The following is a 52,887-nucleotide window of genomic DNA, read 5'->3' on the forward strand; positions in this document are numbered from 1 at the left end:
CATTTCTAAAAACCTATTACCCCAACAACCAATGGGTCAGAGTTTACACAGATGGATCCTCTCAAAAACCCAATGCAGAACGGAGGAGCTGGCATACTAATTGAATGGCCCAATGGAGAAAGACAGGAAACGTCAAGTGCAACTTTCGATCTCTCAGACAGCCATAGAGCAGAAAGGCAAGCACTGGAACTAGCAGCTACCACACTAATAAACTACCCATGTACACCAAACAGACTAATTGCCTTACTCGCCGATGACAAAACAGTCCTTCAAAGTCTAAAAAACTCGGATACTTCCTATTTAAAGCAACTCAGGACAGCTTTTGTAAACCTTAACAAAAAAGCAAGAAAACTGTTCTTCAGTGGGTTCCAGCACATATTGAGAATGAAAAAGCAGACATACTGGCCAAAGATGGAAGAACTAACCAACAAATGAAAATCCTTCTCTACCCAGAGGAAATGATGAAAATAATAGAGTATAGAATAAATGAGAATTGGACCAGTTCACATCCCAATTAAAGAAAAAAAGACGCCTATTATAAGCTATCTCGACATGACCAACTTATAATTTTTCCACTCAGAACCGTACACAACAGAATGAGACAACAAATGTTCCAAAAGCTAAAAGTCGGAACTAGCCAAACCTGCCTTTGCGGAGCATCACCACAGAATGCTGACCATGCCCTTCAAGGCTGCATACTATATCTAAAGGCCCGAACAAGACTCTGGCCCCAAAACCATCCTATAGAAGAAAAACTATAGGCCTACGGAGAATGACTGATCTAGAAACCACTGCGCGGTTCATCTCAGATATTGGATTAGGCTACTGATCTGAACCCTCCGACATGAGAACGAAGAAGAAATTCATCATGGCTTGAGACTTTTTTTTTTGTCTCCTGAAGGAGCTATCTAAAAAAATATATTTGAAAGAGCAATTATTGTTTTGGCCCAAAGATTTTTAAAGCCACAATGATCCCTTAAATAAATCTTTTATCCCTTTGATTCTGTCTCTTATCGTTTCTTGAGCCGAGTTATCGCGACTACTTGACTTAATCTCTACACGTCCTCATTTGTCTTTATAGAATTAATCTCAATGGCTTTGCTTAAAGCTGCATTTATTCTCTCTCTAGTCGTTTCAAATGTTCTTCTCTGTTTGTAATCCCCCCTCCTCCCTATTAGCTTCCAAACTTTTCATAGTGGGAACTGAAAGCTGGACAGGTATTTTGAAAAGGGCTCTAACGATTTTTCTAGAAATTTGACAATGTATGCATATCTTTAGGAGAACAAAAACTAGCCATTTAGCACACAGTGGAAACATTGGTTTGGCCGTTACAATTTTTTTCAAAATATAATCATCTTACAATTACATTTGGCTTATGTCTTTTTATATTAAACATGTTTTTACCGCAATCGGCTCAAAAGTTTCTTTGTAAGGAGTTGAATTATGGAAATAGACGTAGGGCCTACATTGTAAGTATAAATCATTAGTTGATCTTTTAAAAGAAAAGCTTTACTATGCATTGACTATGCAATATTTGTTTTTACTTTACTATGCAATATTTTTTTACAACTTTTTTTATTATTATATTAACTCTTTCTCTCCGTAATTATTTTCTACGTTCCGGTGGAATTATTTATTTTGCTCGTATGTGTTTCACTATCCTGTTAGGGTTAAACTTCAATAACTTTTTTTTTGTATCTTATCAGGAAATTTTATAGTAGGTATATAATTATAGAAGAATGCATGCTCTTTTTATATAACACAAATTGAAGTTTATAAACCAATAATTAATTTAATTTAATGGGTCAAATCAACGTTGGTATCGTCAGTTAGGAGAGAAAGAGTTAAAATCGGCTTTTACTTCTATCTCTGTCCTTGCTTTCTTGACCAATCAAAATGTCGTCATATAAATCAATTTCAAATTAACGTAGTCAATTATAGAAATTGGTTCATTCTTCGATCGGCGGTGGAGACTTGTAACATATTACACCTTTTTTTTATTTTTGCTTATTCATACAAAATAATTACTCCACTCAACCCACCCGCTACTCCCCATTATTGCGTCGTCTGCAGTGGGATCTCTTCACTCTTCTCTATCAGAAGTACGAGAACGCTAGGCCTAGGCCTTCGCACAAATCATTGCCTTTGTTTCACATCTTGTCTACCATTGGTCACAGTAGGCACAGTAGGCCTATTGGTTGTTGACGTGTTCAGAGGTTCTGTTCCTTTTTAACAAACAAACATTTTAAAAAACTTTTGTTATGTAGAGAACAGAAACTGCCTTTCATACAAGAAACATTATCTGGCATTTCACTAATTCCGTATTGCCATTAGAGCATGGATCGTATTGCTTGAATCAGGAAAACCAAAGACAAGATTGAGTTGAAGTGCGTAGTGCATTATATAAGACTTATCTTAAAGTCTTTAATTGACATGTGCGATTAACACATGGATACGCGTCGGACATAACAATCTTATCTGAAGCAATATCTGTCATTTGTAAAGTAAGACGATATTGCTTATACAGAAAGGACGTCGATGATGCATTGCTAATAATTATTTGAAGTTTTGAAAATATTGGATCAAATTTTACATTGTGAAAGTCAAATTAAGTACTTTTGACACACACACACAATATTGAAGGAAAAAATAAGTCTTCTAAATTATTTTTCAGTGACTCTTCCACTATACAATTAATGCTATAGGATCAAACGAAATAACCAAAATACTTAAAGAAAAGACATTTATGAAGGTAGCAGTCAATGGTGGATTTCAATGTCAGTAGGAATACAGGGACACATGTAGCAGACGTATCTTTCAACAATTAGAATTTTTTTTTAGAATGAAGGTTTTAAAAGCAACTTTGCATTTCTTGTACAGTGTCCAATTGAAAGATATAGCCAGTACACACGTTAATACAGGGACCCGCTATTTTTGTTTCTTGTATGGGCCCACAGCAGCATACAAAACTTACAATTGTAAAAGCGTCAATGCTACAGTTAAGAGAAAGTCAATTACTCACCATACCCCTGTCTCTCCCCATATAGAATATGTCCTTATGAAGACTCCACCATTAGGCCTACCATATTTAAATTAACTTTATGAACAAAAATGTCTGAGAAAAATCTGAAAAATCTTGGAAGACAACAGCTATCATAACTACGTCAAGTCAGTGGGCGACTACTGTCAATCAAGACAAGGACAGATTGGTATAAAAACTCGTTCGCACCTTACTTGGTCAGACTTTATCAACGCCAACCGTTGATTGGGAATGTTGTGTCTGTTCTACTTATGTGTATTTTTCTGTTCTGTTGTTTTTATATGAGTTATTAGTCTTTGTAATCACAAAATATTTCCATAAGGGTCAATAAAGCAGTCTTAGTCTTAGTCTTATTGAATGTAAAGAATTTATTAAACTTTAAAAAATCCCATTTTTTTCTTTTGTTATCTCTATTTTTTTTTCCAAATGTCTCATGGTTACTTTTATGTTTTTCGTTTAATGCTCATGAAAGTAAAAAACAACTTTCTAGTGTAGCTGTTTGAGATCCGTTTGAAAAGCAATCGGAGATAAAAGGGAACTCTTGTCACCAGGGTAAGTATATAGGAAGGGAACGTGTAGGCCATTGATCCTAACCCGTGCCATCAATACCTGCAAGGGGAGCTCTATTCTCACAGCCAACTTGCGCCGGAAGTGCAGAATGGGAGGAGGGGCGATGCCAATGTATTTATTCTATTTTCTTTTCTTTCGTTCCCCCCCCCCCCTATTTGTACAGACCTTTAGATCATTGCTATTTTTCACTCTCGTTAGTTCACTGTTTGGAACTCGATAGGACAGAAAGGCGACTGTCGCTGACATGTAGATAACCGATTGATATTATTTCCACTACACTAAGTGACTTGGCTTTAAAAAACAACAACATAGGCCTACGGCACAACAAGTTTGAAATTATGATTCAAGAATAGGAGGCGACGTATGGGGATTACATGTATAGGTTACAGTAATGTTCACTTTCTCAGCGTGGGGCCTGATAGATTGTCGCATATGTATAACGGGACCTCATCGAAAAAAAACAACAAGCATACTATAATATATATATATATATATATATATATATATATATATATATATATATATATATAAGGGAAAGAACTGCACATTTACAGCCACACACACACACACACACACACACACACACACACACACACACACACACACACTTATATATATACATACATACATACATACATACATACATACATATATATATATATATATATATATATTATATATATATATATATATATTTATATATATATATATATATATATATATATATATATATATATATATATATATATATATATATAACATTTATTTCCTTTTTTAATTAACACTAATTAATTGGTTAATTTTTTTATAGATTCATGTTTTGTTAGGGACAATGAATAACTGCAAAGTTTCGACTTGATCCGATAATCGTCGATAAATCCAAACGACAGTCCAGCGCGCAAACCGACCAGTGGCCCACCCAGGTAGGCTTCAATATTTTCAGAAAGAACATCCGAATGAAATTATATCAAAGACAAATGAGAGATAAGAATGGAGAAAGAAGGTTAGCAGATCTTGTGTAGTGCCCCAACCGTCCCGCAGATCAAAGGATACGTGAAAGTGAATGTAAAGTTGGATGTGAACCTAGCCTAACTGGTTTGTGGTCTATAGGGCAGATGATGTAAAGTTCATCTGTTTTTGTTTCCTACGGTTAACGAGGGTGTCATGTAGCCAGCACAACGACCAAGCGCCTTTGCTTTTCCCCAACTAATGTCAGGTACCCATTAGAGCTGGGTAGACTCAGAAGTTGAAAATCCCAGTCTTCACCAGGATTCGAACCAAGGACCCTCGGTTCTAGTATTGCGCCGGTCCTATTAAAAAAAAATTTCACGAAAATGTTTATAATATTACTATTTGTCTTAAATTAGGTCTAACATATAATGCATACTAATTAGCTTTTTCTTATAAAAAACTGCTTGCATAATTTATTTAAAAAATTAGAATTTTCGCTTTCAGGAAAAAAAAAAGTAGCCGTTGCATCAGAACTTTGAATGGTCTAAAATATTGTGAAGTCGGATTTTCTTTAGATTTTCTAGTTTACGAGATCTAAACGGGACGGACGGACAGACGGACAGACGCCAGACATTTCGCACAAAACTAATAGCGTCTTTTCCCCTTTCGGGGGCCGCTAAAAATAAATTCTTGCTATACTGATTCGCAAAATACTGTTTAAAAGAGAAAAGTAGAGCTAAGTAAAAGAGAAACAGTGGATGAAAGAAGGGAAAAGAATCAACTCCTAATGTGATAACTAGATCCTTTCCTGGGTCTAACAAGACACAAACAAACACTGTTAGCAGTGGGCTGAGGTCTGATGTGTACCCAACGCTCAAGCTGTAATCAGAAACTGTAAATGGTTTCTTATTGAACCGTTCCAGATCAGCTTTAGAGAAAGTACTTTAACGGGCACTCCTAATATGGAAATTGATATTGATCAGTAATTTAAGATCTAATTCATCTTTTCATTCTGAAACTACTGTTGGTTGTTGATTTCATTATTTGAAGGCATTGACCTTTACAGAATTATTAGCGGCCCCCGAAAGGGGAAAAGACGCTATTAGTTTTGTGTGAAATGTCTGTCCGTCCGACCCATTTAGATCTCGTAAACTAGAAAAGATAGTGAAAATCCGACATCATAATATTTTTTATTCCATTCAAAGTTCTGATGCAACGGCTACTTTTTTCTTTTCTAAAAGCGAGAATTCTAATTATCACTTATGCAAGCAGTTTTTTCATAAAAATACACCACTTTTACAACTATTCACTATTTATAGTAACAAACACAAAATGCCCCTTAGTAGGGGAGATGAAAATTCATAATATTTTTTACACTTTTATGCAAACGATTTTAGACTTTTTGTTATAAAATATTTTTTTTTCATTTGTATTGCTACGTTATGTAAGTTCTGTTCTAATAACTACTACATTTACCCAAAAATAATGTTAATTTTTTTTAAGAGAAAAAAATCTATTAAGTTGTACATAATTTAATATAACAATTAATAAGTAGGTTTTCATATTATCGCATGAACTGCAGTGCTGCAGATATTCATTATAAGACATCAGTTAGGCCAGGTTCACATTTAATTTCACATTCACTTTCACCTATCCTTTGGTCTGCTGGACCGCTGGGGCACCACACAATATCTGTCAACCTTCTTTCTCCATTCTTCTCTGTCATTTGTCTTTGATAGAATTTAATTCTGATGTTCTTTCTGATAATATTGAAACCTGCCTTTTTACCTGCCTGGGTGGACCACTTCGGGGTCTGATTTTGAGTTTGTGCTTCCACACAAACTGTCTTTGTAACCTTGTTTAACAATTTTTTATTGTCAGATTACTTAATATGTTTACAAATAATATTTTAATTTCCAGAAAATAAAACTTGAGCTAATTTAATTGAAGTTCGAGGTTAATAGTGTGATTTTAAGTGTGATTATAAATAGACATAGACATACATAGATTTCACAAAAACTATTTTTCTTGGCTCATTTCTTTATTTCATTCTCCGACCCAGACCAGGTAACAGAGGCGGCTTTTTGGTGTGGCGAACAGGAGTGACCAAGGCTCTGAGCCCGAGAGACCCCCGCGGTATGGAAACTCTTTTATCATTATCCAGTCACACAAACATACGTAGTCTCTGCCAGGCATTCTAATATACCGTACCAATAGCCTATAGTGGATGGATTTATTCCTAAACAGTTCTCCTATGCAAGGACTAGCTACTCAATGTTGTGATAGCCTTTCATGCATCTATATATCAATTACCATGAAAACTGAAAATTTATAAGTTTGTCGAAACACGAATACGAGTTAACTAGGTTGGCAAATACTTAGGAACACTCAAACACTCAGTACATAAAGGATAGGTAGGGCCTACTATTTATTTTAAAACTTGACATTATGAAAGTACTAAAGAGCTTTCGTTCAGAGTCATACAGTAATAACTCCAATGTCGATGTTTACGCGAAGAATGTGATATTGTTATAGCTGAATTTGGATGATGGCTGAGTTTTATTGGCTGAGTTAAAGCTCTATCATTTATTATTATTATGTGAAAAACGAGCTAATATTCATTCTCTGGCACTCCCAAGGTCGAGCTTTGTTATTAAGGGAAACAGCAATTGTTTGTAGTCTCTTTAACAGTGTCTTTAACAGTGTCTTTAACAGTGTCTTTAACAGTGTCTTTAACAGTGTCTTTAACAGTGTCTTTAACAGTGTCTTTAACAGTGTCTTTAACAGTCTCTTTAACAGTGTCTTTAACAGTGTCGAGTGAGAAATGTTCTGGTGATGTGACAGGTCTGCAGCAGTACAGCCTTAAGACAGGTAATAAGGATCCTCGTATGAATGCTTATATCTTTGAAATTGAATGTGTCTACCAGGTCGGTCCTCATTATTAATATTATTATTATTATTTATTTTTGTTATTGGTGGAAGACGCTACAGTTTTTCTTTCGTAAGTGTGAAAACATGAATAGATAAAAATTAGTTATTCATTTGTAATAATGGTAAACAGATGTATATATTATTTAAAAAATCGTACCTTTGCAATTTTATTTATCTTACAATAAATCAAATAGGCCTAAGTAGCCTTACACAGCTTCTAAGTTGTGTCTTTCATAAAAATTAATTATGCTTAAAAATAGCGGCAATGTTTGAATGACATTAATTGATATATTGATCAGCTCCACAATCAAATGTACATTATATACCAGAGGTACACAACAATCAAGATCTGGAAATTAACAATCTGGCTTTTAGGTCCGAAGCTAGAATCAATTTTTATCAAGTCCCAGTGTAAACTCTCAATTCATTGGATTGCTGTAATCCTAAAAAATGATTCAGTTCTTTGTGTATGTGTGTGTGACAGAGATTGAGTCAGTCTTGGAGAGAGAGAGAGAGAGAGAGAGAGTATGTGTGTGTTTGCGTGAGCGCCTATGTGCTATTAGGGCTTTGAAAGAGGGTAGTGGTTTGTGAGTTTCACTGAATAGAATCAATATGTGGTTCGAGTCATGTTAAACATTACTTTCTCTCCTTGCGCACGCAGGCCACGCCCATCTTTACAATTCTAGAAATAACTTTATTCTCTTTTTCACTTTCTTTCCTTTTTTTTTTTTTTGACAGACTTGAAAAATAAAGCCAAAATAAAAAAAAAAAAGATTGGTGTTAAAGAACTTTGTTGATCTGTATACCTGTAAAGTAATCCAATTTCAAAAGAAAGGGAATAAGAATTGAGATTTTTTTATCAAATACTAGCCTGGCATTACCCGCGGCCTGCGGGTCTAAGTTTGTGTTTACTAATGTAGTGGATTGGATTTAGATGTATGTTAAACTTAGCTAATGATCCTTTCACGTTATTTCTCTTTCGCTACGAAAATAAAATTAGTTTTGCGAAAATATGTTTATCCGAAGCCGATACATTCATATCTATTAAAAACGAAAAGAGCGATAGCTTTGTTAAATGAATGGGATTATAAAGTGAACAATTAAACGAAATAATTTTTAGTACGCGATTCATGAATGAATATAGATCTAGGCCTATCTCAACCCGGCTTCGCAGCTTTTGTAAACGAATGTAGTCTCTTAAAAATAATGCTTTAGAAAACCAAATTTGAATGTTTATTTGATCAAAATATGAAATGAATGGACTATAATTAGTATGTTCATGTGTTAAAGTATAAAACTATCTGTGCGAACAGAAGTTTTATCATCTTAGAGTTGAATTAGAGTTTTAGATCTAGGGATGGGATTATAAAGTAAACAATTAAACGAATTAATTTTTAGTACGCGATTCATTACAGTATTGTCTAATGAAAGAATGTTCGTCAGGAAATCTCTAGTTACATATATAAGGAACTAATTAATGTAAAAAATGCTTTTGAAACACAAAATTGAAGGTTAATTTTATTATATAATGAAATCAAAGGATCTTCTTTTGTATTTTCATGTGTCAAAGTAAAAACTATCTGCACAAAGTGTATTTCTTAAAATTAGATCTAGGTCTAAATCCTTTCGATCTTTTCTCATGTCAACATTGTAGACATGGCCTAGATCCATAAAATACTATAGCTTTAATAGAGTCGGACAACTTTATTTTTTTTTAGGGTCTTAAGTTTGTTTCAGGGCTAAGATACATACACTAAGGTCTAAGTTGGTACCCAAGAAACATTCCTGCCAAGTTTTATCAAGATTGGTCAAGCGGTTTTGATGTCTATAAGTAACATACATACACCTCACATTCTACTTTATAGTAGGCCTATAGATAAACGCCACTACGGCATGAATATATATATATATACTAGACATATGTTACCCGCGACCCGCGGGTCTTTATTTGCGCATTACTGTCGATATAGTCACTGAGAGTGTTTGTAAACAATTAAACGAAATAATAATGTAATAAGTAAAGCGAATGTGTCAATGTAAAAATAGTGTGAATGAAGCTATCAGATCAAAATAGCTAATAGAGGAAAATCCATTTTTTAAATTAAAAATTAAAACATTTGCTTTTGAATAATCTAGTGGATTGGATTTAGATGTATGTTAAACGTAGCTAATGATCCTTTCACGTTATTTCTCTTTCGCTACGAAAATAAAATTAGTTTTGCGAAAATGGTTTATCCGAAGTCGATACATTCTTATCTATTAAAAACGAAAAGAGCGATAGCTTTGTTAAATGAATGGGATTATAAAGTGAACAATTAAACGAAATAATTTTTAGTACGCGATTCATGAATGAATATAGATCTAGGCCTATCTCACCTCGGCTTCGCAGCTTTCGTAAACGAATGTAGATTTAGAAAACCAAATTTGAATGTTTATTTGATCAAAATATGAAATGAATGGACTTTAATTAATATATTTATACGTCAAAATAGTTGGATTAGAGTTTTAGATCTAGGGATGGTATTATAAAGTGAACAATTAAACGAAATAATTTTTAGTACGCGATTCATGAATGAATATAGATCTAGGCCTATCTCAACTCGGCTTCGCAGCTGTCGTAAACGAATGTAGCTTTAGAAAACCAAATTTGAATGTTTATTTGATCAAAATATGAAATGAATGGACTTTAATTAATATATTTATGTGTTTAAGTATAAAACTATCTGTGCGAAGAGAAGTTTTATCATCTTAGAGTTGAATTAGAGTTTTAGATCTACGGATGGGATTATAAAGTAAACAATTAAACGAATTAATTTTTAGTACGCGATTCATTACGGTATTGTCTAATGAAAGAATGTTCGTCAGGAAATCTGTAGTCACAGATATCAGGAACTAATTTATGTAAAAAATGCTTTTGAAACACAAAATTGAAGGTTAATTTAATTATATAATGAAATCAATGGATCTTCTTTTGTATTTTCATGTGTCAAAGTAAAAAACTATCTGCGCAAAGTGTATTTCTTAAAATTAGATCTAGGTCTAGATCCTTTCGATCTTTTCTCATGTCAACATTGTAGACATGGCCTAGATCCATAAAATACTATAGCTTTAATAGAGTCGGACAACTTTATTTTTTTTTTAGGGTCTTAAGTTTGTTTCAGGGCTACGATACATACACTAAGGTCTAAGTTGGTACCCAAGAAACATTCCTGCCTAGTTTTATCAAGATTGGTCAAGCGGTTTTGATGTCTATAAGTAACATACATCCATACATACATACATACCCCTCACATTCTACTTTATAATATAGATATTGGTATTTGCTTCTAAAGTTTTGTCTATGCACATCACCAAGTTCTTCTTCTGTCTCTGTAGTCTATCTATCCGTCTATAAGTACTTCCAATGGTTAAAAGTAATAAGGTAATTAAGTAATTGTTTTTCCATTTACAAATCCGAAAGCATATTTCCATTGTAAACACATGAAAACCAAAGCCTGATACAATGAGTTCTTTAAGAACGTGTTCACGGACAGGCTTAGGGAAGATTAAACATATTTTTTTGTTTGTTCTAAAGACTGTTCCATCTTTATGACGCTGATGACTTTTTGAAAAGAGATTAATTTGTTCTTAGTAAGTAATGGATGATAGTTTTAAAAAAAAGGAACATTTGTTACACCCGCACCAATCCCTCCCTCCAAAAAACAAAAATCCTGGTTAAGCACATGTATAAATAAATCTACCAGAGTACATAAAATTCTAATGATATGCCTATAGATCCAGACCATTATCCAGACTTAGAAGACTTTATTTATTTATTTAACTCTTTAATTGAATCATTACACTCATTGCAGCAGTATATGCGAGAATACCCTCTGACTTACTGCTTCAAGATATAGAACGTCTAGACTTCAAGACCAAATTTCATTTTTTTAGATTATTATGCTTCGAAAAATCATAACGGAGTTTTTCCCTGTGTGGCCAATGAGCTATTTTTTTTTCTCAAATTTCAAGAAAAATCGTTAGGGTCGTTTTCGAGATCCGTGTCCACCAAGGTTTTGCCCATAAATGTGCGACCTGACTAGAGGCATTGTAAAAAAAAAGGAATTTTCTCCAAACTCCCATTATCACGCCCCCTAGTCCCATAACATGGCCAAATCCAATTGGATCTTAGTTTGTTTTTTCTTTACTTCCTCTATTAAGCTTACGAGTTCAAAATTCTGGGTATGGGTGGATGGGTAGACGCGTGGACGGATTCTCGAAAACGGCTCTAACAATTTCCCTAGATATTTGACAGTTAATGTATATCTTTGGTAAAAGAATTACTAGCTGTTTCGCCACACTGGGAAAACTCTAGTTTAACCGTTATAATTTTTCTAAAGTATAAAAAATATTCAAATTAGGCTAGAGGACTAGAAAATCTAAAACAGGCTAAACGTCTTCGGGTTTTTACCGAATGTATCTATTACACAGTACAATTGATAAACTCTTGAAACGCGTGTGGTAGTTTAACCTCTAAACATCAGAATTGTAATTCCATTTTGTATGCACTCATTCTAAAACAGCTCAGCACTTTAAGGGTTAATAGTTCAGGAACATTGTGAGTACCGTCTTCAAAGTCTAGATGTATATGCCTATCATTAGAATTGTATATACTCTGACTCTGAGTAAATTTACAAAAACGCTTAACTAGGATTTTTTTTTCTTGGCGAGGGGGGAATTGGGACGAGGTTGAAAACAATCAAAATTAAAAAAAATACTTTATTTTTTAAAAACAAAGCTTATATTAGGTGTATCAATTAGTTTGGATCAGTCATGTAATTAAATTTGTAATAGATCTGTGTGAATAGAATTATTTTTTTTACCAATTTTTTTTGTTTAGCGTAATTTCATGCATTTAGCTTTTTCAATACGCAATGATCCTATCACTTGTCTGGACCAGTTGGAAGGGATGGGTGATCGCTTTTTTAATGTATTTATACATTATACTACTTGAATTCGAGCTCGTGGACTACAGCCTTGTCATGCTTTTCAAGCCAACACGATAACCCCTCTGCTATCGAAGAGCGTATGAACATGGAAGATTGTATAATTATCTATTTCATTTTTGCGTTCACTAAGCCTCAGACGACGACCTATAAAGGAGACAAATTCAGCTTATACCACTAGCTCAGTCAAGCACAATTTCTTTCCCTTGTTTGAGATGCTTAACAAAAACAATAATTACCAATAATTAGGTAGCAAACTGGTTACTTTTTTTTTATTGATTCTTTGTTTTGTCAAGTAAAAGAAATATTTGTCTAAAATTTAAGTTTGATCCGAAATTGGGTGTCGGAGAATGACGTGTACAAACTTTTTATCAGACAGACAAAGTGAGTTGATTTAGGCTTTGTAAAAAGGGAGCTAATAAGCCTTGACGCCTTTAAATGGTGTGCGGGTGGTCTGCATTTAACTGTGTACCTGTGTATGAGATATCGGGCGAGGTATTGAACCAAAACCATTGACAATCCGAATACCGTCAGCCTTGATTGAATCCAATTAGTTCTTGCTTCGGCGGTCAGCAAATGTTCGATTCTTCCCTATTTGTTGAGGCATTAGGTTTGCCAATATTTCGATACCAAATACATCAGCGAATAAAACAGATGTGACCGTCTGTGGCTCTAGTCAGTAAGTTAGTATGGACTTTGTCGGAAAACCAAGAACATTGACAATGGTCACAGGTAGAGATCGTGAATTTTTTTTTATATTATACTAGATTACACTATTATACACATCATACTTTACCATAACCATAAATAGTTCTATATTGTGAGCTGGTATGTTAACATATATGTATTGTTTATGTTGCTACTCAAATATGATTATAAGATATATTCTACTAATAATGTAAAATCATTGTAATTTTATTAATGTGTATGTGTGTAATATTCTAATTTAAAAAAATATTATTCTCTGATCTGGAAATAAAGTAGCCAACAAGTGCTACCTACTTGTTTTTTGAATGAACCTTTTGTCATGATCCATTTTTAGTAGAATTAAATACATATGTTTTTTTTAAAATAATGTTTTTATTTCTTATTATATTATCTCTAAACATTCAATGTAAGTAGAATAGATCGATAGATTTGGTCATGTTTTCTATACGAGTATAAATGGGTAATAGGACCTACTGGTGAGAGCAAACTTCGCTTTACGTTTTCTGATAGAGTTCTACTGGTTACACATTACTTGATTCACATACTTCCAAACTTTAGTGACGAAATGATGACTCTTAAGATCTTTCAATCATTCAATACAATAGTTGCTGTATCACTTTGTTAATACCTTTTGACTTTAAACTGCAAGATTACATATAAGACAGACAGAAATTTACATAGAATAGATATAGATTGATAGATAGATAGATAGATAGATAGATAGATAGATAGATAGATAGATAGATAGATAGATAGATAGATAGTAGATAGATTGATAGATAGATAGATAGATAGATAGATAGATAGATAGATAGATAGATAGATAGATAGATAGATAGATAGATAGATAGATAGATAGATAGATAGATAGATAGATAGATAGATAGATAGTCGATAGATAGATAGATAGATAGATAGATAGATAGATAGATAGATAGATAGATAGATAGATAGATAGATAGATAGATAGATAGATAGAGTAGCTATATTATTCTTGTATCGTAGTGTGAGACCATATAGAATTTATAATTGGAAGTCTAAGACTTTAAAAAATTAATTTCATTTTTGTCAACAGATTTAAGCGATGAGTCACAAAATTGTCTAGAATTGAAATAACCAAATAACGTTTCAACTAAATACAGACAGCACAAGTTTTAGCCACCAAAATGTCTAAAGGAAATTCTGACCATGTGTTTTCTTGGTGACACTCAGTGCACAAATGATAACTCGATAACTCGAAACATCACGAGATCAATGTCGATTCTTTCATTGCAGCCAATACAAAGGTAGCGGATGTCTTCACAAGATTTTTTTAAGTACAGGACACTTCTAGATCTAAGTTCTTTTGCACTGAACAGTTCCACTATTTATTGAATATTCGTTTGCTAGCACGCTTCATCAAGGATTGGAGTCGATTATTGCTTATCGAAAGGATCGTACTCACACACCATTTTCCTTCTTTATTTACAGGTATTGAACAGTGTTGTTTTTATTCTTTCTTAACTAGCACATTATCTCATTTAGTTGAGATGACTATGAAGACTTTCAACATGTTTACAACAGAAGTGGTATCAGAAGTAAACTAATCGGAGTATTGTTCTCTCTATTATGAGGATTGAATGAGAAAGTTATTTTAAAAAGTAAAACTTAGCTTTCGTTTTCATGTTTTTAATTGTTTTAATTAACAAACAAACAAAAAGCTGAATCGACTTTACAAAACTGTTGAAACAACTTAACATGCTGCTCCTGCTCTGATATGTATTGAAAGAATATTTCCACCAGTGTGAACTAGCGAAGCAGGTTATGCCGACTTGTGGATAAATGATCACGATGACATGTACTCTGTACAGTATGAACTGGTTTCAAAGGTTCGTCTGTTGCTGGCTATCTATTTTGTTGCTCAACACTTTCTTCCAAACACTGACACTTGGGAGCTCGGACAATGGACACCGAGTAGCCAAAAGTGATTTTAAGTCTTTCAAAAATTGTGAACATAACTATACATTTCGAGGAGAGATCCTAAACTCTACTGTCAGGAGTGTCAGATCAGAAATTGAATGTGCCAGTCAGTGCCTTGGGAATTCGTTGTGCGCGGCATACAATTTGATTAAACTGAGTAACGCAAGGTTTTCATTGAAATCGTGTGAAATTCTTTCAAATTCTGCAACTAATTGCAAAGACTTGCAGGAAACGCCTTTATCCAAGTATAAATTCTGTAAGTATATTCATAATTTCTTTTTTACTCTGTATTTTAAAAACAAAGAAACATTCTCTTTCATTTTTCTTGCCATCTGTTCATTTGTCATTATCAGAATACACGCATTAAGAATTTCATAAAGATATATATATATTATAATATATAGGACTGGATTCAAGTAAGTGTAGGTCTCGGGTTAGAATTTGTTTGGAAACCCCAACTAATTTCGAACGCTTTAAAAAATCACTTTAAAAAAATAATGCCTATATCTAAAATTACACCATATTTTAGAAATAGAGTACTTAAAATGTAATATCAATACTCATGTTTTATTTTTAAAAATATATATTTTTGAGTTTGTGGATGGTAAGGCCTGCCTTGACCCGTTAAAATTTGGATTTTCGTCTCTAGTGTAGGGACCTCTGTCTTATGGAGGTCCAGGGGCCACATGTGCCTTCCCCTAAATCCAGCAAAATACCTCTCACTCACTGACTGATACATGTATCAAAAGATGTCATCAACTGCTGTACGAATTTGCATGAAATTTCGAACACAGGTTCCTTTTATCTCTTGGGTACTCTTTAAGACATGGTTTTGACAGATCTGAAGCCTAAATGCCGCAATTTGCTAAAATAAAAAAAATCGCAAGCTTTCTATATATATATAAAAGTCCCTTACATCATATTGTATTTTTTCCGCCTCTTTATAGACCAATTTGAAGTATGAACAATACTTAGTATCAAAAAGATCTTTTTTTGTTTTTTCGAGACAGCATAGATCATTTCTTTTTTAAATAGACCTTGCGATCTATGATGCAGATGAATGTAAAAGTCATCTGTTTCTGTGGCCGACGGTTAGCGAAGGTTTCATGATGGCTGGGTGGACTCTAAGGAGCCTTAAAGATTCCGAAAAAAAAAAACAGTCTTTACTGAGATTCAAACCCAGAAGCTGTCGGTTCGGAATTCAAGTGCCTTACCACTCAGCCACCACACCCTTCTACATCTATCAAACTTTTGGCAAATTTTCTTAAAAATTTTATCTTAAATTTTAACCTTAAACCTAACTCTTTAAACTTAACAAAAATCCTCCCAATAGTTTGATAAAGAATACGACAAAAATAAAGATCCTTACTATAAAGAATTTAGTATATTATGTAATTGTTTATTTGTTGCTTATTTGATTAAATACAAAGTCAACCAACGACAGACAATTGTTTTGTCAGCATTATCTACGGCAAAATATTTAGATCACAGCTAAGATTGCGTAGCTCCGTGAAGTAATGCTATCCTCGATCTTCAAAATCGAAGAAAAGGATTATTATTACTATTATTATTATTATTATTATTTTATTAAATTGAGTGTTTTCGGGATTTCATGTTTTTTTAAATGTTTTTCTTTTATTTTTAATTTTAGTGTTTAGGACTAACTCCGGCAACGATAACGGTAACAGTGGTAACAATGGCAATGATAATAGTGTAAATAATGGCAATGATAATAATGTAAATAATGGCAATGATAATAATGTAAATAATGGCAATGATAATAGTGAGACAAGTGGAAACGGCAACAATAAAAAAGAAATCGATGCGACTACACTAATGTCTACACCTTTAACTACTGTTAATACTTATGTACCATCAACCACGCTTTCAACAACTACCTCAACGCCCAAGACAACTACTTCACCAACAACAACCGCTACAACTAGCACATCGTCATCCTACACCACCACAGCAGGAATAACCACAACAACAACACCGACTACAGCATCAGTGTCTTCATCAACTACTACTTTATCAAAGATAACGACAACATCATCAGTGACCACGTCATCATCCACAACATTGACATCATCAACAGCTACTACTACACCAAAGACAACTACAACATCAACAGTGACTACTCCATCAACAACAACGTCAGCAGTGACCACGCCCTCAACCACAGCATCAACATCTTCCACATCTACTACCACACCAAAGATAACCACAACATCAACAGTGACAACTCCATCGACTACAACGTCAACAGTAACCACGACATCACCCACAACATCAACATCTTCATCATCAACTAGGTCCTCTCTAACAACGTCAGATACAGCAACGTGTTCATCAAAGTGGTTTACAACATCCTCTTCATCAAATCCGCTTGTAGAATTAACATCAGCCTCTCAGGTAAACACGCTTTCACTTTGAAACCATGAGTTCAAAGGGGATAGATGGAGAGACAGAGAGAGGGAGAGATTGAGAGAGAAACAGAGAAAGAAAGAATGAGAGAGAAAAAGAGAGAGAGAGAAAGAAAGAAAGAGAAAGAACGAGAGAGGGAAAAATATATTAAAAGAGAGAGAGAGAGAAAGAGAGAGAGAGAGAAAGAGAGAGCGAGATAAAGAGAAAGATTGAGAGAGAAACAGAGAGAGAAAAGAGAGAAAGAGTGAGAGAGAAACAGAGAAAGAGTGGGAGAGAAAGAGAGAGATAGATAGATAGATAGATAGATAGATAGATAGATAGATAGATAGATAGATAGAATAGATAGAAAGATAGATAGATAGATAGATAGATAGATAGATAGATAGATAGATAGATAGATAGATAGATAGATAGATAGATTAAAAAATAGATAGAAAGCTTCTCCTAAGAACCAAGTCTCCCCGTTTAACACAAATACGAGACGAAATTATACTATGTTTTTATTGTCCTCGAAATGGAAAAACCGATATTAGTTTTATTTGGTCTCTTTGTCCGTTTTTCCGTTTGTGCTACTTTTACATTTAGATATTAACCAAGAACCATTTGAGAAAAAGTTGAAATCACTTCTTCCTTTGTTAATCTGGTTATGGTCTGCAACTTCTTATTCTATATATTTCTTGTAAAGCTTCAAATTGCAAGAATTTTTTTCATTTAGTTTGCAAAATCCAGTTCTTCTGTTCCAGTCCAGCTCGCTTCTACAATGTTCATGAACGTCTATTTATATACTGATGACAAAGAAACATTTGAGCCGAGTGCGGGAATGCCCGATGAAAACGTGTTCAAAATAGCCAAACTTGATTGTTTATTTTGAAAAATTAAAATGGTCAAACGGAGTTTTCTCTTGTGAAGAATAAGCTAGAACTTTTTTTCCGCACACACACACACACACACACACACACAAACACACACACACACACAAACACACACACACATACACACACACACACATATATATATATATATATATATATATATATATATTATATATATATATACATTTCTAGGACAATTGTTAGAGACGTTTTCGAAATACCCGTCCGCCCAAAGTCTAGTTTCTAGTTTGAACCCATAAAGAGTTTTCAAGTTAATTGAGGAATTATGAAAACAGAAAATATATTGAAAATCCTATGAAAATCCGATTTCATGATATTTTGTAGCTTTAAAAAGATTAGGTTTAAAGTCTTCTGAAATCGAATCGTAATGATTTTAAAATGAATCTTAATACTAACAATGTAATGATAATAAAAAGCCAGTCAGTAAAACGATACTATCTATCTCTCAGCTCGTTTCTATTTTGTATGGAGGAAAAAGTGTATAGTTTGTACTTCAGAGATTCTGATTCTGTGCTAAAAATGTTGAAAACCATCTTTCTATCTGTATAGCTTACCAAAAAGACCATTGGGTGGATCGTTAAGAGGGCCCTTATTATTTTGCGTATCAAGACAAACTCTCTTTTTAATTTTTTTTGAAGGGTTTTTGGGTTTCTAACGTATTTTCCAATCTTAACAGAATGGATCTGCCATGATCGTCCAGTACTACGACACCAGCAGCAAGCGAACCTGGAGTACAGTGGCCAGAGAGTATACAGTGACGTCCACTCAGTTCTGTGTCCAGTTAACTGTGAACTTGTTGACCAACTCTTGGAGGACATTGAACGACACAACACAATGGATATTTAGGTTAGTCTTGACAACTGGAGGGAGGGAAGACTATTTGTTCCCTATTCATAGAAATATGTACACACCTAGACATGTACACAAAGAAAGAAAAACAAAATATCAACAAGGTTACAAAGACAGTTTGTGTGGAAACACAAACTCAAAATCGGCCCCCCAAAGTGGTCCACCCAGGCAGGTAAAACGGATGGTTTCAATATTTTCAGAAAGAATTTCAGAATAAAATTCTATGAAAGGCAAATGACAGAGAAGAATGGAGAAAGAAGGTTGACAGATCTTGTGTGGTGCCTCAACGGTCCAGCAGACCAAGGGATAGGTAAAAGTTAAGTGAAGTTAGATGCGAATCTGGCCTAACTGATGTCATCTAATCATTATTTAAATGATCTAATGTTTTGTAAAGGGTCAATCTCTTATTAAGATGAAAAAGAAAAAAAAACAGTTCCGAAAAATAAATCCTATTTTTCATTTAATTAAGTGTTCTATAGTTCCTATGGGAAACTATGGGTCAAGCGATAATATAAAAAAAATAATTTTAAATTGTTGTTTTAAATTATGTTCCACTTATATGCATACTAAATAGATTTTTTTCTTTAAAAAACAAGTATACATTTATTTTGTAAATGTAGTAGTTAGTAAAAAATAAAATAAAATTGTAAAAAACATTTTTGTAACAAAAAATCTTAAACCGTTTGCATAAATGTGTTAAAAATAATGTAAATTGTAAATTCCCTTACTAAATAGCCACCCGTGTTTGTTACTATTTATAGTGAATAGTTGTAAAAATGGTGTATTTTTATGAAAAAACTGCTTGAATAGTTAATTTTAAAACTTACATTTTTCGCTTTCAGAAAAGAAAAAAAGTACATATTGCATTAGAACCTTGAATGGTCTAAAATATGATGTTGATTTTCAATATCTTTTCTATTTTACGAGATCTCAACTGGACGGACGGACAGACCACACAAAACTAATAGCGTCTATTCCCCTTTCGGGGGCCGCTAAAAATCCATATAACAAATTACAGACTTTTCTTTTAAAAAATACTTTCAAAAATAGATAGCTAAATAGACAGACAGACAAAGACAGACCCACCAATTGACTGACAAACATACAGATGGTCAGTAAGATAGATCTTCTGCACCTTTACATTGGACTGGAAGTTTATTATAATTTCAAATGCTGTACAAAAAGGTTCAAGAATGCACCTAACAGAGTATTGAGCTGCCCTTACTATAAAATCGTCTGCATGTAAACTTATTGAATATTACTTTGCTTATTGATCGCATGTATTTTATTGAGGGAAAACCATGGTTTCACTTGTATTCTTTTTACCTTCCTTTCATACAAATGTACACCTTGTCCCTATTGCAGACAAGTCTGTACAACTGGAGTTATGGACGAGTACACGGTCAGTGGTGTCAGCCAGAAGAAAAACGTCGATGTCACGTGGTCTTACAGAAGAAACACAGCATCAGCAGCGGACTCCCTCATCAACCTCAACAACGGTGACATCGTACAGGTAAATACATAGAAATTGTAGTTTGTTACAGTCCAATCGAAAGACGTGGGATTTGGAACTTACAATGTTCCGATACTTATTTTCAGTTTTAGCCATGGTAAGGGAGGAGGAAGTGGTAGACTTAATTAAAAAAAAGCAATAAAAAGGATAGCAATAATTATGTAAGCTTAGCAGTATGTTTCATTTTACGATGTAGTCCTAATTTCCAAACTTTAAAAGTTTTAGGAAATGTTTTTCTACAACTGTCTATCTATCTATCTATCTATCTATCTATCTATCTATCTATCTATCTATCTATCTATCTATCTATCTATCTATCTATCTATCTATCTATCTATCTATCTATCTATCAGTCTTTCTGTTTGTCTTTCTATCTATCAGTCTTTCTGTTTGTCTTTCTATCGATCTGTTTGTCTATCTATGTCTCTTTTTTTCTCTTAGTTGAAACTGTTCATCCAGTCACCTTTTCTAGTTTACGAGATCTCAACTGGACGGACGGACGGATAGACAGACCACACAAAACTAATAGCGTCTATTCCCATTTCGGGGGGCCGCTAAAAATCCATATAACAAATTACAGACTTTTAATAAATAAAACTTAAAAAAATAGATAGCTAGAAAGACAAAGACAATTATTGGACGTATATTGAGCTGTATGATGTTTTTCTGAATTGTATTTGTTTACAGGGAAATAGAGCCAAGTACCAACAGCTCGTCAGAAATGGTTCCAGTCTGAGTGTCTTGCTGCACGACTCCAACAACGGCCTGGGGAAGAAGGAGGACACCTCGATATCTCAGAGTTTCAGTGTGTACCAGAACCCGCCACTTTTACTTCAAGATGGAGACGAAACCTTTGGCGCCTTCAACGTTTTATCTTTTGGCAAGGTATGAAGTCAAGTACCCTTTCTATTATGTTTCTGGTCACACTCCCCCCCCCCCTCTCCATGTCTAAACCCCTCCCGCCCCCCTTTCAAGCTAGCTATGAATTACCGAGGCCAAATAGCTTTGAGCATCTCAATCTACTTAAATGCAGTCTTCTAACACACTTTACAAAGGACGAAAAAAAAAAAGAGAGAGAATGGACCGCTACTGAAGTGTGAGAGACATTTCAGAGATATGTTGCAAATGTACATATGTTGGTTTAATTTAACATATTTTACATTATTTATAATTTCGTTGACGATAATCCTTGTTTTCAATCAGTTCACATAACTCTTGCTTTATATCTTCTTTATTAAGAAAAATCACCGCCATCAGTACCTTTCTGTATCTATTGATTCTAGTCAAATCTTAAACAGATTCGAAAATAACTACCGAATAAGCATTGAAAAATCCTTAAAAAAAACACACACACACATCTTATGTAAGGGGGAAACCTCTGCAATTAAAACTATATCTCTCAATAATGTAAAAGATATTTCCCTTATTCGATTTCCAACAAAATAATTAGTAAAAATTTAATTGATTATTTGGATAATATTGAAACTGAAAAATTTAAATCTTGCTGTTTATTTTGTATGGTATTTGTCTATCTGGATCTATATTTTGAATTTAGGCCTAAATTGATTTGATGCTTAAATGCATGAAATTATCATAAACTCTAATTTCTAGTTTTCTCAATAACAGACGACACTCATTTCAACTTCTTTTTTTTTTTTTGGGCATATTTCTATCAGAGAACGTCTTCATCAAAACCTCACTTACAACTGAATTCCTTTAACACTGAAGGCAAAGATTACACCGAGGGTTACGACCTGGACACATTTTCGTCTCTTTTTTTCACACAGACTAATTATAAACAAAGGTATGGTGTGTTGGGGGGGATAGATAGTCATCAGTTGTTGGTACGATACATATCTATTGAGATACGCGTTTTTATTATCATGTTTTTTTAATGTTTGTTTTACATGTTTTATCCATGTTTTTTTTTTTATTATTTTTTGTCCATATCATGTTTTCAATGTTTGGTTATGTTTTGTTTATTTGTTACGCTTGATTACATTTGAGGACGGTAAAACCTGCATCAGTCTGATCAGATAACTGCAAAGCTTGTTACAGATAATTACAAATCTTCTGCATGTAGCTACAAAACCTTCCACATATAGCTACAGATTTCTAAATATAACGATCGAAACATTTGCAAATAACTGCAAAGCTTGCTATTACATAACTGTAAAACCTGCTACAGATAACTGCAAAATAACAGCAAAATCTGCTCTAGATAAACAAAACCGCTAATGATAACCGGAAAGTACAAAAAACAAATCCATTAAAATAAATACCACATATTGAATTTTCTATCTATATTCTGGTATTGAATTATTGAAACTTAGTGATTGAGTTTTACAAGTATTCAATGTTCAGATCTTCTCGTCACAAAACTTTGTAACAATCTGAATTTCACTCGTTGGTCATCCTTAGTTAAAATCATTAAATTAAAAAAGCATTAAGCAAACATAATTAACCTTTGACTGAGACGGACTCTCTTTGACTTGCAGTTGGATACTTGACCCATGCTGGTCGTTAGTGCACTCATCAACTACATCTACATCACGCATCAGGTCAGTTTTTTTCTCTTAATCTTATCTTATTATCTTATCTTGTAGTTGCAGACATTCCTTCCCAAAAAAGGTAGGCTCGTCCTAGGCGCATCCATGTTTAAATCGTTTTGCACGTTAATAAGAGACTTAAACTCTACTGGATCTAATCTGCTGGTTTTACTGGCTGATTCAGGCAACCCTCTCCATGCTCTAATGGCACTAAAAAAGAAAGAGTACTTAACATTTATAAATAGATATTTGGACGTAGTACGTTAATGAAGAATATTACGTCCTAGTCCAGAACTGCAAGACAGCAGGAGATTACAGCGCGGAGGGTTTGAACTCGGAACCATCGTGACCACAGTACGGAGCGCATAACACACGACCAGACAGCCGTATGTGTCTTTTCCATGATTTTATTTCGCCATATTTTTGTATGTTGTGGTTCAGTGTTTTATGTCTGGTCTTAATATTTGTATTGTTTACAAAAAGCCTTTCTATGTTATGAAAAATACGATTATATTGAACAGGGTTATATTGAACAGGGTTATATTGAAAAGGGTTATATTAAAGTGGGTTATATTGAACAGGGTCATAGTGAGATACGCATAAAAGAAAGCTGTCAGTAGGCTGCAGCCTATTTGGACTAGCCAAGCCATTGGACTCGAGACAAAAATACACCTTCTCAACACAATCGTCATTCCAACTGCTACATATGCATGTGAGACGTGGAAGTCATCTGTCAAAATTGAGAAAAGACTAAATGTGGCTCAACAAAGATGGCTGAGACGGATTTTGGGAGTCAGTTACACAGACCGGATCTCAAACAAGGAAATCCTATGCCGAACTGGGAGTCGAACACTTAGTGAGGTTGTGACTGAGCGTCGCATGAGGTTTGCGGGACATGTTCTACGTCAAAATGAATTACGCACACCAAGAGTTGCGATAACATGGAAGCCAAAACGAGGAAAGCGCAAACAGGGACGTCCTCGTATTACCTGGCGACACACCTTCATGGAGGACCTCAGAACAGTGGACACCAGGTGGGAGGAGGCTTCAGACATTGCCAGTGACAGATCATTATGGAGACAGCTTGCCGCCCAATGCGCCGAACGGCGCGGGAGGACCTAAGTCTAAGTAAGTCTAAAGTCTAAGTCAGTAGATGCCTCTGAAAGAGTCAGACGGAGAGCACACACTAAGGTAGCAGACGACGAAAAGAAACCTTAAGCAGAACCCCTCTCCCTCCGGATGGACATCTGTGTCTGTGTTAGGAAATTGCCCAGATCTAGCGATGATGAAGGTTATCTGTTTCTGTGACCGACAGAATCCATCGGGTGGACTCAGGGGCGAGCCCCGAATCCGGAACTAAAAAAACGCAGTCGTCACCGAGATTTGAACCCAATACCACTCGGTCCGGAAGCCAAGCGCTTTACCACTTAGCTACCAAGCGTTGACTACATTAAATTTAGCAAAATATGCTGGTCGGCACCTGGGTTTGCTTGGCGTGGTATTAGAAATACGGCACTCATCCTTAATCTTTTGAATCGAAGACATTGCCACTATATATATATATATATATATATATATATATATATATATGCCTTTTAGTGTCAACCTTATGAAAAATCAGGAGCTGGTTACCCCTAGGTGGCTTGAAGCCCATAGAGCTTCACCCTGGCAGAACCCTCGACGCAGCTGATCCCACACTCTATCGGTACCTGCCTTTCTTTAGAATACATCATTTGCGTAGAGAGGTGGGGACTGTTATGTGGGCGATATCGTTCAGACCATCTCATTTTAGATTGATACGCAGATGTAAATAAGAATGAATACAAAATGATGAACCAATCATCTGATGCTTTGTACTGAAGTCTTATGTTTCTTGTTCTAGCACCTCTGCGAGTCTACTGAGCGCTGTGAGGGCTGGGAAGAGAATCAAAGTCTCAGTGACTGAAGACGATAAGCAGAGTGTGTACAGTGAAGCTGATCAAATCCTAATCACATCTAGCGGTGTGGTCGTGGCTCAATTAATCAGGTAGAGTTGGAGGAAGAGGCTTTATTTGTTTTCTCTCTAAGAATCCAAAGATGCGATTTAAGTAAAAGATAACTTTAATTTTTTAAATATTATTTTTTGGGGGGGCGGGGGGATGGGGGAGGGCCTAATGCTTCTGTTTTTAGGTTTCGTGCTTTTCTTGGTTATTCCTGATACCGTTGTGTTTGTTGGACACCTGCCGCCGATATTAATTGTTAATTGTTTCCAATAAATATCGGGGGGATCAGGTTGCCTCCTGTGCTGGGGAAGTTTGTAAATTTAATTTATAAAATAAAAGGAATTGAAGCTCAACTTTGAAGCTGAATTTTTTTTCTTCTGAATTTTCTCTTCCACTGAATTTTTTTCTTCGACTGATTTTTTTCAACATATTTTTTTTTTATCTACTGAATTTGTTTTTGTCAATTTTTTTTTTGTCAGCTGAATTTTTTTTTTTTGTAAACTGATTATTTAAAAAAAAACATTTTTTTAGTAGAAAGTGTTGGGTACAGTGTTATATTGATAGTTGAACTAATTACTTGATACCAAAGGATACGGAGATTTATTAATGTTATTATTATTAAATTGTTACTATACCTATGTTTTCAATGCAATGATAGTTATGCAGATATAGTTAAATGTGAACCTGGTCTAACTAATATTATTAAATAATTATCTAATTGATGTAATTGTTTTGTAAAGCGCCTATATCTCATTCAAAGCCTCAACAAAGAAATGTTTCCCTATGGCATTATGTGACTTATGTAACCAAACAGGACGGAAAGACAGACAGACGACACAAAACTAATAACGACTATTCCCCTTTCGGGGAACTCTAAAGACTTTAAGTACGCAAATTGTACGCACATACTCGCAAATACACTTTTATTCATAAGAATTTAAGCAACATGATGTGCTGTGCTCGTGTGTGATTACGACTCATCCCAGGAGCCACCAATGAGTTTGTGTTGTTCAAAGTTCCCTCATTATCTTATTTTCTTGTTTGCTTTATCTTAGTTAAAGTAATTTATGTATGTGTATGTGTCTAGACAGCTAATTTAAATGGAAGTTGTTGTTTTTTCTTTTAAAGTAATTATCATAATGTTTCAATACGAAAAAGATTTCTTATATTGGCTCTGAGAATTGCATTCAAATCTTTCATTTTCTCTGTATATATTATTCAAAAATTCATGAACTCTTGACTTCGTTTAGTAATCCTTTATAACTATTTTAAGTATCATATTATTTCACAAGTTGAACATACTATTGTATCATTGATATTGTATTTGTTCACCACACTAGTCTGTATACTAAGGATTTCAAGTTGGAGAAAGACGGTGCATGGTACTTGTACTTTATTCACAGTAATGGACAACAATGTCGATACGAGATCCCCTTCTCTGAGTCCACTGTAAGAAGGTAAAGAAACTGTCGCTTTTAAGGAATTTTCTGTGCATATAGGCTCTAAGTTTAAGGCGTGGTCTTTTTCTTACTAAGCTATGTAGGCAGGGGAAGCTATTAGAATAACTTAAATCAGTTTTCGTGTTTTCTCAGTTATCTACCTTGTATTGTTAATTATTTTTTTGAATTGTTTGTTTCATGCACTCAGCACTGACTGTAGTCAGGTCAATATAAACTGGTATGCTGAAACAAGAGTGCCCGAGGTCGTTTACAAAACAGACACTACTGGGAAGGTGCTACTGGGCAGTAAGGCTAACCTGAGGACCGTTGGCGACCTCCGAGTCATGGTAAGAGGTTAAACTTTCGGTGTTCAGAAGTAAAGAACATTTTAAATTTCAAGTTATTTATTCGGAAGATATTTAATTTAGTTCTAATGATACACAAATAATTGTCTTGTGAAGATACTCGCAAAAGTTTTAAGATTTATTATACAGTTTTATTCTTCATAATCTGAATCTCTCAAAAAAGCGAAAGGAAACATATGACGTTGTCTTGTGAAGATGAAGGATAACTGTAGCATTTCACTTGACTATATAAACCCAGTTGCAACCTGTATATTTTGCCATATCTGATACATACAAAGACTTGTCCGCCAACGGCCTTTTAAGTTGTTTTTTCGTCTACAACGCTTGCCTTTTGGCCTCAAAAGTGTGTCCTGCGACCTTCGTGAGAGCTCTCCAACGGTCTCTTTCAGGGGCCATAGCTTTTGCTCAATGTCAATGAGGACAAAATGGTACGTGAGTTAATCTTTATAGCGCTTCCGGGGGACGACTTTTTTACGCTTTTAAGCTTATCCAAATTGATCCCATTCAGCATGTCCTTACTCCCGACTCGCAACCGTCGAATGATAAGTAGTACTTCTGTACTGTACCTAATGGTCTCCAGGCATAGAAGAATTGGATTATTTATAAGGTAGTCTTTTTAACGTTTGCCAATTATGGAGTGAAGGCACCTTTGATGCAAACGTTTGAGGTACCGTAAATGCCTTGAGCACCTTGATCTCAGAACCATACAGAAGTGTGAAGAGTAGAAAAGAGCTACTTACTACAAGTCACAGATGAAGATTTATTCATAGCCTGTAGCCCAGATAAAAAACAACACTCGCTATTTATCACTTAGAATTTACTTCATTTTACAAGTGACGTAAACGTATTTAGATGCCTGACTTATCGTGTGGAATGCGCTCTGGACTGTCGATGGTACCGGTATCGTACTCTGCCAACCGCTATCCACCGTCGTTCTCCGGGAGGTTTGGACTAGGATGTCATCATTTCTAGTTCTAAAAAAACATGTAAAACATAGTATATCCAGTATTGACCAATATACAATGGACATCAATTAAATCAAACAATTCTTGTTATTCCAAATCAAGTGTGTGGTCTAGCACTTTATAAACTTAGAATACACTTAATGAAACAAAACGATACTGACCGTCATTACTAAGTTCATGAACGCTTTCGCACCGCACTGGACCATATTTAGCCAAAGAAGATGCACATCTAGCTGTGCAACTCAAAGTTGAAACTTGTACATTACCTCACAATCACACTTTTACCAAAATTGCATTCACGACTCGTATCTTCATTTAAGATAACCAGCGGCATTTATTATTGGATTAGAATATTATAGATCTTAATTTTATTATCATACATTAGGCCTATTGCAATGTGAATGTTTTCCTTGAGATAGGTCCAGCTTCCCAACGATAATAATCTGGAGCGCTACTTGACGCTGGAGACTACCGAGCTGGACTCGGAGCTCAACTTCTCCGCCCTGAGCATGCGCAACCTGAGGTCAACGTACGAGTCCAGCAGTTACATGAAACTGGACAGCTCCTGCCTGGGGGTGGCCTACCTGGTGACCACAGACTCTAAGGTGGCTACGCGCTACTGGCGGCCTGGAAGACTTACCTCGGATACAGTCTCAGAGCAGTCGGCCAACGTCACGTGGTTTATGACTAAATAAGTCTGAAAAGATCCTAAATACTTTTATAAAGATTGAAAACATTGACAAGACCATATGTGTTATGTTAACCAGGCCATAGTGTATTTCGTGGTAAACAAATTATAGTAGGATATGTCAATATAGACACTGGACTATGCTATTGTAAACAAGTTACAGTCTTAGAGAGTATCCTTTGAATACTTATTGTAGGATCTGGCATGGTAAACGTATACAGTATGGTAAATATTAAGTAGGGCATGGTCAATTTGAAAAAAAAAATACATTGTATAGTGCAACTTTGATGCTGTAAGCATACTCAGAACCCTCTGGTCCAATCTCTTCTGTGGATCTGTGGGGGCAGGGGCGTGTCTGGGAGAAAATTCCTTGCTGCGTTTAGGCCATTCATTTAACCTAACTCAGCAACTCAGCTCGAGTCCGGATTTGAGTTTGAGCCCCTCTTGATAGGTTTATGCCATTAAACCACACATCCAAATATCTACTCTATCTAGCTGGGTATAGTGAACATGTGGGTGGTCAATATCTAGTGGAGGAACAATAGTCGCCCATGTAATTTTTTAAAACTTGCCTATGATCACTTTGGATCAATGAAAGTTTTTAAGGTAGATCCTGCATAAGAATTCAAGTAGCGTGGGGCCCACGTGGTTGTAAAACAATTTTAACCAACGTTCTAGTTAGTTATATCATATAGTAAGGCATTAAATGTGCACTGGTACAATACTATAATGTAACCCAGATTTGAAACATAATAGATTTTAAATTTATATGACTTCATTCAGGTTACGAATCATTTAAAACCTTTAGACGTACCACTGTTTCATTTAAATCATTCTAATCTGTAGTTTAATTTAATTAAGTCCTAGTCATATATATTAATCTATAACTGATTTGTTTGGGAACAAAGGGAGAGAACAAAAGCTAGACAGACCATGTCTACGGCTTATCCTTCTTCCTGGAGAGATAACGCCCAGATAACATTGACTGATGTTGATTGCTTCTTCGTGATTCGGATCAGAATCTTCTGTGACTAAAGATGTTGAAAACTTTCCAACTTTAGTTCATGCATACGAATAAATCTGCCTTTGGACTATTAGATAAGACAGATCTTTTCTTCCTTCTGTCTAAGCGAGACCATTCCATATAGAAGGCCTCAGCACTGCCCACAGGTTGTGACGTTGCAGGTCAGTGTTTAGGCCTTCTATAAGGATTGGTCTCGGTCTAAGGCCGCCTAATTCTTTTTGCGAGGAATGAGCCAACAATCTGTCTCCATGCTGATTGTCCCCATTAGGAAGACAGATCAACAGTTGATTTCGTGTTCTACATATCGTCTGCTATCTATCGGAACATTATGTCTTCTAGGATTTGTCTGATTATGTTTGCTTTAAACATTCATATTTCATCTCAAATGAACCAGTTAGAAACAATTCGTGTAGTGTGTTATTATGAAAAGTAAGAGGCCAAAGATTTTGTTCTAGATCTAGTTCTAGATCTAGCTCTAGATCTAGATTGTAGGCCTATGACAAATGGAAACGGAGATATCAATTTTTATTTGCGAGGGGAAAAGTCTTAATTTGTATGACAATCATTTCTAGCTCACTACCATTGTGACGTAGGTTCGTGTTGCCAATTTATCTAATTTTGTAAGAAGAATAAATCTTTTTTTTTATTTTATTACATGTAACATTTTATTAATATTGAATGTATGGATAAGGTTAATAAATATTTTTTTTAAATATAAGTATACGCTAAATGAATGTATAGAAGCACGGTGACTGAGTAGTAAAGCACTTGGCTTCCGAACCTGGGTCCCGGGTTCGAATCCTGGTGAAGACTGACTGGGATTTTTACATTCGGAATTTTCAGGGCGCACGCAGCTCTAATCGGTACCTGACATTAGTTGGCGAAAAGTAAAGATGGTTGGTCGTTGTGCTGGCCACATGACACCCTCGTTAAACGTGGGCCATAGAAACAGATGACCTTTACATTATCTGCCCCATAGATCAGTAGGTCTGAAAGGGTAACTTTACTTAATGAATATATAAAAAAACAACAACTTGTAATTGAAAAAGGACTTATGTTTGATAAATATACATTTTGAAAGATTTAAACTTAAAAAGAGAAAAATTAATTTTAGTTTATTATTATTTTAGTGCCCAATGATTTTTAAAATTGTATTACTTTCAACGATCAAAACATGATTATGGCTTGAATATTTCTGGTCCACAGTTGAATTCGATGGGGACCGCCTCTGAGTTTGAATGATAACACAAACTCTCTTTATAATCATTTTTTATATTCATTTCTTGTAATGCTTCTTAATTGCAAGGAGTCTCTCCTGTGAGCTTCGTACAATCATTAACCTTGAATCTAGATCTAGCCTAGTAATTTGCGTTTGTATATTTCAATACTTTCCTGGGGCTTACACCTGCTGTTCCTTAAGTCTACACAAGACGGTGGGCAAAAGGTTTAAAGCCATCTATAAACGCTTAATAAACGCTTAACTTAAATTCCCTCTGAAGGCGTTTAAATGAAAATCTTTTATTTTCTTTGACACCATTTTGAAAAAAATTCATTGATAAAAAAAACATAGGCGAATTTTAATTTTTGGATGATTAATTAATTTGTTTTAAAGTAAAACTAGCCAAACCCGCTATAACTGATTGGCCAATCAGCTAGTTTTTTTCCATAAAGATATTCATAAACTGTCAAACTTCTAGGAAAAATCTTTAGAGCGGTTTTCAAAATAACCCTTTAGTTTCTCCTACCTCCCCCTCGCCCCCCTCAATCTTTTCCAAGTTTTTCCTTGCATTCATGAAGACGTTGCAAGCTATAAGTAGGAACTGAAAAACAAACACATTTATAACAAACGCAACAAAATTTGTCACGCAGATTTTCTGCCCTATGATTTCTCAGAGAAGTTTAGGAGCATGTTAGTTTGTTAGTTTCTCTATGAGATATACTGGAACAACTAAACTGCTTATTTAATTAGCTCTCTACACAATTATAATCCACTGCTTACTTCAACATTACAAAATGGCGAAACCTTTTGAAACTTATTTTGAAGTCTAATTAAACGAAAATATTTATTAAGTTAAAGTGTGAAATCGACATAAAATAAAGTAAATCATAAATTTAAAAAATGGTATCATACAATGTCAACAAAAGAAGTTAATATAAATTGTACTTTAAAGTCAATATGTGGCATTTTACGTCTCGAGAGACGATCTTTTCCCTTTGCAACTTGCAACACAAGTCAATATGAGTACAAGAAAATCAAAATATGTCATCGCTAGCATCTAACATTTCGTTCATTTCAGTAATAAACTCTATAATAAATCCCGCCCCCAAACCCAGTACTATTTTTACAAAGCTTATGTCAACTTACTGCGTCCGTCTGTCTGGTACACAGTTTGTACATGTTTTGTTTTCTCCCACTTCCCATTCTCAAATCAAGTTGAAACTTTTCACAATTATTCATTGTCCCTAAAAATAAATAAACCCAAAAAAAATTAATCAATTTATTCATTAGTGGTAATAAATTAATTTTGTTTGCTATAGAACAAGGGAAAAAACTTACAGTATTGAAAAATATGGCTGTTAATATGCACCTCTTTCCCTGACATAAGCTTTGTTTGTTTTTTTTAAAGATTTTTTTGACAAATTTTGCATGTCAAACAATTTGAAAACCATTTCAGACTTGTTTCCAATACATGCATTGTTCTTGTTTACTGCTGACCTGGTTTAAAGATCTCATTTTGGTTTGTTTATTTCATCCATGTTGTAGATTATTTTGAATCTGCACACAAAAATGATGTGTTTATACTTATAATGTGCTATTAGTTTGTTGATCCCCGGTGAGCTTACTTGAACATTATCAAATGTTCTTGATTTCTCTGAAATGACAAAATAAATATTATAAATTTTTATGTTGATCATTTATTGTTATCAACATGATTATGTGACCATAGTGAATGTTACTTTTAGTTTTAACTGAGATAATCATCTAGCTCTTCATGGTTTAAATTTGTTATTTTGTAATTATTACTGTTACTGAATGATACATGATGATACTTAATAAATTAACACCTTGCTAGACAAAGTCTGTTTGATTTGTGATTTACCTTTTCTTAAGTCTTAGAATGTCACAAATCGACTTGATATGGGAAGGTTATATCGCTGGCAAGCAGCTCGAAGTCCTAGTTCAGTCTTTTGACAACAGGAACACAGGGACATCTATCATTGGAACATTAGCACACTCTCCAAGGTGACTCAAATCAATCAGATTGTTAGAAAACATTTTATTGAACTATTCAACATACAGACATAACATTCCAAGAATCTCAGAGAGGGAAACTCTTCTACTTTAACACAATAAAATCTCCAACTGTGACTAACTCTCTCTTCACATCCAACCGAGACCATTAGTTTTAGAAGTCCTGAACACTGACCTGCGACGTCACAACATGAGGACAGTGGAGACCTATAGCTTCTTGCCACGTCGTACAGACCTGTGACGTAGCAAAGAGCTATTGGTCTTCTCTGCCCACAGGTTGCAACGTTGCAGGTCTATGTTCAGGACTTCTATGACGACTGGTCTCGGACTCTCTCAGTCTACCGTCACCAACTCATTTACCCAAACTACTATTGACTATCTCGTGTTGTTCAGGAGCTCACCGCACGCGATAGTCATGGTGATAGTCATGGTGATAGTCATGGTGATAGTCATGGTGATAGTCAGGGTGATAGTCATGGTGATAGTCAGGGTGATAGTCATGATGATAGTCATGGTGATAGGGTGATAGTCAGGGTGATAGTCATGATGATAGTCATGGTGATAGTCATGGTGATAGGGTGATAGTCAGGGTGTTAGTCATGATGATAGCCATGGTGATAGTCATGGTGATAGTCATGGCCCACATTTCAAGAACAGAAGTGAAGTAAGACTCTAAAGTTAGCTCTACCATTACAATAAAAAAAACATGGTTCGTAACATAGACACATTTAGTCTATACAATAGTTCATTTCATGGACTTTTACTAACGACCACTCAACTCTAGCCTGACAAGGAAAGACAATGGATCGTTATGCTGGCAGCATGACATCCTCGTTAACCGTCGGCCATAGAAAGATAAGCTTCCATAAATCTCAGGGTCTGAAAGGAATATCTTTTTTTATTTAAATTTAGATCAGCCAAATAATAATAATAAAGAATAATAATAGACCTATTTTGACTGACTAAACGGTGGATTTTAATCACCTTGATCTGCTGTTTATGGACAAAAATATATATATATATATATAAAAGCTACCATCATTGACATCCCCGTACCACTATCACATAATATAAGGAAAACTGAACCGAAAACAAAAAAATATGGGAACCTAAGCTTGGAGATTAAGTGGTTATGGAAAATGTCTAAAATAACAATATACCCTATTGTTAAATCAACTGAGGGTTTAATAACAATCACAGATAACGTCAAGGCCCTTAATATCCCTAAGAAGACTCTCGTTGCATGTCATAGGGCTGTACTGCTGCAGACATGCCAATTCACCAGAAAATTTCACAGTGAACACTGTTACAGAGACTACAATGAATTTTGTTTCTTTCTAACGAAGATCGAGTCTGGCAGTGCCTGAGAATGTTTAACATTTCGTTTTAAATATATTAATAATAATAAAGATTTTAAAAGAAGTAAACAAACAGAAAAGAAACCTATAGATTGAAAAATTAGTTCATTAAAAAATTAAATACAATATTCGGAAAGCATGTTATAATTATACTACTACTAATAGGTTTATTATGCCATTAGGCTTATCCGCTAGATACAAGCAACTAAGTGACCCGTATATCCTATGCCAACTCTGGAGGTGGGTGAGATAGGGTGGGTACACCAGTCCGTTGCAGATGTCAAGACCCAGGAGGCAGATGTATGCAAATGTCGACTTTTTAAGATTCACTTCTGCCAGGTTTCACTTCTGTGGCTTCTTCAGCAAACAGGTTGACGTCACAACAGCCAGGCAGCACCTTGTGGAGAGAGGGAGCCACTGTACTTGTATGTAAAGAAACACACCTCTGAGCACGTGGTCCCGGCTTCTGGGGAAGAGTGTCTTGGCCCGGACCTTTTCTTTCCTTTTGAAAATCATTCATTCATTATATATTTTATTGTGAAACTTTTTTTTTTACATACGTACTTCGACCTTTAAACTTAAATGGATTCAATTTTTTTTTGTTGTATTTTTTATGTTTGGTAGATTTATAGTTTTCATTTAATAAGAGTGGATGAAACTAAAGGTCGAGACTCATGACTATTTTGATTTGAATAACCGACTCCTTCTTACGTTTCAGTATAAACAAGAAGAAAAACTGCAACATTTTAGATTTAAACTAACCAAACTTAATGCCATAGTTTGGATGTCATTGGCTAAAAACTGATTGAAATGTTTGTGTTGTGTAGAGTAAATTTCGAAAGCAGCCGCAATAAAATGTAGTGCGTATGTAACTTATTATTCCTAGCGTCTTATGATGCATTTTCATTAGTAAACAAATCTCTAAAATTCCGAATTAAAGATTTTGATTTTAAAGCAGGCTATGTGGAAGGTGATGCTTTACAAAATTGAAAAAGAAATGTGCCAGTTACTCATCGTCATTAAATAATAGCAGGTACTTAGGATCCGAGAAGACTATTTTGTGTGTGTGTGTGTGTGAGAGAGAGAGAGAGAGATAAGGAACATTTCATTTATTTTATTACCAAAAAAAAAAACAACAAGAACAGATAGGTAAATAGTATTTGTCACTTACTTATGATTTAATAACCTTTTATTAGAGAGAGAAAGAAAGAGATAAAGAAAGAGAGAGAGGGTTAGAGAAAGAGAGAGGGAGAGAGAGGAATAGGGAGAGAGAGGAATAGGGAGAGAGAGGGAGAGAGAGGAAGACTCACATATAACCTAATCATCTTTTCTTTATAAGATACAATTTTTATATAACAATTTATAAGATAAGATAAAAAAAATTTTTTTTATAAAATTGTTATTTTTATATAACAATTTATAAGATAAGATAAAAAATTTTTTTTTATAAAATTGTTACAGAAAATATAACAGAGTTACCTCTTTTGGCTACTTTTTATGTCAGTAAAAAAATAGCACCCATTGGTTTGCACTAATAGCAGTCCGGGTAAATAAACTCAATTTTACAATTTCTTTCAATGAAAGTCAATTTTTCCTTTATGCTAAGTAGCATTGAAACATATGGCCGACTATTTTCTCTGACAGGGTCACCCCCCCCCCTTTTGAGTTTCTACCCGCGCTGCACTTAGTACGACAGAGCTTGGGCTATGTCAAAACGTTTATACAAACCCGCCTGAACGAGCGAAAGCTTACTTCTCACTGGGGGACGATAAACTCTCCATGTTTTGTAGCTAGGTGTTCGACTGCGCGTGGTCCTGTGTTTTTATTTTTAATGTTTTTTCTTAAATGATCGAACACTCTTACTTTTTAGTGTACACCTCGCAGGTCTATGGAACACCAAAACAATACAGAAAGAAATAGTATTTCATATACATGTGTGAACAGATATACTTCTCAAAGCTGGAAGAATGAATTTTCAGGATTTTCCGAGACTTGTGGAGGCCTTAGTTTTGTCCTGGCTTCCTCGCAAGTGCTTTTTTGCAAAGTTTATATATCAACTCACACTGTCTGTCTAGTTCAAAAAATGTACACGTTATTTCTCCCACACCTTTTCTCAAATCAAGTTGAAACTTTGTACAATTATACGTAGGTTTGGACAATACATTAATCAATAAAATAAATTAACCAATTAGTCAAATTATTAATGGTATTTAATTATTTTGGTCTGGCATGCGGACTACATGTTCCACCCATCGAAATAGGGACCTTTTTGCTGGGGCGTGGATACTGTTCATATGTGACAACTGTAGGATTTCAATGGCTGTGGTCAACCAGTTCACCTGATTTTTTCACAAACATCACTCAGTTATTATGAAGCTGATCTCGGGCATCATAAGGTGTTGGGATCCCGTCAGCACGGTTGTCACGGATGAATATGTGTATATGTATATATGTATAATCTATTATTACAATGACCGGAAGTGTGTTAGTTGTCAGAGAGAGTCCAGCTTGTGTGTGATATGCCGTAAAGATTATTAAAGGTTGTGTGCTTGACCTAGTGGTTGAAGTGTTGTATTTCGTTAACTACAGCTGTACCAGGGACACCTAGAGACGTAGCGAGACCTAAGGTAGTTTGTACCGAGTTATAAGTATAAATATAATAGGAAAGCTGTAACGATGGTCATACGAATAGAGGGAGGTATATAAGGTGGCTAAATGAATTATGTTGGAGTGAGAGGGTAGTCTGTGACCTAGAGTGCAGAGAATCGGGGTCTTAGGTGGTAATTTGCTTTCTGTGACCACTTATTTAGAGAGACTTTGCTTCTTATGTACATACTTTCTGTGGTTAAAGTAAAAGGCCTACAAATTTATAATGTTTTTTCACGAGTTGGTTCCTTTCTTTCAGAGAGAAAGAGAGAGAGAGAGAGAGAGAGAGAGAGAGAGAGAGAGAGAGAGAGTATGTCATAGATGTTCTTGTCTTCCTGTCGGCAAAAAACTGAACTAGGGCTCACCAGCGAAGCACTCCCAAGACAACGGGCTTGCACATCAACCCTAGGCAACATATTCAGTTTGTGGCAACAGTATGAACAGTAAATTGGACAACATCACCGACCATATTACATCAACATGAGCAGCAAAGTAGTCACTATACTAAGTAAACATCAAGCAGTAAACAGTACAGTAGTAGAGACTAAATTACACATGCATTAGGATTGTACTTCTATTTGAGGTTGTAGAATTTCCATTTATCAATTATCAAATGAAACATATGATGATCTGCGTACAGGAAGTCAAATATGTATAGATGTGTACTTATCTGTATGGCATAGTCATAGAAGAGAAATAAAGAGCTTGAAAAATGCACATGTTTTAGTCAGTGGCGTAGCTAGGATGGGGGAGAAGGGGGGAGAACTTGAAATTCCACCCGGGTCTCCACTTGAGGGGGGGGCCCAAATGAGTGTTTTTTACATTAAAAATTAAATATTACGCATATTGCATGGGCCCCCAAAGAGATCAAGACCCCCGGGCCCCCAAAACGATGGAATTTCATGTCTAATAAATAATAAGGACCAGTATTTTAATCTTTTTCCAGCCTGTACTATGCTAAAGAGAATTTATATTTAAAAAAAGAAAATTAAAATTAAAATTGAATCGGATTAAACACCAGAAAAGTAATAACAATTGGATCCTCACCTTAGTTGATAACCACCAATACCAGGGAAGAAAATAAAATTGACATGACATCATAAACAACTATGTACATTTTGTTTCATAGCTCAGATGTTTCTTGTTTTTACAAAGCCTATATCAGCTCACTCCGTCTGTCTTTCTGGTACACATTTTGGTTCACGTTATTTCTACTCTTTCCTATTCTCGGATCAAAATAAAACTCGTCTTAATTATTCATTTTTCCTAATAAAACATGAATCAGTAAAAGAAATAACCAATCAAGGAATTAGTTAGTGTCAATTAATTAATTTAGTTTGATATAGAAAAGGGGATATAACTCTTACAATATTGAGATATAGGGCCATAAATGTAGAGTTTTTTCCCTTTTATAAAGCCTTTTTTTTTTTAAGAATTGTTTACATTTTGATTAATTTTCCTCTTTAGTAAGAAAAAAAAAAAAAGAATTATTTTAAAATGACTTCTGCAATGATTATATTTTGATATGTTTTATTTTAGTAAGATGGCATAAATTATAATCTCGTTCAACTTCAATAACTAGTTCTACTCTGGACTCTGAGTATCTTGCGCTCCCACCTACATCTAACTCCGGTGCCATAGATTGGAACATGGTGGTCTTATCTAGTTAAACGTGAGGTGCCCATCTACTGATTGTTTTGGTTGGAATCTTTCATGTAGATCTGTTGATTAAAACAATCCCATACTGCATCGCTTAATGTTTGTAAAACATTAGCTTGGAATCATTAGCAGTTGTTGTCATCTCTCCCCTTCCCCCCCCCCCTCTTTTTTTTTCTTTAACTTCCAGACGTCAATAATAACGAAGTCAGCTTTAGGTTTTCTGTTTTCTTGGAGTACAATTGTGACATCATTGGTCCAGTTCTCTATCTATGTCTTACAGTGGACGTAGGTGATGAATACGTCTTGTTATTTTTAGAAATAATAAAATAATATACGATGACCCAAAGTCCATAGAAATAGCATGAAAGTTGGGCGTTAGCTATGGTCGAAATGATGTCGCAAACACAGAAGATCACCTTACTTTACTGGCAGCCGATGTGTCCATAGGACACAGTTTGGGATCAGCGGCCTCCCAGGTTTTGCCATGGTGTAGCTCTGTGTGTTGCAATCAGCCTAAGCATCACAGGCTCCTGATTTTTCCTCAGGGTTGACTCCCTAAACATTTCTCATGTTTGAGTATATCTACAAGGCGGCAGAGGTTTGGATTCAGAGTTTTCCTTCCCCTAGGTGGGTAACCAAACAAGGGTAACGAGCCAGACCATTCAGAAAGTCTGATCATTACAGAAGAAGAATGCACTTACAAAATGCTTGGGTAATGAGACAATAGAGATATGGTCTCCATCAGTCTGCAAAGAGCGGCAAGTGCCGATACAATTTGGGGTCAGCGGCGTCGCAGGCTCTGCCATGGTGTTGCATTGAGTGCTGCAAACAAACTAAAGGTCGCCGGCTCTTGATTTTTCCACAGGGTTGAATCCCGAAGCCTTTTCCATGATTGGGTATAGCTGCAAGGCATCAGAGGTTTGGAATCAATATATGAGCCACAAGTGAAGGCCAGGAGTTGGTCTGCTTGTCAGATGCTATTTGAGACGCATACCATTGGAAGCATTTTATAGCTAGTGGAGTGCTTATAACCATTACCAATTCCGGCGATGCCAAGCTTGCGGAACAAATGAGACAATAAAGTACTTATACATTTAATGTATAGTTATATATTTAATTATATGTTAAGGTATACCAATATAGTTAATGTGTATGTTAATATATACTTTTAATTTAATTCAATTTTCCTTATATTTTTATCCACCATACATTTTTTTTTTATTTTGATTAGTGGATTCCCCCCATCCCTTTTGATAATAATTCGTTGACGTATGCAAAGTGCACTTCCGCAATGTCTTTAATCCGGCTCAGGCGTCTGTTACTTTTGACTTTTTCAAATTAAGACAAAAGCGTTTTTTTTGTTGTTGTTGTTTTTTGTGCCGCGCTTTAAAAAAAAAGCGGGAATTCGAATCTGATACTTCTGATTCACACAAACTATTCTATTTTTAAAGTAATTTGATTTCATATAATACAGGACTATATTTCAAACGAACATTTCAGAGTTTAGAATTGTGTATGCAAGTGAATACAGTTGTTAAAGAAAGTGTTTCAATCCTAAATGTGTGTTGCTCCGTTTCTAAACTGGCCAGATTAAAACAGTCGTTTTTGTTCTTACTTCAACACCCACTCAGAGGAGCAAGAAAAAAAAATGTTCTTCACACTCTTTAAGAAAACAGATCGTCTGCAAGCGATTTATTTTGCCTGAAATTGAAGCAAGACGAAAAAACAACATTTGGGACACGAGTAGTTGCGGTGTATCTCCCCTTCAGTTTGAAAAGTCTTTGCCAAACGGATGTTCGCCATTGTAGAAAACATGGCATGCTGGGATACATTTTTTTTTACATAACGTGAACATAAAATGAGAAAAAAAAAAAGTATTAAATTCTAAACAAATTAAACCACCCCACGCCATCTGCTACCGTTCAGTTGTTGTTTTTTTTTCCCCCTTTTGGCTAAATTTTTCTTGAAATAGTTTCAACTACGTACTTTAAATACATGTGTGTATGCGTATGTGTGTGTGTGTAGATCTATGTGTCTGAGAGTGTGTTTGTATGTAGATCTATGTGTCTGAGTGTGGGTGGGTGTAGATCTATGTGTCTGAGTGTGTGTGTGTGTGCGAATGCGTTGATGTTTCCATGTGTGAATGTTTTAAAATTGAAATGTTTTTGCAAGCTTAGGGCTTATTTTTGAAACACATTTTCAACCATCTCTTTCATTTGTATGTATATTATAGATATATTTTTTTGTCACTAAACAGAGCAAAACAAACATGATAGAAAATACACGTTCATGTTCATCTTTACCTGAATCAAAGTTATAAGAGTCCTTCTGAATGATATACTTTGGTTCTAAACCAAGAAAGTCCAATACTCTATAATACTGATGACTTCATAGGAAGTTGTAATTGATCCGCAAGTCAATGGTGGATTCAGGAGGAGATACCGAAGGTGTCATTGTCCCCAAGTCTCCTCTTGACTGCTGGAAGAAGTCGGTTGGGGGATTGTTGCATTTATACAAATTAAGCAATTGTATTATTACTTTGTAACAAAGCATAAATGCGCTATACAAAGTCAGTCAATAAGAACAGATACAAATGCAATATATATATATATATATATATATATATATATATATATATATAATGTGAATAAAAATAACTATTGAAAAATCTCAATCACATCGATTCGCAATGAAATTATACAATTTGTTGCAATAATTAGTTTCAAATCTAAAACTATCAAAATATATATTTTAAAAAATACTTTTTTGAAAGTAAAGCATATATTGGATGAAAGGAGCGCACCGTTTAATTGTTGCAATATCTCTTAATCGCAAGTTTTACCTCCTTTTTTCTGTATAATACTAATTTAATTAATCAAGACTAATTGATTAAGTAATTGGTTACTTTTTTTTTATTGATTTATGTGTTTTCATCGACGTCATACCTGTGAGTGGCAACGAGCTATTGGTCTGACCTGCCCACAGATTTCGACGTCGCAGGTCAGTGCTCAGGCCTTCCATAATGTCTCGGTTGAGCTCGCGTACAAAATACTTTAGTAAGGAATAATCAAGAAAGTCAGTAATGTCTACAATATTTAGACGTAACGCCGACAACAGAAGAACACGTCAACGAAGTATCTATGTTGTAGGGACTTACCAAGTAGAAATACAGTTTGTTTTCAAACACTAGGCTATTTGTGTAGATCTGTAGCTGTACACATACGTACAAGCAAGGCAACCACTTTTTTACGGGGGGGGGGGGGGGGGGGGGGGGACGAACCCACCAGTTATTGCAGCCTTCTAAAAAGGACTCTATATAAAATCTAGCCCTCGTCGAAATACCAACTTGATGTGCTATTAGCTGAAATGTAAAGAACTGATGTTTAAATATTTAAAAATTATATGTTAAAACATGTTATCAATTTAGTTCAGCTTAAATATATAGCCCATTAAAAAAATTATTACAAATGAATGTTTAAATTTTAATAATAAATTATGAATTCACTCTCTAAATATTTAACATTTTTTGGGCTGGAAAATGTTTATTGTATTCAAAGTTATTCCTCTCAAGTTAATTGCATCCATTTTTTTTTCACTACATGTTAAGCAACCACTAGAGACTGTATGGAATCACTAAGAACCTGAATACATACACTTTCCTTATTTCCATCTTTGTTTAGTCCTAAACATTTGTTCTTATATAAAAAAGAAATTATTCCCATAAGGTTTTATGTTTCATTTCAAATTACAATCCAGAAGATTTATCTCCCCCTCTCCATCCTTCTCTACCAGTGGAAGGCGAGCTGTATCCCATCACTGTTTGTCTGACAAAATTAGCCTTTCACCATCTTGTTGTTTGGATAGCGAATACAAGACGACAGCGACCCCGGATGGTTAACACAGCGACGAAGCGTGATGTATTTAGCATACACGACGTTCAAGTGTCTGTTGTGTGACGTCGTGACAAGGATTTCTCCGTCTGGCGATAAATCTTTGAAGGTGTCCGAGATGAAATGGGATTGTCTTTGAACATAGTTTCTGATTGAATTTTTTTTTTTTTTAAATTTATTTCGTAGTCTGAGAAAACAATAACAGTTTATTGATTAGCTAGCTTAACCAATGATCACTGTAGAGGTATATAGATAAAATAAGATAAGATGGAAATGGAAATTCAGTTGACCACCATTGACCACCTCAACATAACTACTCTAACAATTATGAGATAGCTGCAAATACAAACAGCAGAGTGTATAAAGCAGAAACACACAACCAGCGCTTGATGAATTAGTCTGCTAGAGACCTATGTATGTTGTGATGACGACGAATGACTTTAGAACACCCAGACTGAAAGGGGAATAGAGGATTTTTTTTACATTTTTTTTTCTGTTCTAGACTGGTGTACAGTGTTAATGTCTCGTGTAGCTGTGGTGTACAGTGTTAATGTCTCGTGTTGCTGTGGTGTACAGTGTTAATGTCTCGTGTAGCTGTGGTGTACAGTGTTAATGTCTCATGTAGCTGTGGTGTACAGTGTTAATGTCTCATGTAGCTGTGGTGTACAGTGTTAATGTCTCGTGTAGCTAAGGTGTACAGTGTTAATGTCTCGTGTAGCTGTGGTGTACAGTGTTAATGTCTCGTGTAGCTGTGGTGTACAGTGTTAATGTCTCGTGTAGCTGTGGTGTACAGTGTTAATGTCTCGTGTAGCTGTGGTGTACAGTGTTAATGTCTAGTGTAGCTGTGGTGAACAGTGTTAATGTCTCATATAGCTGTGGTGTACAGTGTTAATGTCTCGTGTAGCTGTGGTGTACAGAGTTAATGTCTTATATAGCTGTGGTGTACAGTGTTAATGTCTAGTGTAGCTGTGGTGAACAGTGTTAATGTCTCATATAGCTGTGGTGTACAGTGTTAATGTCTCGTGTAGCTGTGGTGTACAGTGTTAATGTCTTATATAGCTGTGGTGTACAGTGTTAATGTCTCGTGTAGCTGTGGTGTACAGTGTTAATGTCTTATATAGCTGTGGTGTACAGTGTTAATGTCTCGTGTAGCTGTGGTGTACAGTGTTAATGTCTTATATAGCTGTGGTGTACAGTGTTAATGTCTCATGTAGCTATGGTGTACCGTGTTTTTAAGGATTTTATATGTTTTGGAAAGGCAATCATGAAATAGATCCTCAAGAGATAGTAGCTGTGTTTGAGTGATACTTTGAGCTTTACTAATGTCTACTTAGTCAATGTCTTTGTGTCATTAAAGAAGAGCCATAACAGTAATGTAGATATACCACCGCTATTGTCTTACAAGTGCTAAGTGTGGTGGCTGATGTTTGTAAGACAAGAGCTGCCTGGCCATGAGTTATGCTCTTTCAAGGTTTTGCCATTCTTAAGAATGCTTGGACCAGCGTGCAATAATCTTTTTTTCTGTAGTAACTTTTGCAACTTATAAGTCGCTCGTGGAAAGGTTCAAATTGTGTTTTTTTGTTTTGTTTTTAAGTCAACTTATACAGCTCAGACTTATAATAATAAGAAATATTTATTGAGATTGAAGATCTCAATTAGAAATATCTGAAATATAACTTTTCGAATGTAAATTATGAGTGAGTCTGGTGTGAATGTATATTTTGGTTTTCTATAGTTTTAATATTTTGTTTGGTGTAATGCATAAATCGTAAGACAAATTTCCTTATGGATAATATAGATTAATGTTATTATTATTATGATTATTATTACTGAGATTATAAAACTGAAAATTGAGTAACTTTACTCATGTTCGAGGTGGATGAAACAGTTCCTAGCAAAAACAGACAGTATAAGACAACGCGACCGCGGCCAATCTATGGTTGATTAGTCTAAAACACCAGTATGATTAGCTTCTGTTCAACTCTATTAATAAGCCACTATCCATAGAACATCAAGAAGGCAAGTAAAAAAGAAATGCTAAAGAAAGACGCTGATAAAAAGTTATTGAGATCTATATGTGGGAATCGCGCATTCCAAGAGTTGCGATGACATGAAGGACAATACGAAGAAAGCGCAAATAGGGACGTCTTTGTACAACTTGGCGCCTCACTTTCCCGACGACCTCAGGGCAGTGGACACCAGGTAGGAAGAGGCTTCAGACGTTGCCAATGACATATCTTTGTGGAACATGAGAAACATAGCTTGGAGATTTTCCCTACAAACAAAACAATTTCCAGGATGCCAATGTCCGTGTTGCCAGCTAAATAAAAAAAGAATTGAGCTGCAGTTTTAAAACTCAATGCCTAGAAGTTAATCTTCCTATCAAACCTTCTGTATTACTGCTAGTTAGTTGTCCATTTATTTTCAAACAGGTTTTAAGTCCCAGAGTGAAAGTCTAATGCTGTCTATATATTGTAACTCTTTTGTGCTACAAATGGAATAATTTAGAAAATTAGATTTCGAGGTTCAGAATACAAATCCTGTCGTATACCTTGAAAACACGTAGCTTATCAACACTTTGTGTGTGTGTGTGTGTATCATTTCTAGTTTTCCACCAATGTGTACAAATCTTCAATACAGACAGCACAAACTCATAATGGCTTTTCTAACTGGGACTGCAATGTCGGGTGCAAATGATATTTGTGAGACACTTAAATCGACAGAAACATCTTAGGGAGAAAACATTGAGAAAATACAGAGTGATTATTTCTTTTCTTTAGAAAAAGAAAGGAACAAAAATAAAAAGTAAAAAAAAAAGTAAGTTAAAAAAAAGAGACAATATACTGGACCTGATACAGGACATGACTTTCATTCTGCTTTTCGGCTCCCAACACACACACACACACACAAACACAAAATACAACCTGGCTAAGGATAAGAATAACCACACCCGCATTCGAACCAGACATCTCTCTATTAATTAAACGAGCAGCTTAAGGCTATTGAATTTAGTTGAAGGAGTTTGAATGTTTGAATATGTTCCATACAAGAAGTTGTTTCTAGCTGCTAAAGGTTCCACAATGTTTTCATAGCCGGAAGTGGCAATGGGTATAAGCACTATACTACCTATAAAATGATTCCTAATGCCATGCTTCATAAGTAGCATCTGACAACCAGTCCAACTCCTAGCCATCGTGTGAGGCTCAGATATTGAGTCCGACGGAACTGTCGTCTAAACCAGTAAGCTTCGGGCAGGAGACATGTCTGGATACCCACCTAGGAGAAGGAAAACTCTGAATTCAAACCTCTGCTGCCTCGCAGCTATACCCAATCATGGAAAAGGCTTCGGGATTCAACCCTGAGGAACTATCAGGAGCCGGCGACCCTTAGTTTGTTTGCAGTACTAAGTGCTACACCCTGGCAGAGCCTGCGACGCCGCTGACCCCAAATTGTATCGGCACTTGCTGCTCCTTTGGATACATCATTAGCGTGGAGAAGGGGGGGGGACTGATGTGTGGTCAACATCATTCCAATCACATCTAACTCTCAGACATTCATCTCATTTCCATGAGAAGATCCTTAGTCGCTTCACGACTGAACGAGGCCATAAATGTGCTTATCATTTAAATGTCAATCTTTACCAGTGCATTTGGTTTAAAGAGTTATCCATATCAGAAAGACATGCAATTTTCGTATAATCTGCAGGTCTAGGTAGAGACTGTATGGTGTTGTTGAGCACTGAGGGGAATCTAAAAATACAAAACTCTTGGCCAGTTTGTGTTCAACCTTTTTTTGTTTTTACGACTGTTAAATAATTATCTTATTTTTTGGTATAGTTGGGTTTTTTTTAAAATAACTTTTTCATCAGGCTATTCTGAGACGAGTTCTAGTGCACCATTTGTCAACGTTTCTCTTCATCTTATCTTGAAACATTTCATTTCAAAGACATAAAAATTGCGCAACTTTTCAATGAATGGTTTGATTGTAACTTGTAGAAGTGATAAAAAATTTTTTTCCTAATTTTATCTATTTTTTTAACATGCCATTTACAAAACAGTTTAAAGTGATAACGTGTATGGCAGCGTTTCTCAAACTAAAGGGAACGATGTCCAATCAAGGGGTACTCGACTTAGTCAATCAAGGGGTACTCGACCTGGTCAATCAAGGGGTACTCAACCTAGTCAATCAAGGGGTACTCGACTTAGTCAATCAAGGGGTACTCGACCTGGTCAATCAAGGGGTACTCGACCTGGTCAATCAAGGGGTACTCGACCTGGTCAATCAAGGGGTACTCGACCTGGTCAATCAAGGGGTACTCGACCTAGTCAATCAAGGGGTACTCAACCTAGTCAATCAAGGGGTACTCGACCTGGTCAATCAAGGGGTACTCAACCTAGTCAATCAAGGGGTACTCAACCTAGTCAATCAAGGGGTACTCGACCTGGTCAATCAAGGGGTACTCGACCTAGTCAATCAAGGGGTACTCAACCTAGTCAATCAAGGTGTACTCGACCTGGTCAATCAAGGAGTACTCGACCTAGTCAATCAAGGGGTACTCAACCTAGTCAATCAAGGGGTACTCGTCCTGGTCAATCAAGGGGTACTCGACCTAGTCAATCAAGGGGTACTCGACCTAGTCAATCAAGGGGTACTCGACCTAGTCAATCAAGGGGTACTCAACCTAGTCAATCAAGGGGTACTCGACCTGGTCAATCAAGGGGTACTCGACCTAGTCAATCAAGGGGTACTCGACCTAGTCAATCAAGGGGTACTCAACCTAGTCAATCAAGGGGTACTCGACCTGGTCAATCAAGGGGTACTCGACCTAGTCAATCAAGGGGTACTCGACCTAGTCAATCAAGGGGTACTCGACCTAGTCAATCAAGGGGTACTCGACCTGGTCAATCAAGGGGTACTCGACCTAGTCAATCAAGGGGTACTCGACCTAGTCAATCAAGGGGTACTCGACCTAGTCAATCAAGGGGTACTCGACCTAGTCAATCAAGGGGTACTCGACCTGGTCAATCAAGGGGTACTCGACCTGGTCAATCAAGGGGTACTCGACCTGGTCAATTTTTTTTTCAAGGAGCAAATACAAATGTTGTAGTTATAAACACATGTATGAATATGAATCAAGTCAGATGACAATATTTCTTAAATTAAAACAGTTTAAGTAAGAGACCTTGTTTTTTTTTAACAAAGCTTATATTACCTCTGTCTGTCTGGTGAAATGTTTGTACACGTAGTTTCTCATCGGGTTAAGCTGAAATTGTGCACAATTATTTCTTTTACCTGACAACACAAGAATCAATGTAAAAAAAAAATAGTTAATTGTGTTTGGTATCTCAAACAAGGGAAAGAAATTGTACTGAAGTGGTGAATTAGTCCCCTTTATAGGTCGCCGCTTTTTAAGTAAATTTGAAACAAACAATAGATAACTAAAATCTTCTATTTTCATATTCACCTCACTATATATATGTGATATATATATATATAGCAGATTGGTTTAAATGTTGGTTTGAGGAGGCTTAAGTCATGAGTTCGAATTCAAGTCGCTCCCTTTTTTTATTTAGAAAAACGATTACCCAGATATGCCTTTCTTTCTAAACCCCCCCCCCCCCCCCCGCCCTTTCGATTTTCTCAACTGGTCCAGCTAAGTGATAGGATTATAGCGTATTGAGAAAGCTAAAAGCATGAAATAGCGGTAATCAAAAACGAAATTGGTAAAACTATTTCTAATCGCACCGATTTGAATATAAATGTGTGTGGGTGAATGTTACAAATAGATGAATAGAAAAGGAAAAAAATGTATACAATAAAGTAATCGTCCTTCCTATTTCATACTCTCAATTATTGATCAATGTTATTAGATTAAAATATTACTTGTAACCTTATTAAATCACATATGCAAAATGTTTTTCAAAGGATTTGAAAACAAGTTTCATTCTATGATTTTTTTTTATATTTTTTTTTTGCAAGGAAACGTTGAACTCCCCCCTTTTCGGGGATCCCCGCATCCAGAACCAGATCTGCTTTTCAGCGCTGCTGGTCTCTGCTCGTCTGCTACTCAATGCGGAAATGTTAACATGCTGTCTCCTACGAAGCAGGACGTTTTGGCGCCGCCGTCGACGCCGTTTTGGCCCCGCCGTTTTGGCGCGAAGGTCGTTTTGGCGCGAGCCGTTTTGGCGACGGGACGTTTTGGCGCGAAATACATTATGTACGTTTATTGTATTATTTCTTTTAAAAGAATTATTCATTTCTATGTTTTGCATGAGTGTTTGTGTTAAGACATATTTTTCACGTACTAAATGTAAATGTGTGTTTGTGTTTCACATCATTTTCTTTAATAAACATTTTGGCTTGTATATGTGTGTTTATTAAGAGGCACACTTTTATTTTCAAAAATGTTTTTTAAGATATTACTTTAAAATTAAAAACAAATATCGCGTTAGAGAGGGGAGGGGTGGAGGAAAGAGTATATACAAGGACTGAAATGTAAGCAGAAGAGAGGGGCGGGATAGGTGTCACATGTAATGACCATTCCCAAGGAGATGATCGCCAGACGCATGACGCCAACGACCAGTGCTCGGTGCTGGTCTTGTCTTCATTTATTTAACTCTACCTGCGTCAATGCGAGATGTGACATTCAAATCACCCCTACCCAATTTCTCAAAATATATCTTTTCACGTTAGAGTTTGTACTGACCACATTCCGTGTCTTGATCTTTACTATGTGTGGAGTTATTGTCGTCATTCAGCGTAATAGAACTTTAGATGTTAACATGGTTTTTTGTTATATTAAAGTGTGACACTTAGCTAGTTCGTATATTACACTAATGTCAAATAAAAAAAATCTTTTGGAAAGAAATCCGAAAATGTCATCCAGTGCGATTAGCAGAACTCACATATAGCATGTCATTACCATTCAGGAATCTGATTATTATAGGCCAATATTCATGAAATAAGCAAAACCTTTATAATTAAAAAAAAAACAATTCCCTGAACGGTGTTAGAATTCATACTATACATACAATATTATGGTAGAGTGAAATAAACATTGTTATATATGCTACGTGCTTATTAAATTATCGTCAAATGATGTCTCGCGCCAAAACGTCCCGTCGCCAAAACGGCTCGCGCCAAAACGTCCCGTCGCCAAAACGTCGGGGCCAAAACGGCGTCGCCAAAACGGCGGCGCCAAAACGTCACGTACCGTGTCTCCTAGCTACGTTCAATGCACTGGAACAGGTTCTCCTCAAAAAGAAACTTTGAAGATTAATTTAAACTTTTGTGATTGCTGCTTGCATTTTTTTTTGTCTTTCCACCTCAATCTTAATTTTTCGCCCATTCTCTCTCTCTCTCTCTCTCTCTCTCTGTCTCTCTCTCTTTTTTTTCCACTTCTTCCCTCTCCTCCTTTACCTGCCTTCTACACGTCCTTCACCCACCCTTACTCTCTCTCTCTCTCTGTCTCTCTGCATGTCTTTCTGTCTGTCTGTCTGTCTGTCTCTCTCTCTGTCTCTCTTTGTCTCCCTCTCTCTATATATATATGTTAATGATCTTTAAAGAACTGGGTTCACTAAGTTAATAAATGATTTTTTTCAAAATTGTTTAGTGACTTAAAAAAACAAACTAGTACACTTAACGTTTCTCTCATTCTGTTGAATCGTTAGAGAGCCAGGTTAAGCCGATTGACCAGTTCCAACAACCGTTTTCTGTATTCTGCTGCCGAGACGTAATCAGGGTAACCTGTCCATTCCCTACTGCATGTTTCAGTGCTGGAGTTACCCGTAAGAAATCACTGTTTTGAAGAAAACGCAAAGGAAAAAATAGCATTATGTTGATTGCAAGGGCTTCAATTTCTTAAATAGCCTATGGCCATATCAAATCTAGATCCGGTCCTGCATGTTGTGTCCTGATATCTAACCATTTCGTTCCCTCGTTTTCCTTCTCAACCACATTTAAACATTAAATAATGTTTTATGAACAATAAACAACTTTGCAAAGTTTCAACTTCATTCGAGAACTCAAAGTGGAAGAAATAACGTGTTCAAACTTCGTACCAGACGGACAGAAAAAGTCGCTTGAGTATAAGCACCCCTTTCAGACCTTGCGTTCTGTGGGATTTTAAGTTGATAATCGCCTAAGTCATGTACCTATCAGTGCCGTGTGGACTCAGCGGCGTCCTAAAACTCCCGAATGAAAACTGTCTTCACCGTGGTTCGAACTAAAATTTAAGAAAAAAATAAAGATTATTCATATGCATGCAATTCAACGATTAAGTTTGCAGAATCTTACATTCAACCTCAGCAAGTCTGATAGTAGTACAAAGTTTAGATAATTTGTATCAATATAAATTGTTTAGCTGTAAGTATTTGCTTAGGGTCAAAAGCCAATGAAGAGTTTATACTTACACAACAAAATACAGCCCTGACTCTTCGTTTAACTGAAAACTAATTATATTGATATATTAAATACTGTGATATAAGATCATAAGGCTTATGTGGCATAAACGATTTGAAATACCATCTGCATTTATTTAAAAGTTAAGTTGATCACTCGAAAATAGAAACAAAAAAAACAGAAGCTTTTAAAGTTCAGAACTAACACTTGAAAGAAACAAAAACAGATTTAAGTTTTTTGGGGGGTAGATTACAGCCAATAGCATGTTTTAGACATCTGATCGCATTAGTCAACTTGTTGGACATCAAATATTATTCAAACTTCTAAGAATTATAATGTTGTCTATAAGCACTACGATAATAAACGTGATCTGATGTCGAAAATAGACATATACAGAGGCCCCTTACGATTTATAAGCTCTGGGTAACAATTTTAGGCCCAGTCCGCCCCTGATTCACACAAAAAAAAAGGAGAAGGGTTTGGAAGTCGATGAGGCATAGAGATTTCTAGGCAAATGCTTGTTGTGACGGGTGCATACAAACATGAGCACCACCTTCTGTTCTTCCCCGGCTGCTACAACATCACCTTATGTTCAAACGCTATCATTAAACCCCTTCCCAAGTTCCCTCGAGCAGACGACGAGATGGACCGAGAACTGTTTTTTTTTTCTTCCCTCTCGACTTTCCCGTCCTTACTTTTAGATCGACTCGAAACTTCATTTCCTGAGTTGCTTTCCTTCTCCTCAGTTTTCTTTCGTTTTTTTTTTTAATTGTTATTTTAAAATTTCTTTTTCCTTCAGTTAACAACCGCCTCGGTGATTTTACCGCCTTTTTTTTTTGTTTTTAGGAAAACAAAAGAAGCGAAGCAAATTCACCAAGGGAGAAAATGCTTATTTGCTACCAAGTAATTAATAAATGTATTTAAGGTAAAGCTTTTTTTTTGTCTATTTACAAATAAATATCACAGATCAGTATTGAATACCATAGTATCATATAGCACAAGGGAGGGGGGAACATGAAGTTAAGGTCTTCTAAAGAAAAGTATTACAATGTTAATGTAGCCAATTAAAAATTAAAATATCAGTTTGACTTCACAATATTCGCTCCATATGAAAAACTTTTTGTCTCCGATGATGCAGATATTAAGGAACATTCAATTATGACGACTGAGCCCTCAGAAGTCTTGGTCACATTCTTTTGTTGTCTTTTGTGTTGTGTATAAGATGTTGTTGTAGCTTAAATAGTACTGAATATTTTAACTCTTTCTATCCTAATTGAAGATGTCAACGTTGATTTGACCCCATTAAATTTAATTAACTTTTGGTTTATCAAGTTTAATTTGCATTGTGTATTCTATATCAAAGATAACATTTTCAGATAACAAAGTTATTAAAGTTTAAGCATAACAGGATAGTGAAATACAAATTAGAAACATTAATAATTCCAGTAGAAAGTGGAATATAATTACGGTGAGAAAGAGTTTTTAAAGAAAGCTGTCTGGACAACCTTAAAGAATGGACCGACGTCACTCTTGATATTCTGCTAAGGACAGCTGCTGACCGGAAAGAGTGACTGTCACACCACCCAACCACAAAAGTATAGGGACAGTGATGATGATATTTGACACCTTGTATATTAAAATCAATGTGTGGCAAAGCAAGGTAGTTGGTTAGAATCTTGTTACGACATCTACCTATATGTAATAGATCTAGTGGAGTTGTTCTGACAGGAACTAGACCTAATTAATAGAACATGAACATTTGTACACTCTTCAAAATATTAATCGCATCTGAGTCAGTTTGAAAACAAACAAGCAAAATATAAAAAATCCTTTTTAAAAAAAA

The 52,887-nt window shown here is 35.5% G+C and overlaps 2 protein-coding genes across 2 annotated transcripts; both read left to right on the forward strand.

The window, feature by feature from the left end:
- The first annotated feature begins 14,270 nt into the window (after positions 1-14,270).
- On the forward strand, positions 14,271-32,807 carry LOC106073534 (uncharacterized). The gene is made up of 11 exons (XM_056007357.1): positions 14,271-15,400; positions 16,796-17,559; positions 19,141-19,310; positions 20,679-20,826; positions 21,514-21,711; positions 22,503-22,630; positions 23,325-23,387; positions 25,258-25,401; positions 26,698-26,814; positions 27,005-27,143; positions 28,546-32,807. The coding sequence occupies exons 1-11, from the start codon at positions 15,007-15,009 to the stop codon at positions 28,819-28,821; spliced, it is 2,541 nt and encodes an 846-aa protein (XP_055863332.1). The 5' UTR covers positions 14,271-15,006; the 3' UTR covers positions 28,822-32,807.
- Positions 32,808-32,957: 150 nt separating this feature from the next.
- Positions 32,958-47,789, forward strand: LOC129922544 (translation initiation factor IF-2-like). Its single transcript, XM_056009178.1, has 3 exons — positions 32,958-33,082; positions 33,485-33,613; positions 46,727-47,789. The coding sequence occupies exons 1-3, from the start codon at positions 32,958-32,960 to the stop codon at positions 47,787-47,789; spliced, it is 1,317 nt and encodes a 438-aa protein (XP_055865153.1).
- The last annotated feature ends 5,098 nt before the right edge of the window (positions 47,790-52,887 follow it).

The sequence above is a fragment of the Biomphalaria glabrata genome, chromosome 13 (assembly GCF_947242115.1).
Source record: "Biomphalaria glabrata chromosome 13, xgBioGlab47.1, whole genome shotgun sequence".
Classification (NCBI taxonomy): Eukaryota; Metazoa; Mollusca; class Gastropoda; family Planorbidae; genus Biomphalaria; species Biomphalaria glabrata.

Bases quoted from the DNA above. Each gene is read 5' to 3' on its own strand.
- LOC106073534 (XM_056007357.1), top strand. From the start codon at position 15,007: ATGATCACGATGACATGTACTCTGTACAGTATGAACTGGTTTCAAAGG. The intron at 22,631-23,324 runs GTATGGTGTGTT...TTTGACTTGCAG, and splicing joins CAGACTAATTATAAACAAAG to TTGGATACTTGACCCATGCT. The intron at 25,402-26,697 runs GTAGAGTTGGAG...TCACCACACTAG, and splicing joins GTCGTGGCTCAATTAATCAG to TCTGTATACTAAGGATTTCA.
- LOC129922544 (XM_056009178.1), top strand. From the start codon at position 32,958: ATGTCACAAATCGACTTGATATGGGAAGGTTATATCGCTGGCAAGCAG. The intron at 33,083-33,484 runs GTGACTCAAATC...CGTGTTGTTCAG, and splicing joins ACATTAGCACACTCTCCAAG to GAGCTCACCGCACGCGATAG. The intron at 33,614-46,726 runs GTGATAGTCAGG...CGTGTATGGCAG, and splicing joins ATGATAGTCATGGTGATAGG to CGTTTCTCAAACTAAAGGGA.